The sequence below is a fragment of the Vigna angularis genome, chromosome 7, assembly GCF_016808095.1.
Source record: "Vigna angularis cultivar LongXiaoDou No.4 chromosome 7, ASM1680809v1, whole genome shotgun sequence".
NCBI lineage: Eukaryota > Viridiplantae > Streptophyta > Magnoliopsida > Fabales > Fabaceae > Vigna > Vigna angularis.
The window spans coordinates 2,790,813-2,862,901 of record NC_068976.1 but is presented as its reverse complement, the minus strand read 5'-3'; the positions used below and the strand labels follow the sequence as shown (position 1 = coordinate 2,862,901).

General features: G+C 34.6%; 2 protein-coding genes across 2 annotated transcripts; one reads left to right on the top strand and one right to left on the bottom strand.

Annotated features, from left to right (window-relative positions):
• Positions 1-38,705: 38,705 nt before the first annotated feature.
• On the top strand, positions 38,706-40,971 carry LOC108338245 (transcription factor bHLH143). The gene is made up of 2 exons (XM_017575019.2): positions 38,706-38,863; positions 38,945-40,971. The coding sequence occupies exon 2, from the start codon at positions 38,968-38,970 to the stop codon at positions 40,117-40,119; it is 1,152 nt and encodes a 383-aa protein (XP_017430508.1). The 5' UTR covers positions 38,706-38,863; positions 38,945-38,967; the 3' UTR covers positions 40,120-40,971.
• A 3,547-nt stretch (positions 40,972-44,518) lies between these two features.
• LOC108336878 (uncharacterized) lies at positions 44,519-46,357 on the bottom strand. Its single transcript, XM_017573323.2, has 2 exons — positions 44,949-46,357; positions 44,519-44,891 (listed from the first exon to the last, which is right to left on the bottom strand). Exons 1-2 carry the CDS (start codon positions 46,355-46,357, stop codon positions 44,519-44,521), a joined length of 1,782 nt encoding a protein of 593 aa, XP_017428812.2.
• Positions 46,358-72,089: the final 25,732 nt, after the last annotated feature.

Here is a 72,089-nt window from a genome sequence, read left to right as displayed (position 1 = left end):
GCTAACACCGGTTCATTGTGTAGGCCTAGGAGCATTTTAGTTCCAAACCGTTTAGCGCAAGTCTTGTACGGTTGAGCATGAGAAAATGCGAAAGTTTTGGCATTGAGGCAAGACACTGCTGAGTGCCACTTTTCACAACAGGTTTGGAGCAATTTTAGTTCCAGGAGGACAGAAGGATGTTGTTGAGCGCAACATTTTGTGAGAATAATGGCATTGAGTGTCAAGGTTGTTGTTGAGCGCCACCTATTGCGAATGGTTTGCTGCTGAGTGTCACCTCTAAGCGCTAATGTGTACGTTGTAATTTCTTATGTTGTGACTTGTTTGAGATAGATTTATTATGATTCTTATGTATGTTTAAGATGATTTATGATGTTTTGTTGAGTTATATCATGGTTGAGAATATGTTTGGAAATTTTATTGAGAAAATTTCTTTTTGACACATCGGGGTTCAGAGAGCAGGTATGTTGAACTCTAATAACTATTCATGCTCAAATAAATTAGAATGAATGTTTAATCATTCCAGAGGTCCCCCTTTTTGGTTGGAAGTCGTAGATCGATCCCTCAATTTTTTTTATATCAATTGGGTCCCTAATTTTTAAAATTTGAAGCAATGTAACCTTTGTTGTTAAATTAACTTAACGGTGTTAAAAAAAATAGTGATGTGGCACATTGTTGTGTATTCTTTAAATGATGTGGCTCATTGACTTGGAATTTTGCACTTTTTAAAAAGAGAATTGGGGAAATTTTTTATGAAGTCCTAATGAAAGGGAATTTTTTATGTTGCTGGTTCTTGTTCTTCCACGGTCTTCATCTTCCACGCTCTTCATCTCCTTCAACCTTGTTCAATTTGGTTGTTCTTCTTCTTCGACATTGTTGATGTTTGGGGTTCGTCTATTGTGACATTTTTTATCTTTGTTATTATTCTTCTTCGACTCTGAATCGTGATTATTATTTTTGTTTAACATTGTTGAACTTCATTGTATTTCAGTGTTGTGGTTGAAGAACTTGAGCTATGTCGGTGGGTCATTCATGTTCATATTCCACATGTAATAGGTGGTGGAGGTAAAACCCTAGTATGTGTTGTTGTGCTGGTGGAGGATCGAGGAGTTTGGGTGTATCACCCATTTGCCATTGTGGAGAGAAATCAATTTTGAGAACAACGAAAACTAATAACAACAGAGCGAAACTATTTTTGGGTTGCCTTAAGTACAAGGAAAAATACATGGAAGATATGGCATTTGTGTTATTGTTTTTGAAACGAGATCATTGTTGGAATACTGAATTGTTATCATTGTTGTTGTTATTTACAAAGTGGAATTGAAAATGGTGGTTGCAATTACTTTAGATGGTGCATTGAAGATGGGATTGAGGAAAGGGGTAACAATGTCAAGTGTGAAGGAAGGGATATGACACTTTGGTGAAGACTAAAGAAAGGGAAGGTGATAAGAAGATTATAAGTAATTTGGAGAAATATGTTAAGATTCTTCAAAAATGGATTAAGGTGTTTGTAAGGGTGGTTTCTATTGTTCGTGTCACTAACATAATTGTAGTTTCAATGTTGATGAGAAATCCATGATGAGTTGTAATAGTGTTGTTTATTATACTTAGTTAAGTTAATTTTGTTTTAGTTGGGATGTAAGTCTTTTTCATTGTACTTAGTTAAGTTAATTTGGTTGTAGTTTGGATGTAATGTTTAAGGTATACACGTAAGAAACTCAACAACCATTTTTTACAACAATAGTTATGTACAAAAAATAGAAATTGTATATGGGTATTATCTTTTAGGCTTAATACCTCTTTTGGTCCCTCGAAAGAGGGGGATTGTTCAAAGTGGTCCTACCTTTTTTAAAAAGTTTGAAGTGGTCCCAACTTGTGAAAAATTATGTCAAGTTAATCCTTTTTGGTTACGGTGTCAAAATTTTAACGGTGGAGTTACCTCCTTGGCTAAAACTTAATGAGTTGTCCTCTTTTTCTCATACATGCCACACTGAGGCAATATAATGTGTCAATTTTGAATTTTAAAAAAACAAATTGCTTGCCACATCAGCATCATCTTCCACCTCTTAGAAACGTTAGAGCCACAAACCGTCGCAGTCAACACCTCATACCACCACGAAGCCTACCAACTTCTTCCTAACAACCAGATCACATTTTCCCCCTCCATGTGTCACTGCAACGAAACTAAAAAGCCATCATCATCTTCTCCACTAGACTTTCAAAAAAACTCAGAAACAAAAAGGTGAGCTCCTCCACCAATCTCCTTCATCAAAACCTGCAAGAAACCGCAGAGACCTAAAGAAACCCAAATCGAGCCTCATCCATAGCCACCGAGAACCTGCGAAAACCAAATTCCAAAAAAAACTAAACACTAATCGCAGAACAGAAAACCCCAAATTAGGAACCATAATCGTGAGTTCATCGCAAATAAAAAAACACCCAACCATCTTGCGAAAATCACCCAACCGGGGTCTTTAATTGTTAAAGCTAGGGTTCAGGAGACTCCAAAGTCAGTACGCGGAAGCTCATCATTTTCACCTAGAGGAGGACCTGTACGTGATGGAGCTTTTAAAGGCCGTGTCGATTGGCGCCGGCGTTCTTCCGTTGAGATCAGAGATTGAGGAGGGCGGCGACGGAGGAGACTTGTCGTACATGCGAGCACCCTTCGAGCACGTAGTGGGATCCAAGGATTTCGATACTCTCTATATGATGAGCCCGGACTTGCAGGGGAATAGTGGACCCGATCTTACTATATTTTTTGTCAGGGTTTAATTCACAATCGATTTAATGAAGTACAGTGAGTGTTCTTGTTTGTGAGTTTGATTAGAGGGCTCATTTTTATTTCTGGGTGAATTAGGATTCATCCCATCCAGGATTAGTCTACGTAGTAATTGAGGTTCTTTTGTCTACCCATGTCTTCTCTCATGTTATATCTATCTATACTTTCTCTCCTTTTTTTTCCAAGCTTTTCTTAGGTCCTGCATGATTAGTGTTTAGGTTTTCTGTAATTTGGGTTTCTAGAGGTGGAAGATGAAGCTGATGTGGCAAGCAATTTGTTTTTTTTTTAAATTCAAAATTGACACGTTATATTGCCTTAGTTCCCACGTATGAGAAAAAGAAGACAACTCATTAAGTTTTGGCTAAGTAGGCAGCTGCACCATTAAAATTTTGACGCCGTAACCAAAAAGGATTAACTTGACATGATTTTTCACAAGTTGGGACCTTTTCGAACTTTTTAAAAAAGGTAGGACCACTTTGAACAATCTCCCTCTTTCGATGGACCAAAAGAAGTATTAAGCCTATCTTTTATTGGTCTATTATAAAACTAGATTATAAACATACTAGAGCCCCACCAAGGTCATCAATCAATAGCTCCATAAACAAACTCCATGAATCCATGTTCTCAACCTTACCCACAACATATGCAAGAGGAACATTTGGTCGTTGGCATATCATCCAATAGTGGTTAACAACATCCCATTGTATTTCCCTATTAAGAAAGCCCCATCTAGTCCAATTATTGGTCTGCATGACACGAAACTGTCTTTGCATGCCTTTAGGCATGTATAAAAAGTCTTGAAAATTGGTTTATCGTCCTTCTCCTCAACCTTTACTTTGACTATTGATCTTAAATTTCTTGCTAGAAGCTCATGCGAATAATCGTATATCAATTTATATTATTCTTTGAAGGACCCATCAATGTGCTCTGATGCAATTGCTTTGGCCTTGTATGCCATACATCAAGATACTAATGTTCCATTTTCTACTTATTTTTTCACGAATTTCAACTCCTTTCACTTTATGGTTTTATTTTAATGTTTTCACAAACTTCTTACTTAGCTACTTAACATTAAATAAATGAACATTTAATTCTCTAGCGCATGTATGGTTATCAACAATAGTCCTCAACTTTCATGTTCGCACTGCATCCATATAACCACAATATGCAGACCATGGGCAATTTCCTTTTGCACACGTATTTCAACTTCAATCTTCTTTTATCATTCTTAACAAGTTTTAAATTTCTACCATTTTTCAACACATAGCTTTTTATGGCTTCTAAAAAGTCTTTATTTTCAGCAAAATAGGTCTCAACTTTCCATTTATAAACAACCATACTTTTCGACATAGAAAATGTTCCAAACCTACCATAACTCTCTTTATGACTATTTGGGGCACTAACCAACTCTTCTTATTGACAGTCATCATCCGATAACCCTTTGTCATTCACCCCACCAACATTATTATCTTCATCAAAATCATTGTCATCATTTACTCCAACGTTTGAAGTCGGAATCCTAGATGGTCCATCAAATTCATGTGAAATAGTTTCCAGTTATTACCAGACCATTATGGATCTCCTAATTCAGCTTCTATATCACATTCAATAGTGATATCAACTAGCCGCTCAATACACTCACTATTTCCATCAATATTACCATCATCACCAAAAGAAGTCCAACTACCAACATGACCTTCCTCCTCTACAATTGATGCACATTCACAATGATACACCTCTTCCTGTATGCCAGCCTTACCTTCAACTTCACCATCCCAATCACCCTTCTTATGTGACACAACAAAACCTTTTTCACACTCGAGCACCTCGGCCTATATCTTAGTGTGACCTTCAACTTCACCTTCCCCCTCTCATGTAACACAAGTTCAACTTCACGTTGACTGTCCTCCTCTATCCCATCTTCAATTTTAGCTATATCATGAGAAAAATATTCTAACATTTGTATGACATGGGGTTCAAACACCGTGTGAACCATAAATACATGAACATGACCATTTAGACTCGCTAAGTTAACCATATGCATCAAACCAGTGTCATCACACAAAAGCTTCAACATATCTTCCAGCACTGAACCCCCTCTTACACAGTACCACAACTCTTTGAATCCAACATACGCCAACCCTTTTACTAAATTTACAATCATAAAGTAGCTCCACATATATGGGTCAAAGGATAACTTAGAAGTTTTCCCTTCATACCTCAACATCCCATCATTTATGAACTTCCTTCCATGCTAGAAAACAACCTCAAAATCCTCGTCATCATGCATGACAGTATATATATATATATATATATATATATATATATATATATATATATATATATATATATATATATATATATATATATATATATATATATATATATATATATATATATATATATATATATATATATATATATACATATATATATATACCTACAAAACAAAAATATATAAAGGACATATTAAAACTATACCACATTAAAACACAACTTTAAACAAGGGGAACCACATCGCAATGAAAACGAAACGTATTTCAACACGGTTAGACAAGACATCCATATTTAAAACGACATTCCCTAACCCTAATATTTTGATTTCCTGAAACACACAGGGCACAACACATGACGAAAAAAAATCACCGAACAATAAATTATAAACCTCAATACAACAACATTTACTGACCTTTGTGTTAGAAATACGCAACAGAATGTTTAAACGTAATAACAAAACAAAAAGGGGGTGAATTGGGATACTTAGAAAAACTAAGCCTTTTAAAAAAATTCCCTTTTTATAAATTGATTTTACAAATAAAATCTATAATAACAATACAAATAAAGACTATAGGGAAAGAGAAAGATTACATAAATATTTTATACTAGTTCGAATCAAAAGACTCTATGTCCAGTTGTTAATCTCTCTAAAAAGAGGAATTAACTTATAAACTAAAATAAATAAATGGAATGAAGTGAAAATTCAGAAAACACCTCTCTTAACAGGTTAGAGATTAGCAACACTTGCTGTTGAGATTGTTGATAGGGGGAGCATTGGTTTAGTTGAACCCAGAATCTCAGTAATATCTGAGTTTTTGATGATGACAACGCATAATTAATAACACATGTGTATTGTGTGTTACATGTTATATGCATATATGAGAACATGATTGTGTTATATATGTGTTGTTCATTGCATTTCACTGTTATATATGTGATTTTATACATGAATGCATGACACATGTTTTTGGATGAGAAAAATCACAAGCAGTAATGTTGAATTTTAATTGTGTAGCAAAACAATAGTTTTAAGTCGATTACATTATGGGGTGAATCGATTAAAACTCGTGTCTTTGCACAAACTATTTTCAAGAGTGCTGTGAGAGTTTTTCAAAGAGAAAAGTTTTCAAAACTTGACTTAACCTTGTTACATAATTGATTACAATGCTATGAATATGGAAAGGATGGTCATATCAAGCCTGACTGTCCAGACTTGAAGAACAAACAGAAAGAATTCACCAAGTATCCTGAGGACAAGAATAAGAAGCAAAGGAAAGCATATATTGCTTGGAAAAACAGTGATGGAGACTCTTCAAATGATGATGATTGTAGTGTTGAAGAGGAGTCAACTTTATGCTTCATGGAAGACTTTGTACAATCTGATGGTGACAATGATCGTGAATTTGAGAATGAACCAATAGAGGTCAAGTACTACATGCTATTGGATGCATTTCAGGACATACATGCAGAAGCCATGCGACTTTAGTATAAGGTGAATTGATTATGCTTTGAGAGAAGAGACTACGAATACAGAATTGATAATCTAGTACAGGATAATGAAAAGCTTGAGAAAGATCTTGAAAAAACTTTGAAATCTGCAAAGACAATGAAGATCGAAATACAAATTGTTGAGAAAGAGTGTGATAACTATCCAGTACACCTTGAGAAAATTGATTACTTAACCAGCACGTTAGCCAAATTTACACAAGGCAAAGAAAATATTGATGTTGTGTTAAGATAATCTGGAAGAGCTATCTACATACAAGGTATTGGTTATAAGGCTAAAAGTAATAGGATAAACTCAAAGAGATTTATTTATCTGAGTAAACCTACTACTAATGCATGCTTTTACTGCAACACACTTGGTCACAATGTTAGAAATTGCTATTTTAGAAATGTTGGTGTTCCAAAGGGAAAATACAAATGGGTTCCCAAGGAACAATCTCCTGCTACTAACAAGACAGGACCCAAGTTCAAATGGGTACCAGCGTCAAAACCTTTTAATTGTTGTGCAGGAAAGGAGCAGTAGATGTTGAAGCAATATTCAACTCAAGAATGAACTACCATGATGAATAAAAAATTCTTGAGTCATTGATTGTGGTAACTGTAATAAAACTCTTTCATGCATCATAAGCATTTGTAGGATTGATTGTTATATGCATGTTTGTTGTATGCACCTTGATTGATTGTTTTATGTGAAAATATAGTTATGCGAATTTTAATCGATTATGTTATGAACTGAGTCGATTATAATTTGTGATTGTGTTTCTCTGTTTTTGGTATCACTCTGTTAAACATTAAGTCGACTTTGTTTTTAATGAAACCGATTAATAATCTCCATTTTGAGCTTTCTTATGATTTGAAAATTTGAAATTTGATAAATTCAATTAAATTCGGTTTTTGGTGCAAAAATGGATTTTTGGGTTCCCTCCAAAATGGTTTTACTGGTCTATTAACTCTAACAAAGAAATTTGTCACTCACGTTTTCTCCGCAAACATTGAAATTCTTTCTTCTTGGGTATTCCGAAATTCATCTCCCACATTCTATATCAAATGGCATCCCCTTCATCTCAAAGAAAGAGAGTGAAGACAATAGGCCGTAAGAATATGAGTAAAGGATCAACCCTAGACGAATGGATCAACGATGATAGTGCGCAGTTAAATTTTCTAGACTATTGGAAAATGAGGAGGTTGATCACTCACAAATATCTGAAACTGAGTTTTTTCAGGAAAGAGGGTTTTAGGTTTAAAAGTTAGCTGAACCGTCAAGGCCTAAAGAAGTTCGTTGAGATGGCTGACCCGTGGTACCCTGAACTTGTAAGGGTTTTTTAGTCTAATCTCAAAATAAGTGATGGAACACTCTGTTCCAGAGTTAAGGGGGTACATATCAAACTGACTGATGAAGCGTGGACGGATATTGTTGGTTTCAAGCTGGGAGGAGAGAAAGTGACATCTAGGCATTGAAGGATTTCAAAAGTTCTCTGTGTATCAGGATAGTTTAAGGAATTCAGATGAAATAAGAGATTATTCTCATTATAAGACTGGAGGAATGAAGAAGGATGACAGGTTGGCTGTCTTTTTCATATCCTGGATATTGATGTCAAGGGGTAGTAATCATGCACAAGAAACTACAGAAGACCTATATCTTCTAAAGGCTATCAGGGAGAACATTCAAGCTGACTGGCCTGCTGCAATATCAGATAACATGCTAAAAGTGACAAAATTTGAGTCAGCCATGCTACCCTACTGCGTATTCATCTCCAAAGTATTGATTCATTTGGGAGTAGAGTGTATCAATGAGTCAAGCGAGTCTTATGGCAGGACAAACATGATAGACAAATCTGCTTTACACTGCATGGGGCTACAACACACTCCTGATGGTTGGGAATTTAAAAATGAGTTTGTTGAAGAAGATAATGATGTTGCAGAATCATCTTCCATTCGCTATAGACCTCGATCCGAATTTAAAAAATTTATGCTAAAGGAAATAAGATCTTTAAAGATTGTTTGCCAAGGAATAAGGAAAGACGTACTGGTTATAAAAGAACATCTGAACTTGAATGCTCATAATGAGGAGTCAGAACCTGAAGAAAGTTCTGGTGGGGAAGGTAGTACACCAGTAGGGAGTGCAATAGACGATATGGAAGAAGAAGAAGAAGGACAGGATGACAATGTTGAGGAAGAAAGTAATAGTGACATGATTCTCAGAACCTATTTGAAGAAGAAAAATAGGAAAAAGACTTAAGAATTTAATCAATTCTTGTTTTAGGCGTTTTGTATTGTTTTGTTTTGCTGGTTGTATGTGTCAGTTATATTTTTGCTTTATCTTATTGTATTTCAAGTTTGATATTAATGAAATCAAAAGTTATTAAAATCGATTACATTGTGCTTGTATGCGAATGAATGATTGATTACTGTTACTTTCATACATTTGCATACTCACACATTAATTCCTGTATAACTTTGATTCTAAAATGCTTGATCTGGAAAGGCTTTGAAATGTTTTGCAGGAATATCACTTGCTGACTGGATGAAACTGGATAATCTAAAATATGCTACAGCAAGAAATCGACTCTAACTGAGATCAAATCGATTAAACATTAACAAAAGTTTAGAGATTCCAAAACTGGAATATCTGATATCTTTAGATCTTGTTTTATTTGCTATTGATTGTTTATTCTTATATCTCTATGCTTATCTGATGCATAAAATATCTGAGATAATAAGAGATTAAAATGTGCACTAGTAAAAAAACAATGTACAACGTCAAATATTTTTGGCCTTTCACGTCGAATTCGAGAACGACGTCATATCGGGAGACGTTAAATTCACGTCGAATTTAAAAAATTCAACGTTAATTTAACGTCTAATTTTGTTAATATACGACATTAATTTAACGTCGAATTTTGAACATATACGACGTTAATCAATTTTTTTTATTTTTTAAATTAATTGTAATTCTTTTTAGCAACTCTATGAAACCTGAAAAGCAGAACTATGAACGGTAATATAGGATCAACAACAAATAACTATAACAAACAACAAACAAGTTCAATCAAACAAAAAAACAAGTTCAATCAAACAACAACAACAAACAAGTTCAACCAAACAACAACAACAAACAAGTTCAACCAAACAACAACAAACAAATTCAACAATGAAAAAACAACAAACAAGTTTAACAAATAAGTTCTTCAAAACGAAAACGAAAACTAACCTTTAAAAGGTGGGTTCATCGGAATAAAGTGTTGCCACCAGTGCGAGAGAAAGCAAAATGCGCCTATGAAGGACAAGAACACGAAAATAATCGGTGAACACAAACGAAAATCATACCCAAAGTAGTTAATTAACATGCATTTGTATCAAATGAAAGAAAGATTACATGTGATGGTCGTCAAACTTCGTTCGAGAAAAGTTTGAGCAGAGAATAGGCTCTCGTGCGCTAAGATAAAGTGAATGAATTTCTCCCCCTCAAACTTTTATTGAATTCATTGGCCTTTTGACGTATAACGCTAAGGCATTTGACGTTTTATATCGTCTTACGTCGAATTATAATTCTAAACGACATTTAATAATGCATTTATTTACAAAATTTCCACCGGTCATTTTTAACGTTGGTTATTTTGTGGTTAGACGTTAAACGCGTGACGTTATACGCTGTTTTTCCACTAGTGGTGTTATTTGATTGAATCAGTATTACTATGTTATTGCTATGATATATCTAATCTGATACAATGTTAATACATGTTGATAAATGCTCTGACATATTCTGATTACTACATTGTGCATCTGTATTTTGAGGTTGAAATATGCATAATGACAGGGGTAGCATTGCATATCTTTGATATATTTCACATGTCTTCATTTAAGAGGAGAATTTCTTAATTTCATGTGAATATCTTTGACAGGGGGAGCATCATTACTTGTTTTATGATTATCTAATGCATCTTTGTATGCTTGATTATTTCTATATCAATATCATTGTGCTTACCTTTTTTGCTAATGCCCAAAGGGGGATAATTATGTTGATTGGTAATTGATTGATAATCTATATTGAGTTGTGCAACATGGTTGTGCATCATCAAAAAAGGGGGAGATTGTTGAGATTGATAATAGGGGGAGCACTGGTTTAGTTGAACCCACAATCTCAGTAATATCTGAATTTTTGATGATGACAACGCATAATTAATAACACATGTGTATTGTGTGTCACATGTTTCATGCTTACATGTTATATGTGTATATGAGAACATGGATGTGTTATATATGTGTTGTTCATTACATTTCATTGTGTTATATATGTGATTTTATACATGAATGTATGACACAAGTTTTTGGATGAGAAAAACCACAAGCACTAATGTTGAATTTTAATTGTGTAGCAAAACAACAGTTTTAAGTCGATTACATTATGGGGTGAATCGATTAAAACTCGTGTCTTTGCACAAACTATATTTAAGACTGCTGTGAGAGTTTTTTAAAGAGAAAAGTTTTCAAAACTTGGCTTAACATTGTTACATAATCAATTGCATGTGATATGTATTCGATTAAGTTTGTTACTGTTTTGAAATTTGTTAATGCTTGATATAGTTGTCACAATGGCTATATTTTTAAATGCGTTGACCAAGCATTAAATGTTATTCGACTGCATTAATTGTGAATTCAATTAATTGCTTTGACTTTTACTATCTGTTATAACTGAATTGGTGTATTCGACTGCATTAGTAGCGAAGTCGATTATGTTGCGTCTGATACGAGTTTATCTATATATTGATGTGAATTTGATTTCTGTACAGACTTTTGTGATTCTAACATTTTCATATTCTTTTGTAGAAAAGTGTAAAGTTTACAGAAAGAGAAAAAGCTCCAAGAAACTAGTTTGATCGTGGTGATCAACTAATTGTGATTTCTTGAAGAGCAAGATTGCTGGGTTTTCAAAGTCTGATCTATCTGCACATTTTGGGTGTCTACTACAAGATCAGGTTCTACAATCTGCTAAAGATTGGGTTGAGTTCCCTGTTTTGATACAGGAAGAAGGATGTGTTGCGTTCTTGAATTTGAGGGTGCCTCAAAGGGGTTGGACTATAGAAGAGGGGATTCTTGCTACTAGTCTGTGTATGTACTGTCTATATTTTGATTAGAGAGTTAGAGATGTGTTTTATATTTTTGACGTGAGGTCTCTATAAAAACCTTGATCATTATAGTGCATTGGCTTCTGTGGTTGGAAGGACACTAGATGTAGGCTTGGCCGAACTAGTATAAAAACTCAGTGTTTGATCTTTCTTATCCCTACTCTTTTACATTCAATTGATTATACTTTATATGCATTCGATTAAATTTCCGCTGCATTGAAAATCTTTTAACTTGCGTTTCAAGAAAAGTATAAAGGCATCTATTTTGGTGAAAAAGATTTTGAAAGTTTTATATTTCATACTTCACCAATTCACCCCCCCCCCCCCCCTCCCCCCTCACCCCCCTCTCTTCTTGGTGTGAGAAATTGAGCCATTCTATTTTAACACTTTCTTTTGACCAACAAAAGGATGAACACGAACTTGACTTTGCTTTGCAGATGTGCTTCACCACTTAGACCCGCTAAGATAAGCAATTCCTTCTACAAGCACCAAGATCACAAGCTCCTTTTTCACAAAGACGGAGAGTTTTCCTTAGGCACACACCTCTAATACTTTTAGTGCAAAATGTTTTTAAGTAAGGTTTAAGTTAAGTATTTATAGACTCTTACATTTGAAAATTAGGTCAGAAAGCAACTACCACTGATAATCGATTATTCTTGAAATGTTTTCAAATGACAATCTCTTACATAATTGATTATCCTTAGTGATAATCGATTATTACAAAGGCATTTATAAAATTCTTGACTTTAATTGGATAATTGATTATCATTAGTGATAATCGATTATCAGAGAGGCTTTTATGAAAATAAAACTTTTTCTGACTGCTTTCTACTTGGGTTCTATTTATTGACTCTTGAACTACTAAATTAAATACAATACACAGATTATAAGACTTTAACAACTAAATTTTTAAGACTTTAATGTATCTCTTGAATTCAAGAATCTTTTAAATCTTCAACACTTCTCCATGAAATATCATCATCAAAATACTTTATTGAAGCAATATGTTCATCTTCTTCTTTCTGCTAACACTTTGATGGGCTTCACCTTCAATGACCTCGCGATTGAAACAAATTCAATCCCTAATTCTTTGTAATTCTTTTCAAATTCAACTCAACTTCCTCAATCTCCCTCGATTTCAAATTAGAATGAACCTTAATTTTTGTAATTGGTTTTCAAATCTCTAAATCCCTCAATCTCGCTCAATGAAACTACGAATTCTCTGTCCCTAATTATTTTTTTTATTAAATTTTTCCCAATTTTCTTTTTGAAAAATGTGGAATTCCATGTCAATGAGCCATGTCATTTAAGAAATACATAACAGCGTGTGATGTCACTATTTTTTTTAACTCCGTTGAACTAATTTAACATTAAGGGTTACATTGTTCCAATTTTTCAAAATTAGGGACCCAATTGAGACAAAAACAAATTTGAGGACCGATCTATAACTGCCAATCAAAAATAGGGATGTCTAGGATGATTAAACCTATAATGAGTTATGTGGTGAAAGTCATAGGTGGTCCTAGCCAACGAACTGTTGGTCCTAGGCACAAGGAGATTAACCTTGTAGGTACTAAGGTGATAACCCCTTTGTTTATAACTTTATAGAGCATAAATATCACTACAAGTGCATGCCTACGTTGAAGCCCTATGTCAAAGGCATGAATCTGGATAATTGAGTTAGTGTTAACTGTTTGTACAATACATAACTTATATATTTTAGAAATAAATAATTTCATAGGAACTTTTTGTTGTATAAAAGTTGACATAATCACGAACAATATTTCTTGAGGCGTGTAGATCCACTGTCCTTAAGGACTTATCCGCGGTATATTGCGCAAGTCCCCTAGGATACAATAGAAACTTCTCAGAATATATCTGAGGATCTCAGAACTAGCAAGGATCTCTAAAAAGAGTATAAAATAAACCCAGAATAATTTTAGAACAGGAAAAGAAGAAAGGAGAAGAAGAGAATACTACTTTTGGTGTGTTTTGGAATGGAGAAAGAGTTCTCTATTTATAGAGCTAGGGAAGAATAAAAGTAATAATAGACAATAAAAACCATTAAATATTTACCGTTGGAACATTTAAGAAAATAAATTTGAACGTTGTTGGCAATTAAAGTTTTGACCGTTGCAATCCAACGTTTTCTTTTGCAATAATCTAACATTCTTACAACAATCCCCCACTTATTGCAAAAGAAAAAAGATAAGAAACTTTTATTCTGGGTCTCATAGGATGTAATGCATCAGAGCTGGTATAGCAAGCTATATGAACCAGTCTTAGATTTAGAAACTTAACACACGATGTAGTTGGTATAGCAATTTATATGAACCAAAGACACTTGACGTGTGTTAGAGGTTTATCAATCACAATACACCCCCACAATCCTTATTGTTATCGTTGTGTTGCGCTTACTAGGCCATGCGCGTGCCCGGTATTCATGAGTGCTCTAGAGATCATGCCAAGATCTCATGCAAGCGGCCCCACTCGACACTCATATAGGTGATTTCATCAAGTGTATGCTGCAAATCATACACCACCCATAAGGGATATGAAAATCATTAAAAACTTTGTTTAAGCTAAAATTCTTTCACCACGTAGAATTTTAATAACAAAGTTTAGCCTCTCAATAATGCAGTCTCTAGCACTTTCACACACACCATAGGAATGGACATAATTGATTAAAAGTGCTATCAGAACTAACAAGTGACTTGTTTTTACCCATATGAACCTTATTCATGGGATCTCCAATCGTAAAGGTTGGGTTACCATCACTTGTTTGTTTGCAAGTGGCTTAAGTCTCATTCCCCTCGATGTTTCTAATATCATATTTCTTCCCAAGGGTTTTGTCAGAGGATCTGCTAGCGTGCGATACCATCTTCTCTTCTCAAACTTTACTCAAACGAAGTTTGACGAGCATCACATTTAATCTTTCTTTCATTTGATACAAATGCATGTTAATTAATTACTTTATGTATGATTTTTGTTTGTTTTAACCAATTATTTTCGTGCTCTTCCTTCATAGGCGCATTCTGTTTTCTTTCTCACTGGTGAGGAAACTTTATTCCGATGAACCCACCTTTTGAAGGTTAGTTTTCGTTTTCGTTTTGAAGAACTTATGTGTTGAACTTGTTTGTTGCTTTTTTTTGTTGAACTTGTTTGTTGTTGTTGTTTGGTTGAACTTGTTTGTTGTTGTTTGATTGAAGTTGTTTGTTGTTGGTTATTATTGTTTGTTGTTGATATTACACTGCATGTTCATAGTTCATGCTTTATAAAATACCAAACACTGAAAATTGTTGTTTTTTTGCTTTTCAGGTCTCATAGAGTTGTAAAAAAGGATCAGAATTAATTAAAAAAAACAAAAAAAATTAGTTAACGTCGAATATTGACAAAATTCAACATTAAGTTAACGTCATATATTAACAAATTCGATGTTAATTTAACATCGAATTTTTTAAATTCGACATAAATTTAACGTCTCTTGATATGACGTCGTTCGCGAATTCGCCGTTAAAAGCCCAAAATATTCAGCGTTGTACGCGATTTTTGTACAAGTGATTATTTCCATTGTAATTCTTGTTTTTAACTATAGCTATTGCCGATTTACAATCACAGTGTATTGACACCGATGGGGTTGGTTTCATTCCTGGTGGAATGTTTGCTAAGAAGTTTTTCAATCACTCAGCCTCATTACTAGCCATCTCAAAAGCGATAAACTCAGATTCCATTGTTGATCTTGCAATAATTGTTTGTTTGGCTAATCTCCATGTAATCGCACCACCCTCAAGTGTGAATACATAACCACTAGTAGATTTTGTCTCATCTGAATCAGAGATCCAGCTAGCATCACTGTATCCTTCTAGTAAAGCGGAAAATCCACTATATTCAATGGCATAATCCATTGAACCTCTTAAGTATCTCATAAGCCTAGAAAGTGCATCCCAATGTTCTTGATTTGGACATTGAGTGTACCTACTCAGTCTACCTACTGCATAAGCAATATCAGTCTAGAAAAACTCATCAAGTGTAGTAAGCTCCCAATTATTTGGGCATACTGAGACTGAGATAATGATTCTCCTATATTTTTTCATTAATTTGGAATTAGCATCATAAGGGGTACTCACTGGTGAGGTCATAAAACCTAAAATTCTAAAGAAGTTTCTCAATATATTGTTCTTGGGATAGTAATATATTATCTCCCTTCCTTATGATTCTAATACCTAAAAACACATTGGCTTTACCCATGTCTTTCATGTCAAAGTTTGATCCTAGAAACAATTTAGTTCTAGCGACAATCTCATTGCGTGTACCAAAATTTAGCATGTCATCCACATACAAACATATAATGACACAATCACCATTTTCAAATTTAGAATACTGTCAATATCATTAGGTGAAAAGCTAAAATTTATTTTTTCGAGAAAAATACCTGGTTGTGCTTTTCTCTTTGTAGGTAAAGTATACAAATATTTACTCAAGTACCTCATCTTCTTCGTGCTCATCCACGGTCCTTACAAATGCGATCATAGGTCATCGTTGCTATAAACACCTTGCCAGCCTCCGAAAGTTATGGGTTTCGCAAATACTGTTTGAGTTCTGAAAACAAAGTTTTGATCCTCCGAAATTGAGTTGTTGATGTCAGCCATAAGTCCTTAAGATTGTTATATAAAAGCTGACATAATCACGAACAATATTTCCTGAGGCGTGTAGATTCACTGTCCTTAAGGACTTATCCGCGGTATATTGTGCAAGTCCCCCAAGATACAACAAAAACTTCTCAAAATATATCTGAGGATCTCAGAACTAGCAAGGATCTCTAAAAATAGTATGAAATAAACCCAGAATAAGAAGAGACAAAGAAGAAAGGAGAAGAAGAGAAGACTGCTTTTGGTGTGTTTTGGAATGGAGAAAGAGTTTTCTATTTATAGAGCTAGGAAATAATAAAAGTAATAAAAGACAATAAAAACCATTAAATATTTACCGTTAAAATATTTAAGAAAATGAATTTGAACGTTGTTGACAATTAAAGTTTTGACCGTTGCAATCTAACATTTTCTTTTTCAATAATCTAACATTATTACAACACTTTTTAATCTTACTATAAAAATGACAATTCTTAAAAATATAGTTTCTGGTCTGTTTTAAGAATAATTTTCAATGTTTTTAACAAGAAAACTAACTAAAAGTTTACATAAGCAGTCATAAAGTTAACAATATAGAAAATTTTCACAATTTAAATATGTAATAAAATTTTCGCCACCATAAAGGCAGAGTCATGAAAGTTGCAATCAATATTTTTTCTCTTTTCCTTTGGGGATTGGAAATGTGAATTTGAACAAGAGGAAAAGGTTAGGGTGTAATTTTTTAAAAAAAGTGGGGGGTGTTCAATAAATAAATAGATACTAAGGGAATGGATTCCTCTTAGCTCTTGGTCTAACTTTGCATTGGTTGAAGAGGATTTTTAGTAGTGGAGAGTGATGAATGGATGGATGATGGAGAGAGCATGGTGATTAGCTTTGGAAGCGTGGATGTTTTTGTTGGAGAATCCACAACCAAAATGGCTTAATGCTCTCATGTCCCACACACACTGCTATTAATATTTTTAGTAAAAATACAATAGGTTTTCAAATTACATTCACATCTCAAATTTCTTTTCAAACGTTACATTTATATTATTTTAGGATTTAAGTAAAAAAAGTTACTATTTCTTCAAAGGAGGGAAAATTAAGGTTTAAGTATTAGTAATTTATCTTATATTGTAATATTTTTAATATTGTTATTTTTTTTTTCATACATTTATAACAATTTCTATTTATGAAAAATTATCTAAATTTCTTATTTAACAGTTTTATTTATTTATCTATATTTTTTCTGTTTGTACCTTAATTAACTTATGAAGTTGTTTTTGTAATTACTCTTCCATAGTAAGGATAACGTTGTTAGGTTTAATTTCAAGATCATTTTACTCATATTTCATATGTTAATTTATTTGAAACAAAAGGATTATTAATTAATTTATATTATTACATATTTATTATATTTATGGTACAATATTTTTTATATTTTTATTTATTTTTAAATTTTTAAATATTAAATAAATTATTTATGATACATTATAAAATTAAATTGTATGTATGTATTTTATTTATAAAATATAAATATTTAACTTAATTTAATTATACACTTAAAACTAATTTAATATTTTTTTATTAAAAGAATGAAATTTTTTATAAATAATTATTGATATTAGTATGTAATTTTTTATATATACATAAAATACCTACAAAGGAGAATAATATAAAATATGAAATAAAAATCAACAAATTAAAAACATAAAACTTATGCTTTGATTTTGAAACCATAAAAGAGTTCAAGACACATTTCCAAATTCTCACTGGACAAAAGTGTTCGAAAACCTTCTAAGCCTTTTTCGAAAAAATTGCTTCGCTTTCGAAAATTTTCGAGATCACGTCGCGTTTCGCCTTTGATTGAACTGTCGGAGGCTCGCACTAAAGCCACGGAAGGCTGTTGGAGCTCGTACGTTGTGGCGACGAAGTGCAAACAATAGGATTTTGATCTCAGCGCAGAGACAGTGACGAGGAGCATGGAAGAGAGCTTGGAGAGGTTGCAAATGTTGGGATAAACTTAAATTTGGATTTTATTTGGATTTTAAAGCCACTGAAGGCTGTTGGAGCTCGTATTGAAGGCACTGAAGGCTGTTGGAGCTCGTATTTGGATTTTATTTGTATTTTCGTTTAAGTCTTTGTTTTATTTGGTTCTGTTACAGTCTTTTTGGTTTTTTGCCACGTCTGTTTTTAATTTTGTTGAGTTCGGTCAGTAGTATCAGCTGCGACAGTTGGTTAAGTAGATATACCTGATTAGTCTTTAGTTCTATTTTCAGTTTTATGTAGTTGCAGTTGTTATTTTTAATAAATGGCTCGAGGCCCACTTGCACGGCCATTTAAAGGTCAACACAGTTTAACGAAAATTACCACAATGAGTTAACAGTGTAGCTTATGTGTGTTACATTTTTCTCAACAAAGTGGTATTGAAACTCTAAGTGCCCAGTTAGAAAAAGAAAAGAGAGAAAAGAGAGTAAAAAGTTAGGTATAATACCTATTTTGGTTCTAATTTTGGTTGGGAATGTTCGAAATGGTTCTAATTTTTCTTTTAATGTAGTCTTAAATAATGTAATTTGTGTTTAATTTGGTCCTTTTTGCAAACACCGTTTAAATCGTTAACGGTCAGATGTCCAGATGTGCAATTACAGAGTGAAATGTTATGTATTGGCTTACGTGGAGTCCTTTGTGACGTTGTGAGTTGAAAGGTAGGAAGAGGCCGAGCAGTGAGGGTGAAGAAGAAGGGAACCGAACGACTGAAGGGGTGAGGCTACCGAACGGTGGAGGTGATGGAGGTGTGTGCCGCGACGGATTTCTGGTTCTTGTGGTTTGTAGGTATGGGGTTGGCGAGGATGATGGAGGTGTGTGCCGCCGCGGCGCATTGAAGAAGGGAGAGTGGTAGTAGTAGCGGCGGCCATGGAGATTCCGCTGTTGGCTATGAATGTTGTACGAAACTCGCGATTTAGGTTGGTGCTAGAGGAGGAAGACTCGTGATTTGCTGCAGGTTTGATGGCGTCACGGATGGAGATGCGGTGGTTGCAGGTTCTCGCGTTGAGTAACGTGATTGTTACGACGGCGCGGCCTGAAATGGGCTTTGCTGCGCAGCGGTGGTGGCGGCCTAAGGTTTTGGAAGCGCGAGGAAGATGATGCGCGAAGATGGTGGTCTGGCGAGCTGAGACCCTAATCATAAATACATTTTCAACAATTAGGGCTTAGGTGGTGGAGAAGATGATGGAGGTGCGAAGATGGTGGTTGGCCGTGACCGTGGCAGCGACGGTTAGGGTTAGGTGGTGGCTTGGGTTTCTGTGTAGGGGAAATTAGGGTTTCTGGAGGTAGGAGATGATGATGACGTGTCAAGGGTGTTGTGTCATTTATTGAACATCTGGACATCTGGCCGTTAACGATTGAAACGCCGTCTGCAAAGAGAACTAAATTGAACATAAATTACGTTCTTTAGGACAACATTGAACAGGAAAAAAAATTGGGACCATTTCGAACATTCCTAACCAAAATTGGGACCAAAATAGGTATTATACCAAAAAGTTATGAGTGAAACAATAAATATGTTTGGGTGTTTAAAAATAAAAAAGAGAGGGAGAGAGATGGAAAAAATTGTAAATGGAATGGTCATGCCACTCCAACTATGATAATTGGTGTTTTCAAATGAAGGTATGGCTGAGATCTCACGACATTTAGGATATGGTGAAAGACAGATACAATGAACCCGAGGAGGGCGAACACCTAACAACAACACATATCACTACATTAAAGAAAGCGCGAATAAAGGATGAGTCAGCATTGTACTTTTTGTACAATGAAGTGTACTTTCCCAAGAATTGTCTCTTCCTCCCATGCTTCCCCCCTTTCTTGATCAATTCTTGATCCGTTCTTGACCCCTTCTTGATCTGGCATCCCTCTCCTAAGGATATCCAGCAGCTTCTCGAAACGGCAGGTCGGACCAATTTGTTAGGTATCTGGCTTTGGAACCTAACAATAACACTCACTCGATGCATATAAAAGAGATGAAAGAAAGAATTCTCTTATTCACACTATAGAATCGTCACTCTACAAAGGATGGGTTGGGAGCATAACCTTCTTGGTTGAGAGCATAACCTCCCTCTATAGGCTAAAGACTTGACTTTACAAAATATACTCGATGCCCTCTACATAGTTACAAGAGCTCTATTTATAGCAGCTCTGACCCGCTCCCCCTTTACAACTGACATCCTCACACCCTTAACCACTCAGTCCTCAACCCAATCTATCTTAAGATCCTAGATCCTAACATTACACCCCGTTGCAGAACAACCTTGTCCTCAAGGTTGGAACCGAAAAGCTTGGTCTCTTTGCTCCTCTTCATCATCTTGTTATCATATGAAGTGAACCCACTGGCTAGTACCCTCCAATTCAGGTTTGGAGGCTTGGGTGGTGGCAATTTCTCCTCCAATAACTTCCCTTCTTCCTGGATTCTATTAGCTTCCAGCATTCTGGTCACCTTTTTTCTAGAATCGCAGGCCCTGAGAGAATGGTCTTCGATGTCTTTCGTTGCTTAAGCAACTCTCTCCCCTCTACCGGTGTATCAAAAACTGGAAGTCCCCTTTTCTGTTCGCTGGCCCACCTCCTCACAGAATCCATTCTTCTCTCCCGGGCATTGATTCTTCCATCCAGTCTTCCCTCTGAAGCCTTCATTCCTTCTTCCATCACGCTTCTCTCCCACTGATCCATCCCTCCTAGACCGTTCAGTTCCTGCCGTCCTCTTCCGCTCAAGTTCTACAGTCCTCTCCCATGTGAATCTGACAGTCCTCTCACGTTCGCTTCCCGACGTCCTCTCTCGTTCAGTTCTGACAGTCCTCGACCGTTCGGTTCCTGCAGTCCTCTCGGGTTCGCAGCCTGTAGTCCTAACCCGTTCGGTTCCGGCCATCTTGTCACGTTCGGCTCGAGTAGTCCTCTCTCGTTCGGTTCTGGCAGTCCTCTATTGTTTGGTTCTTGCAGTTCTCTCTGGTTCGCATCCTGTAGTCCTAGCCCATTCAGTTCCGGTCGTCTTCTTACGTTCGGCTCGGGTAGTCTTCTCCCGTTAGGTTTCGGCCGTCCTTTTACATTCGAGTCCAGCAGTCCTTGACCGTTTGGTTCCGGCAGTTCCCTCACGTTCGGTTCCGGTCGTCCTCTCACGTTCGGATCCAACAGTCCTCTTCCGTTTGGTTCCTACAATCCTCTTAGGTTCTCCTCCTGTAGTCTTAGCCCATTCGGTTTTGGCAATTCTCTCACGTTCGATGCTGGGATGTATTCTTCTGTGGTTCCCGACTACTTACTGGCGGCCACCCTTTCAAAGATGGTACCCCCGTTGCGTTCTCCAAATCGCACCACCACTGCCCCCTTCAGACCTTTCCATGAACGATTCTTAGTTTTCTCCTTGCAGACTCTGAACCAGTAGCCAACGCTCCCCTTCATACTAATGTCAGCTACGCGCACCTTTTCCTTTGTCAAACCTTGAAACTCGAAGAACTTCTTTGCCTTATAGACCCACCCGAACAGGTCAAACCCTTCGAAAGTGGGTAGTTCTACCCCTTTTCCCTAATTAGGTTGGGCGTCTCTTCGGTCTTCCTCCTCCGAGCATTCCCTTCTCCTTTTCTGATTCTCGTTAACAGAATGTTGATCTTCATCTACAGACCCTAAACTGCCTTCTAATCCCTTTTCCTGGTTCCACACCCTTCCTCCAAGAACTCGCAAGAGTTCTCTAGTTTCCTGCCGCATTTCATGCATATTTCTTCTCCATTATGCTAGCTCCCTTTTTTGTTTGTTGATCCTCCTTTCCCAAGAATTGTCTCTTCCTTCCATGCTTCCCCCTTTCTTGATCACTTCTTGATCCGTTCTTGACTCGTTCTTGATCTGACACCCCTCTCCTAAGGATATTCGACAACTTCTCAAAACGACAGGTCGGACCAATTTGTTAGGTATCTGACTTTGGAACCTAACAATAACACTCACTCGATGCAGATAAAAGAGATGAAAGAAAGAATTCTCTTATTCACACTATAGAATCGTCACTCTATAAAGGATGGGTTGGGAGCATAAATTCCCTCTACAGGCTAAAGACCTGACTTTACAAAATATACCCAATGCCCTCTACAGCGTTACAAAAACTTTATTTATAGCAGCTTTGACCCGCTCCCCTTTTACAACCAACACCCTCACACCCTTAATCACCCAGTTCTCAACCCAATCTATTCTAACATCCTAAATCCTAACACTGACAAACACAATCATTAGAATTAATAAAATTATTCTGACGTTATTAAAAATAATTTTTTTTCTCATTTTATTAGTGATAAACACAATACAACTAATTTTTTTTATCTAGGTAGAGAGAAGTTTTGTTTTATTTTTCTAAAGTTCATTCATCTAACCTCTTTTATATTTTTTTAATTATTTTTATCTTTTTCTTATATAATTATTAAACCACTTAACTCATAAGAGATTTTCAACAAATACGTTTAGCTAAACTTTAGTTTTTCTTTTTTTTAAAAAAAGAAGAAGAAGAGAAGCTGAAAGAAAATTAAACTAAATCCTTCCAAGAGTTTCATTAGATTAATCTACATTTACATACAATCAATAAAAAGAATTTAATGAATAGAAAGTATATTTTCTAAAACCATTCTTAAAAGATTTCTTATAGATATACTATAGATAATATATAATATCTATATATTTAATTATATCTGATTCTAATATTACTTAAAGTAAAAAAAAATATTAATTGAAAAAATTGAGAGTGTGTAACATAAGTGAAAATTGTAATTAAAAGCCATCCAAGGTTTTTAATCAGAGAGTATAGAATATGAGTGGTCCACTAAGAAATAATAGTATTGGTCAGTGAGAGAAAAAAAGCAAGAAGCTTGAGTTTAGCTAGGTAGCTAGGCCATGGGGATTTGTTGTTAGTTAGGTAATCCAAAAATGAAATTATATTAAAAGGTAAGATTTATATTAAAAAATAAAAAGTGGTAATAAAGGAAGATGATGATGATAAAATAACACCCAGACGTGCAGAAGAATTTGCTTTATTTATTGACTCAGAAGCCAAGGTAATAGTTTTATAATGAAAAAGTAATTGATGCTTTGTAGCTTAATTAGTGTTTAGTGGCAGTTGTTGAAGTGCCACCAAAAGGTTAAACCCAATAGGATAGGAATTAAGAAGAGGAGAGACTTGATTGGGTTGCTTGATTGTTACCTTCACTCCAAACAAGAGAGCCTGAAACTATTCATTTTCTTATCAATTTAATATCCTTTCACTTTCTTTATTTTATTTATTCTCTAGAGATCTTCTTCTCTGACCACAAGATTTGTTTCAGGTGATAAAATCATACCATACCCTCTTTCTTCACACTCCTCTGCTTTCTTCTTTTCATTATTTTATTTCTTTCTTTCTTTTCTACCCTTCACTTTCTTTTCCATCTAAGTCAAACACTGATATGGTTAAGGCTTCTCACAAATCAATCTCCTTCTTTAAATCTATAAATCTCAGATATTCAATTTTTGGGTATTTTTTTAATATCATATTTAATTTTATTATTTTTATTCAATGAAAAATTTTAAATTGTTTTTCAATCATTGTGTCGTACTTTTAATTTTTATTTATTTATTTTCTCTGGCCGTAACATGTTGCCCCCACTCTGCAACCATGTAGATTTATCCCTGAAGCAAAAACAATTGAGACAAATTTCATGAAATATATTACAGTAATTTTTTCTCTTCTTAGTTGAAACGTATAATTAGTTGACCAAATTGAACACTAAAGAGGTTATATTTGAGGAATTGAGGACAGAGACAAACATGATGTGCAAGTACTAACGTTTTTTCGTAATTAGACAAGAATGACATTTTTTTGTGTTAGTTTTTCAGTTAAGTCAATTCAACAGTTTTTTTTTTTTCAGAGTATAATGGTCAATTGTGTTTGTGTTTTTATTATCTCAAAAGGTTAATTCCAGATTTATGTAACCACCATATTCAGGGGTATTTCAAATGGGGTTGAGCAAACATAGAACATGACATTTTCTGTCCAATTCACAAGGGACAGAGAACTGATGTGTAAAGTTCCAATTTTACTATACATATGCTAGTTCATATATAGTAACAAATAAATATATTAATAGTTGTATAGTAACATACAAAAATACACAACGTTTGTCTAAATATATTATATAATTATATAGTATTAAAAGTATATGTATATATAGAGTTTCTTTGTTTAGTCCCATCATTATCATTTGCAACATCATTTATGATTATAAAAGTCAGCTAATGTACATGTATGTATGAATTACTTTAAAATGAATATCTTAACATTATACATAATACATATATTATATCTTACCACACAACGAACACTATTACACAAAAACCTTTTACCGGTTAAAAAATGTTTTTTAAACTGATTTTTTGGAACAAAGTAGATTAGGTAAAGTATTAAACTTTTTAAATTGGCTCTAAAATCAATTTAAAAAGCTTAATTTTATTCTTGATTTAAAATCGACACTAGTGCAATAAAGGGAAATGGCACCGGTTAGTTTTGCTTATAGACACCGGTTCTACAACCGAGGCATATGCAGGCGAGACAATAAATCTGTCCCTTTTGACCTCGGGTCTGAACCGAAGCATATTTAGTTGAGATACTGCCTCGGTTGTTTCGTACCAGAAGCAGTAAATTTTTTGTTTTTTTTTATTTTTTTTCGCAGGACATACTGCCTCGGTTCCTCCTGAACCGAGGCATAAAGCCATCCTCTACTGCCTCGGTTCTAGTCATAACCGAAGCAGTAGACCCGATTTTTGTTTTTTTTTATTTTGTCAGTCTTTCTGCATCGGGTTTTGACGTTAACTGAGGCCAAAGGGGGATATTCTACCTCGGGTATGACCTTAACCGAGGCATATTCTCTTGTTTTTTTTTTAAAATGAGGTTTGTTTCTGCTACATTCCCCACTACAGAAACAGATCTGCATATATATTTACAGCCAGAACAGTCCAGAAAAATCCATAAACGTATATTTTGAATGAAAATTATAATAAAACATAAATACATTAAATATAATCATAAATCAACTTCTTAGAATCATAAATCAATCCAATGTAATCATAAATCAAGTTTGAAGTATAAATGAATGTAATGTACAAAGTTAAACTAATAATAATGTAGAAAAACATAAATCAACTTAGAAACATAAACTTATAACTTACTATATCCTAATATCTACTACATACTATTATATAAATGAATTACATATTTAGCCAGTGTTTTCCTCACAAGTTGAAGTGACTTCTCTGGAATTGGAGCAGTCCTATTGAATCTCTGCATAAAACACAATGATTTCAATTAGTGTATATGAAATCTAAACTCTAGAGAAAATAAAATTCAAACCTAAATATTACCGTTTCCCATCCACTAGTGTAATGTGCACGAATAATGGTCATCATCCAAAACATGACGTAGTAACCACATTCATATGACCCCGTTTGTCTATTACACTACAATATATCATCATAATTTATAAAATGTTAAATAACATCATTTGAATGGAACCAAATGTAACAAAGTATGGACTAAAATACCAAACCTTAAGGGCAACCCATGCAAGCTTTTTAGCTGTAGCAGTAGATCTCCCAGATAACATCATGTGTGTTGCAAGCGAACTATTAAAAAAAATTGCTTTAGCATACATTTATACAACAAAGAAAGTTGAAACCTTGAGGTTCTTACCAATCTACTATATGTCTAAGAGGGCTGGGCGGAGACTTGTGCAATGAACAAAACCAGACAGCAGTGTTCTCCGGTATGGAGATCACAAGCAGCTGCCAATGACACCTGAAATTGGTAATAACTTCATTGTCATATACTGAAATTAATAAATGAAACTTTAAAGTTAACAAACTTCACTTACCCATGTATATAAGGGAGAAAATATATCTCCTTCCCCATTCCAAAGCAGGTGGTGATGTATGTTTGAATATCATCAAATTTATTTCTTTCATGAGTCATAGAGGGGTCAATGAACTCATATACATCGTTGAACCCCTTCTTATTACTAACATCAAACATATACCTAAAATGAAGAAATAATCTGATATAAGTAACTTGATAAAAAATAATTATATAAAAAACTGAGATGGAAGCACCGGCGACGGAGATGGAAGCAGAGGCAGAAGCAACACCACCAAAACTGAGACGCGGCGGAGATGGAAGCAAAGCGGAGGAAACACCAAAGCACACGCGAGAGGTCACCGGAAAGGAGGAGACGTTGACGATAAACGGTGGTGACCACATCGAGAGGACGAGACGACGACGATAAACGAGGTCACCGGTCGTGGGAGCAAACGCGAGTTCTGTTCGTTTGGTCACTGGCGCGCTGGGAAGAAGATGAACGAAGTGGTTCTGTTCGCGGAAGAAATTTAAACACCTTACTGCCTCGGTTCGTCACTTAACCGAGGCATAACCAACTTACCACCTCGGTTCTGATTCAACCGGTGCATAAACAGCAGCTGAAGCGTCTGAAACGTCAGAGGTTGCAGAGGTTTTGGCAGGTCTGAAGCACCTTACTGCCTCGGTTCTGATCAGAACCGAGTTAGTAGCCTCGCTTTACCACCTCGGTTCTGATTCAACCGATGCATAAATAGCAGCTGAAGCGTCTGAAACGTCAGAGGTTGCAGAGGTTTTGGCAGGTCTGAAGCACCTTACTGCCTCGGTTCTGATCAGAACCGAGTTAGTAGCCTCGCAGGTCTTGTCTGGTGGCAGGTGGGGACAGGTCTGGTGAGAGATAGGCCTCGGTTGAGATTCAACCGAGTTAGTAAATTCAGCTTTACGCCTCGGTGCTCGTTAGAACCGAGTTAGTAGCGCGTGGTAGGTGATGGCAGGATAGGTGGCAGGTTTGAGGCAGAGACATATGCCTCGGTTCTGCTTAGAACCGAGTTAGTATCTCGCTTTAGGCATCGGGTTTTGGGCAACCGAGGCATATAGAGTAGCATTATTTACGCTTCTGCCACCGCGTTTTTATACGCTTCGGGTGTGCTTAAACCGATGCGTATGTGGCGCTTTCAAATCCCCTTTTTTTACTAGTGCGATTTACAAATCCATTTAAAAAACAAAATTTTAGATGTACAATCCAAATTTTTTAAACCGCTTAATGGCATATCTGTATGTGGAAACATGTTTGTATGTGTTCTTTACCAGACATAAACATGCATACAATACACTCAAGAATAACCACATAATGTATAACAGACTAGTACAATCAATCAAGATATATATATTCATTCAACAAAATTCTAATAATTACATTAAAAATAATACAATCCTAACCTTATAAAATCACTATACATCTAATAATGTCATCAAATGACTATATAGATGTCATCAAATGACTATATATATATATATATATATATATATATATATATATATATATAATATTTAAATGATTGATTTAAAGTGAATTTGTGACGATTGAATTTATTGGGTTTGGAAATTAAAGATACTTAAAATGTGATTTTTATTTGCATAAATTATTTTGGATGTTCTAATGTTTATTTGTGTAGCTGAAGTTAAAATTTTATTCATTTAAAAGCATGAAATTGAATGGTCAAAGCTTGTCCAATCTGGTCAACTCACGACTCCTATGCAATTTTGAAAGAAAGAGATGACTAAAGTGCAATTAGAGGAAGATTTTTGGACTTCTGTGCAATTTTTGAAAGGGTTGAAATGTAATTTGGGCAAGTTTAAATCTGTTAAATATTTTAAAAGATTATTTGGAGAAAATATATCTTAAGATATTTTATTTGATATTGTTAAATAATTACCTTATTTAACTATATCAATAAATATCAAAAGATAATATTTGTCAAATCTTTTTGAATCTACAAAAGATATTATCAAATATTCTCAAAAACTGATTAAATCTGTTGAATATTTGAAAGATATTAGTTATAAGATAAAAGATCTTATCAATCGAAGATTCAGAGTCCAAGCACAATCAAGCTTAGACCCAGGGGGGCATAACTCATTCATTCTCAAACTCTTTCACTGGAAGCCATCATCCACCACTTATCTCACTTTTATTTCATCATTTCACTCCATTCATGGAGGGCTAAGCTTCTAGGGCTATTTCACTATAATTTCATTATGGATTCTGAGGTTAAGTTGAATTAATGCATTTTTTTTTCTTTTGATTATTGATTTGAGTTGCTCTCTTTCTATGTCTTTCATCTCTCAATCATATTAAAAGTAATGATTTTTGCATCATAGGGTGTTTGAATCTACATGTATATTAATCATATGAGCTCAAGGGTTTCTAAGTTTGATTGAGAATCTATTTTGATTAAATTTATGAACTTTCATATGATCAAACGTGCTTTTACTATTAATTGAGAATGTACTTTGATTGGTGGTAATAATTTCAACTATAATTAATTGAGAATTTACTTTGATTAATTAGCTTTTAATTTGGTTAGGAGATTTAACAATAGACATGATTAAACACAATAGAGTTTGATTAAGAATGTACTTTGGTTGAATTTGTTATGAATAATCTAGAAAGGTCTTCCATTTGATTGAGAATCTACTTTGGTTAACTGCATGATCACCATCAAATTAATTAAGAATGTATTTAATTAATTTGAAATTTGAACAATAATCAATTGAATAATGATTTGTGGATAATTGATGATGAATCTGTCTTAAAAAAGCAGTGGAATTAGTCTATTTCATCATAATTGTTTCTAAGTTTCTTATTCGTTCTTCAAACATTCTCCAAACATCACTTTTATTCTTGAGTATTGCATAACATTCATAAGAGTCAAATATTGAAAAGCAATTCCATATTCATTGGGAGACAACTTAAGGTTACTTTAACCCTATCTACTTTATTGAATACTACTTGACAATACTGAAGTTGTCTTGAAAAGTATTATTAATTTGATAGCTTCAACGACAACGTATCATACATAAATCCTAATGTCATCAAATAATGACTATACATATAATATTTAAATAAAAACTCATAAAATACCTTACATAATCATCTATAAACACTCAAAAGAAATGAAACTCATTGCTCATGAACTTCCTTTAGGACCTCTTATTCCAATGGAGACATGTCATCAAAAATATACACAATGAATAGTTTGAGTCAACAATCCTATAGTGATTAACATTTAAGATGTTAGTTACAAATTGTACACATTTACCAAATCCCATGAATGAACACCATTTGCATATATGATTTTCTATATATGTCTCATCACATAATATCCCTACTCAAAACTCCTCTTTTGACGCAAGCACTACAAGTTAAATTCATAGAATATCATAAACTTTATAATTGTATTTCATTAGTCTGAAAGATTAACTACTTACAGTTGATGTAATGAATTGTAACTTCTTTCTTCCTTACTCAAACACACCCAACATCTCTCTTCAACTTTCATAGCTTGTTTAGGTGATGCACACTTATTAAATTTCTTCTAATAAGTTTCATTATTTCAACCACCACTGCATCACCACTTGGGAAAAGTCCTTTCAAAAGAGAGAAAATTGCCTTGACATATTTCTCATTTAAGCTACAAGTTATTGCTTGAATTAAATTATTTATCACTTGAGAATATACATTGTTGTTCAAGCAATGGTAACAGTAAATGCAATTACTTTACATCATTTGAGTATCATTGAAATAATATTTAGCCTAATAATACACATTCGAAGTAAAACAAATAAAATTCATTGAATTTGACACCTAGAAAAAGTCTACCAATCTCATCTAAACTATCATTTGTATTAAATATAAACTCCAAATGAAGTACTACTATCATTTACTTTTTGTCTTATTTTCAAAATCATAACAAAGTAATATAGATTATTCTTGTAGGATGGAATATACTCTTAATTTCACAACTCCTTAGCCATTTTAGTACCTGCAATAGATACTTTGATGCTCAAGTAAGCATTCGGTAAAGTGTCTTGTAATAAATGCAGTGGTTCAAAAATATTAGATGATTTACCTACATGCTTTATTTATAGTGTTCTTAGTGAAATTTTACCTTTCAGTGTTTTATTATGGCTCCAAAGTTATCCTCACCTATTTCTATTCCATTCGTTCTGTCGATGTCGATTCTAACAATAATTATTTCTCTTTTGATCGGTCAAGTATAATTCACTTGACCAATTATAATAATATTTTAGAATATATATATATATATATATATATATATTTCAACAATTTTAAATTCTCGTTTTTAGTTTCAAACGTTTTCTCTATTTAAATAATCGTTTTCTACTGTTATAATTTTTTTAATTATTATTATTATTATTATTATTATAATACATAAGTAATATATATGTTCAAATATACAGATATTTGGTTGAACAATTCTATAATTATATATACCATTGAAAAGAAGGTTTTTAATTTTTCCTTTTATAGATGATGCTTTATGACTTACGAGTTTATAAACGTTTTCCTTTATCATTGTAATATTATGACCGAATTTTAACAACATGAATTAGATTCACTTATGGACAATTAATTGAAAATATAATTGTTTCGGATGTGAGGGGCTGTGCTGGTCCCACGTCTCCATGTCACTCTCTTCTCGTATTCCGTACGTCGGATTCTCCGTACTCACTCCTCAGTTCGCCGGTGGGAGACCTGCAAAAGATTCTCAGACAGTAATGAATGTGCAGTAAATGCAACCTATCTACCACTCACCCTGGATCTGTATTTATAGTTTTCGCTATGGGCTTGGGATTAGTGAAAAGTTAATCACGGCCTAAGTCAGCCCAAATAGCTTTTAAACCCTACTTACCTTAAGCTAGGATGATTAGTAACATGGCCGGCCGCCCTCACGGGTCTTATCCTCGAGGCCGGCCGGTCCTGACGAGTCCACGGCCTGGACGGCCGGCTTTGGGTGAGTTTTGGGTATGGGCGCACGGGTGTCCGCCCTGCCATACATAACCTTTCACAATAGTGAATGATCACGGGCACATGGGCGTCCGCCCTTCAATACCTGACCCTTCCCAACTGTGAGTAGAAGAGGTTTCCTGGGTCTCATACGGTAATGTGGGCGGCCAGTCCGTTTGGTAGTCCGATGACATGGATGTCCTTCCGTACGGCGGCCGGTCCTTGGGTCTCATACGGTGATGTGGGCGGCCGGTCCGTTGGCAGTCCAATGACGTGGGTGTCCTTCCGTACGGCGTCCGGTCTCTGCTGATACAATAATTATTAGGAACTACTCGAAATATGACAAATAAAAAGAAAAAATAACTAATAAAAGAAATTAATGGAGTATTTGAACATGTTAGAGCGCTGTAAAGTTCTTATTAAATATTTGTGTAAAAATAATATGAGTTTTAAATTTTATAAAGCACAAGAAATACGAATAAAATGTTGTTTTAGGATCATAACATCGATAATATGGATGGTTGAAACAAACATCGTCTTAAATTGTAGGATACAACTTCAATTTTGTATATGTTTCTTTGTGCAAAAGAGAAAAGAGTAAGGCAAGAAGAATTAATTCTTCTTAAATTAGTGTAGTATTCACATATCGTTGAAAAAGCACTTTAAATTTGTAAGATATATATATATATATATATATATATATATATATATATATATATATATATATATATATATATATATATTATGTTTATAACTTTTCATTTATTATTTTATATTTTTTCTATTTTATTTTAACATTTTTTATTTATATGATAATAGTTAGTTGCATACTTAAGTGGGAGTTTCACTTACATCAAAGGATGTTTATATCTTACATGGTTTACCTTAAGTATATTGACTTTAAAATGTTCATTTATTCACGTATTTTTTATTTTCACTTTTTGCAGATAATAAGTAAATATTTATTTCATCCCAAAAACGTAAATATAAAAATTACTTTTAATTTTCTTTTTAAAGTGCATGGAATCCTTTAAATTCATGAAACCTTTTATATCGATTGAATGCATATTTTAGCTAATTGTTTTTCATGGAGAATATACATGCTACACAAAAAAAAAAAGATTACCTTCCCCTAAAAAAATAGAATCAATGACAAAAAAGATAGTTTTTTTTTATTGAACTTAATATTTATAAAAACATTCATCAATTTATTTATCGTAAGGTCTTAGTAAAAAAAAGTTATGATTACATAGAAGTGTGAATGAACTTGTCTGTCTGACCCATGATGAACTTTTGTAAGTGAGATAATAGTGATGTTGATGAAGCAAAAGATAAAAGAGGTAAAGTTACATAATGTAAAAGAATGGTATGAATTAGTGATGAGGTTTGGAGAATGTGATGAAATTGTAATGATATTAATTAAGTAATGAGAAAGGATGGTAATTATTATGTGGATGGAAACCATATTGAATGATAATGATAGTTTGGTGCGTGCTAATAAACAGAAGCATTTACATAATCACATGTGTAGAAGAATGGAAGAAGATTTATAATTTTGGTAGTTGGGGGTGTAAAGTAAAGCATGAAAAGGATAGGGTTAGATGAAAAAGGTAAAATTTAGGGAAGTAAAAGTTGTGTGTATGGGGATGATAGAAGAAAAGGATGCAAAGAAAAAGTAGGGCAAAGTGTGGCTGTAGAAAGTTTCAGTCATAGTACAAAATAACAACAGAAAAAAAGGTTTCAGTCAGACTCTCATAAACAACAAAACCTAATCGCAGAGCATCTCTATAAAGTCCACCACTCTTTCAATTTCTGGTATTATAGAATAATTTATTAGAACTAGTTGAAAGTTATAAAATAACAAACAAAAACATTATTAGTCTCTCAATCAAATATTTGATATTAAGCAATTACTCAATAATTATACATTTATAATTTATAATTATTTTAATTGTTTTATATGAACTAAAATTTGGTAATATTAGTGCAACATTTTATTTTTTATTATAATTCAAAATAGTGATAATTTTTTAATACAAAATAAACATGTTGTTAAAAATTAAATGATTAAAACAACAATAAACAATCATAGCGTTCAATTAATATCTAAAAAATTGTATTAAAACTATAATCCAAACATGGTAGTGATAAACAGGCCTTAAACACTATTAGGATTTTCTTTCATTATTAGGTTAAGAGAAAGTTAAGAACTATTAAAAAATATATTAAAATAGGTTATCTTGTTATACTTATGAAATAATTTTATCAAAAATTCATTAACCATTTTCATCTATAATCTATCTATAGTTTAAATGAAGTATTTTACTTAGTAGGTATTTTTTTTTATCAGAATTTATCAAATACTACATAAATCGTTCAATCTTCTTTTTCTTTTTTGCTTAGGTTGAACAAACTATGGGGAAGAGAAGATTCTCGTTTTCAAAATTCTGTCTGAGATTTTAGTTGTTCTTTAATTTTAATACTTTAATATTCAATAACAGCATTCACACCAAACTAACACATAATTAACTTAATTGTTTATTTATTATATCAAAATTTATAGAAATCACTAGTCACATTCTAGAAGTATCATATTCACCTTTTTTTTCATTATCCCACTATAGACACCATACAGTACGCAAAGAAAATATGTTTTAAAAATATTTATACAAAAAAATTTACATAATAATAATTATTCATTTGCATACTTTTTAATTTAATTAATAAAATATTTATATTTTATTTTATTAAAATTATTGCTATTCTTAAATAAATTTAAATCTGTCGTTACTAAATATATCAAAATTTACTATCAAATATTGTTATTCATATTATAAGTGAATAAGTAATTAACACAATTAAAAATTAGATAACAACAGAATACAATTGTCTAATTTTGGAAAATAGAAAGTCAAATATGCAATCGATTATTTACAGGAATTAAAATTAAAATTACACATTCACAAAATAACAGGGATTCTATTTGCACTGTCCTCGCCACCAAGTTGAAGGGACTAAAGCTGGAGGAACATATTAAATTTTCAAATAATACACAGGTGAAATTACTTAAATTTTTATAAAAAAATTACTTAGTCAATAATAATCATACCATATTAAAATATTAAATCCAAGTCCAACAACTAATTTTAACATGAAAATTCTATTAATTTAGTGGTGGAATTGGGCCAACACTAAATTGGAAAAAAACATATAAAAATAATATTCAATATAATTAAAATACATAAATAAGTATTAAATAATGAAAATTTCAAATACAACATGGAATGTTTTGGATGAATTCTTCTATCTTTTCTAACATTATTTTCATCAGTAATAAAAATAATAATTAAATATAGAGAGTGCTTGAAGTATTCTAACCATTATAAACATAACGAAATGTGAAATTACTAACATAGATATCATTTAATATATTAAAAAGGAATCAGAGAAGGCGTGTGGAGTCATTAATTGAGAAGAAGATAACATTTTACATCAATTATAAAAAGTAACTGATGTATAATGTAATATAGGATGAGAAATTATGTTGGAACCTCTAAGTTATATGTAGGCCACATGTATGTATATATATATATATTCCAAAGTCAATATAAAATATTAAATAATCAAAAGACTCTTTCATATACTAGTATTTGTAGGTAGACATATTAAGTACTTATAAATGCATGATATGTATTCTTTATACTCTACTTATACCTTTGAATTGGACCAGGATCATGAATGTGAACACTACTACTTCAGCCTATATATACCTATGTAGGTTAACCCTCATTTACGCCCTAATTACCCGTTGATTAATCAAATGGAAAGTACCATATGAGTATGTTCTTGACTAAATACCCAGCGTACGAACGCAACCAACCGATGTCATTAAATTTTAAAACATTCTGTCTCTTTTATCCAAAAAAAAAAAATTGAAAATAAAAATTAGAGTTTATTGTAGGTATTTGGTGTATGCTTAGACAGATATTATTTAATTATTTTTTGAAAAAAAGTTAAGTAATTTAGAAGTTAATTGAAAGGCATGGGAGAAAGATGAGATGGTTAATGAGGAAAGAAGTTTTACGCAAGGTTATGTACTAAATGAGGTAGGTGTAGGGCCAGCATGGGGCAACCTGATATTGATGATTATTTATTATTTAGATGGTTAAGGCACATCCATTCTATATATCACATGGATGGAAAGTATAATGGTACTCTTTGGCGGGACCAAACCCTAGTAAGCTTTTAACCCAAAGTCTCAAACCCTAAAGTTAGGCCATCGATGGTTAATAAGCACAAAATACACCCTCAGGTGCTGTGTGAGAGAGATACTATAAATTTTCCTCATCTGTGGGTCCTCAACTTATATCTCCTTTGAATGGTCAACCTACAAATTATTCATCTTCATGTGAAACCACACTCTTTTCATTCTTCTTATCCCTCTCACTCCACCTCCCCAAATTTCACACTATAAACATCTATTTCTGTTCTTGTAACTCTTCCAACCTACCACAATTCTGTGTTTATATCTCTAGCTTTTATATGCTACCTTTGGGGATTAAAAGCCATGTTATGTATTACGTTTGCTTTAGTTTTTTTTAGAAGGTGTTAAAAAGATAATTATTTGGCCGAAAAAAAAGTTAAACCAAGCATGCGTTTACCTGTGTATAGAGGTTTCACTGTACCACATGGCTGAAGGGACTACTGAAGTGTGTAGGGTAATCGTGATTTGATACACAGTCCTCGAACCATACCGTGAAAGGAAAGTGGACTGGATCATAAAATTAAAAAAAAAGAAGAAAAACTCAAGTTATTTAAAGCTTAAGCTCATAATAGATTGCATGCATTTGAATATGCAATAAAGATTATTAGAAAAAGAGAAAAATTAATTAAGTTACTTATTAGAAAAAAAGTTTGAAATGATATAGAATCTATGTAGCCTTGCTTATTAGTCTAAACGCGTGATATATACAATGTTATTGATAGAAGAAAAGTACCACGTAACAATGACAACAATACTGTAGCAGCAGCAGATTGCATGCTAATTAAACATGAATGTTAAAATTCATTTGAATTTACAAAATAAAAAAATAATCATAGGCTTTTCTACCCAGCATATTTTAAAATTTCACATGACATTTGGATTTGCAAGAGTGAAAATAACTAGGATAGTGTCAAGGTAGCAATTAACGAGGAAACACAAATCCTTTGTCCGATCTAGCAGAAACTAACATTTACACATATAATATAGTATATTTTAGGTTTTTTTTTTTTTTTTTTCTGGTGTTGGTTGTTCTCATTGCAGCAAGGAAAGCTACTTGCGGATCTCCTGAAATGACCGTACAGAATTTATTTTGTGCAGAGGTGGGCTATATAGGTGGTGAATAATTATGATGATCTGGAGGGGCATAATGGGAATATGCAATGTGTGTGAGTTTTGGTTTAACCATGTGGTTATAATAATAATAAAAAAAATAATAATAATAAAATAATAATTAAAAGAAGGCATGCAGATGATGTAGATTCGTCCAGGGGAACCGAGACAAGGCCGAGGCAACCAACTAACTAACCAGAGCGCGTGGTTAGGTTGAAACCCAAGAACATGGTTAGGTAAAGAGTGGTGGGTGAGGGTGAGTAATTCATTGACCAAACAAAAACATTCAGAAGGTGATGATAGAACTACCGAGGGGCCACAGAGGAGTGTGTGTGTGTTTGAGGTGAGAGATGGATTAACTTAACCTAACCTGAGGTTGGCTTAGGTTACTGTGGTTCATGATTGTGCACTTAAGAGTTTGCGTGCACTCTTGCGTCCTCAACCCTCACGCACGGGCACGTATCCATGAATGAGTGAATCAACCTTCCACAACACTCTCAATGGCTTTCTTTTTCTTTTCTTTTTTTATTATTATTTTAATCCTTTTTTATTTTTATTTTTCCATTAATAATTATTTTGATGGACTTCTGTGAAGGGTATATGTGTCAATGCATTTTCTATATAACTCAACTCCTCATCTTTCTTCTTGTTTACACACAGTTTCCACTTTCCACTTTGACTGTACCCAAGTCACGCTTGCTCCCTCCTCTCAACTGCTTTGCTTCTCTCTCTTTCTTTCTCTTTTTCTCTCCAGACACACATCGTAAGTTTTTCTTCTACTTCCTTCATGCTGTACACCACTCATGTTTTTTTCTCTATATGTGTCTGTGATTATGTTTTGTTTTCAATTTTAGTTGTTAGTTCTAGGATAATTTAATATTTGGAACTTCAATTTCTAGCATATAAGATCTTGTGCGGGGATTTGTTTCCTTTAAAAATAAACAATTCTTTTGGGTAACTTTTGTTTCCATTTACATGGTGTATGTTCATATTCTGCCCTGTCAATGTCTTGACTTGTAATTTGTCTTAGTTTTTTTAATTAATTATTTTCAACCTTGATGAAAATTTGTACCCTATATTCGCTGAGTCTCAGTAATTAGTCTGTTCTGAAGGTTTTGTTTTGCGAGAATAGATTCAAGGAAGGAGAAAAAGGAAAATCGTATTTTTTATTTATTTATTCTTGTTTTGATCTCACTTTGTTTATTTGGCTCTATTTTTTTTTAGCTTAATTTAAAGGTGTTACTCTGTGCTAATTGGTAGATCTGGGATGTGTGAATTCTATTGCAGGATTTTGAACGGGATTTTGGGTGAAAGAGTAGTGGTTAGTGGTGGCTTCATCTTTTTGCGGATAAGGATACAGCAGCATGCGGTGGTGGCTTAGTCTCTCTGTTGATGTTTATCGCAAAGTTATTTCTTTGAACCTGTATTGCAAAGTTATTCTGTAATTCAAGATCCTTTTACCAGAACCTCTTTCAATCACCTCCCTCATCTCTTCCTTGTCTTGAATCAATGGGGTCCAATTTTTTTGTTGTGGTTCCTTGTTATGTTCGTCAGATCAGCTGAAAGAAGTCACCCATCTTGTTTCTGTCCCTTCTGTTCAACTTTAGTTTCCTCAACATTTTAATTGTCATTAGTTTTTAGTCTGTTTTTTTCTTAGTACTTTGTAAACCAGTTAAACTAGTGTTTTATTTTTGTTTATTGTTCAATTTGTCAAAACCGATTTCACTGGCTTAAAGAGGATTCAGATTTCAGACTCATTGTCTTTGGGAACATAGTTGTTCTTTCATTTTGAAGGGTTGGAAAAGTAGTTATGGTGTGCCAAGCAGCAAGTCAAACCAGATTTCGGGCATTGAAACATGAGAATGGAAGTGCAGGGAGTTCTACCATTATAGTTAGAGTTATGGCATGCTTTCAACCTCTCATAGATTGTCAGGTATGTATTATATATTCTTGGATTGAAGGAACTCATAGAATAGCTTTTATTTGCTCAAGCCTGTCACATAGTTTTTGAAGTTACGATCTTTTAATTGTTCTCATGATCTTTATGTGCAAACATGTACTGATAAATATTTTTTTGGTTTTGGGTGTTGTTCAGGCTGAATACTTCCGTCATTTGCTCAAGCCTGTCACGTAATAGTTTAATGCTTTGTTCGTTTTGGGTTAAGCCGGTGGTTTTGTTGTTTTCCTTGTTGGTGAGAGTTACCAATAGTAAAAAAGATAGCCCTTGTGTTTGAATCGTTTTTCTTCAGGTACGTTTTAAGTTGTTAATTTTTGCATTCATTCATTTCTTTCAGTAGAGGTAATTTGATTAATGCTTCAAAAATATTTAGGTGAAGGTGATTTTTGTGGTTGAATGGGAGAAGATTGTGGAGCCTGGATTCCGGAGCTGCTTTTTGATCGGCAATCTCCCAGTTTGAGCTCCTTCAATGCTGCACCCTTTGGCACGGGGAAGCAAAATGGTACAGCTGCAGCTATGAATCCAGTTGGCAACTCTGTTGGAAGAGATGCTACAATGCCAGCTTATCTGTCCTCTGGGCTGCCTCATTCACAGCCTGGACATTCTGGTGAACCTCATGGTTGGTTTTATTGTTTGCCTCGTTTCCGGCAGGGATTTACTACACCTGCTCGAATCTTCACTGCAGAGGAAAAGCTCTCTGCTAGCCATGCAAAAGGTTTTGGGGAGGAAATTGCCCCGGTTGAGGGTTTCCCGCAGAAGCAATTCCTGGTTATTGATCAAACTGCTGATCAAACAACTCTGGTTTACAGTTCAAGATTTGGTCGGCCTGTTGAGTGCCTGACTCTGTGGGATTCAAAGCTGCATGGTTCTATAAATTTGAACAAGGAGAATGAATTGCCCTCATTGAGGAGAGATGTAAATCATGTGGCTGGACTTGGACCAACTTTGGATGATAAAGTTGATGAAAATCAGGGAACTGATGATGACATTGAAAGTGAGATGCATGAGGACACAGAGGAAATCAATGCATTGCTTTACTCTGACAGTGATGGTTATTCCACTGAGGATGATGATGATGATAATGATGAAGTTACTAGCACAGGACATTCACCCAGTACAATGACCACTCACGGTAATCAGGAAGAACCTGGTAGATTAACTGCTGAAGAAGTTGCTAGCTCTGTTGGAGAAACAAAGAAGAGAAAGCTGCAGGAGGGGGCTTATGATGGTGACATGCTGTTCATGGACACTGCTAGTTCTCTGGATGGGAAAATACCCTTTGAAGTTGAAGATGATGCAGAATCAAGATGCTCCAGTGTTGGCAACAATAGTAGTAGAGGGTCCGGTCGAATGGGTTCTTGGTCGGGCAATAAAAAGATGAGAAAGGAGAAGATTCAAGATGTTCTGAGCATTCTGCAGTGCATAGTTCCTGGTGGAAAGGGCAAGGACCCAGTTGAACTTCTTGATGAAGCCATACGTTGCTTGAAATCATTGAAACTCAAGGCCATAAAGCTTGGACTTGATGTGCCATATAAGTTGGAGAATTAGAAAACTGTACACTTAATAAGTTATCTTTGTGTGCGTTTTTATTATTATAATAAGAAATAGGGTATAGATTTTGAACTCTAATAATTATGGAAGGTGGGTGGTGAATGTGAAGTGTGAAATGAATCCCTTGAAGAAGACATTGGTGAATGATTAAGGTGTTGGAAGATAGGGAGATGGTGAAGGTGGTTTTGTGTAATGCAATTTGTGTGTGAAGAAAGAAAGAGGTGAGGTATGGAGCGGAAAATGCCCCAATAAAGGAAAAAAAGAAAGAGAGAAATGAATGATTAGTCCATGTCTTGGGGGTTAGAGAAAGTAGCACTAACGCTGGCATGGGGTGTGAGCTGTTTTTGAATGAGAAGACTGGTTGTTCCAAAAAGTACCCAAAAACGAGAGTGCACGCCTCTTGGCTGTTATGGGCCCCAATCTCACCTCCTCTTTTTGTAACCTTGTCGTGTTCAATCCTTGGTGGGTTTGCCTTTTCTCTGATGTAAAAATTATCACTAGCTTTGGGTGTGAATTGAGAGAGAGTGTGTGTGTGACAACTTTGGGAGACGGGCCCCCCTACACTCCTCATTTTCTACTTGACGGTGGATTGCACAGTAATGTAACACGCTTGTGGGAAACGCTGATCTTTGTGATCTTTGTGTTGTGTTTCGAGCTGGTATTATTATCGTTATTATGGGCTTTCCTTGGAGGTTGTATCGTAATTGGTGTAAGGGCTTGTTAAGGGAAGAAGGGGAAGAAGGTGATATCTTGGTCGGACTTAATTTAATGTGGTTGGTGTTACTGTTGTCCTTTTGCCTATGTAGTCATGCATTTATGATATAATAAACTTACATGCTTTTCAATTTCTATCTTTTTCCTATTGCTACTGTTACAAATTAGATGATTTGTAGGTGCATTGATTAAAATTTTAAAGCGTGAAAAGTTGTCTTGGTGGGGTGATAACTGATAAGGGACCACAGTTGAATTATTAGTGAGGAAGATACATGTGACGTGTATGCACAAGAGAGAGAATGTGATTGTGTAGCACGAGTGGGGTTGTGGTGAATAGTCAATAGTCATTGTAGGCATCTAACAAAACAGAATCTTGTACAGTGTTTGGTTCAAGTCCATTGATTTTCTGCACTGCCAAAGAAGCATGCAAGACCTTATTGCCATGCTTGCAGAGGGTGGACTCTCAACTTTATTTATTCTGGTTTAACTTCTGGTCAAACATTTATTACTATTTTTTCTTTTAAAACTATTATGTATGTGTGAGCATTGAAAACCTCATTGTTATAAAAAATGTTTAGGAAAGAAACCACTGTTTCGCAGGAAAACAAAAACAATCAAAACAAGTCCAATAGTACTACAGATTAAAGAAAGTTTAATCCCTTTTTTCTCTTAAAACTTTTTCGAATTTTTTGTTTTGTAGCAATCTGTGAGCAAAATTTTTTATATTTTAACCATATTTGTAGTCAACTACATTTCGTTCTTATGTTTGCTGATAAGAATATTATTGCTATGAACTTCTTTTGTTTTGAAAACTAAACCGTGATTAGAGATTAAAATAAGTGTGTGTGAGGTTCCTTTGTTCAAGGAGCCGAACAACAATTCCAAGCTCACACGCACTCAACAATAAGCAAGTATATATGAATAGGTATGAATCTGTATTTTTATTTTTGATGTAATGTGTAGAAAAAGAAAATACATGTATACTATCATGTAATGTGTAGAAAAAGAAAATACATGTATACTATCTTCCCCGAGGAAGCCTCCCTTCCTCTACTGGCCAAGAGGTCCAGTCTCATTATCCAAAATGTTCTCACCCTCTCTCTCAAATCTGTTTGTTATTTATATTCCCTCTCTCTCTTCTAACAAACTAACCATCTCTCTTCTAACAGATCTCTCTCTCTCTACCCGCTACTAACTTTCTCCCCTTTTATTCCTCCTCACATACACTTTTAATTGTCTAACATTACCCTCCTCCCCAAGATCAACCTTGTCCTCAAGGTTGAAGTCAGGGAACTGCTGTCGGATGTAATGTTCCTCCTCCCAAGTAGCACTATCCAAACCACCTTCTTGCCATTGTATTAAAACTTGGGGAATCTCCTCTCCTTGCTACTGCTGGTTCCTGTGCTATAACACTTTCAGAGGAGTGTACATAGGTTTATCATCTTGTAGTTCAGTTGGGAGATGTCCTTCCACCAGATGATCTCCTATGGCTTGTTTCAATTGGGAAACATGGAGTACAGGGTGTATTCTTGATGTTTCTGGTAACTGTAAGCAAAAAGCAACAGGTCCTATTTGTTTCTCCACCAAGAATGGTCCATAATACCATGCGGACAACTTTGGGTGTAATCGTGTGGGCATAGAGGTCTGTCTATGAGGCCTGATTTTAAGGAATACCCAATCTCCTTCTTGGATCTTGGCTTCCATCCGCTTCTTATTGGCGTAGTGTGTCATCTGGTCCTAAGGTCTGGCCAGATGATATTTCAGTTGTGTCAAAGCTTCATCTCGGGTTTGTAAGTCTTGTGCAACTGCCTTCACCACTGTTTTCCCAGGAATGAAACGTGTAAGAGTTGGAAGGGGTCGTCCATATACAGTTTCAAAAGGTGTGCATTTGGATGCTCCTTGATAACTAGTGTTGTACCAAAATTCCGCCCAAGACAATACTGTACTCCAAATCTTGGGTTGTTCGAAACTAAAACAGCGCAAGTAAGTTCCCAACACCCTATTCAAAACTTCAGTTTGTCCATCCGACTTTGGATGATAAGCAGTGCTCATGTTCAACTGTGTTCCCTGCAGGCGGAAAATCTCCCTCCAAAAAGCACTCAAGAATGTGGAGTCTCGATCATTGACAATAGTCATAGGTATCCCACGAAGCCTAATCACTTCCTTCACGAACATTTCAGCTATTGACCTGGCTGTATAAGGGTGTTTAACAGGGATAAAATGGCCATATTTACTGAGTTTGTCCACCACCACTAGTATAGTATCAAACCCATGAGATTTGGGTAATTTTACTATAAAATCCATACTAATCTCCTCCCAGATTGCTTGAGGTATAGGTAAAGGCTGCAACAACCCTTGGGGAGAGGCTGCCAAGTACTTGTGTTGTTGGCAAACTAGACATGTAGCCACAAAATCTGTAACAGTCTTCTTCATTCCTATCCAATGCAAAGATTGTGCCACCCTCCTATAGGTTCTATAAACCCCTGAATGTCCTCCTATGACACTACTATGGAATTCAGCCAACAATCTAGGTATCCAAACAGATTTTGTCGACAATACAAGTCTCCCCTTATAATGTAATCTTCCATGCTCTAACGTGTAAGCTGGGTAAGAGTTAGGATCTGCCCTTATTTCCTCCAGCACCTTCTTTAAACTCTCATCTTTCTCCACCTCCTCCATGATTTCTTGAAATTCAGACTAGTATGGTCTAGATATCATCTGTAACACCTTGTATGTTTCTTCCTCTTCTGTTCCTTTTCTAGATAGCCCATCAGCCACACGATTAGATGCACCTGTCCTGTATTTGATTTCAAATTCGTACCCCAGAAGCTTAGCTAGCCAATTTTGCTGACTTTGAGTTGTAATGCATTGTTCCAGTAAATAACGCAAACTTTTTTGATCCGTAAGGACAATAAACTTCTGACCCAATAAGTATGACCTCCAATGTTGTATAGCAAGCACAAGTGCCATTAATTCCTTCTCATAAACGGACTTGGTCAAAGAGGACTTAGATAATGCCTTACTAAAGAAGGCTATGGGTTTGTTCTTCTGTGACAAGACTGCCCCAACGCCTGTACCCGAAGCATCACAATCTACAACAAATGTTTGATTAAAATCAGGGAGAATTAATACTAGAGCTGTAGTCACGGCTTCTTTAAGCTTCTGCATAGCCACTGCTTCTTCTGTAGACCATTTAAACATCCCCTTTTTCAACAAATCAGTAAGGGGTTTAGCTATCTTCCCATAGTTTCTAATGAACCTTCGATAATACCCAGTCAACCCAAGGAATCCTCTCAACTCCTTGATGTTTTTGGGCTCTAACCATTCCAAAACAGCTGTAACCTTTTCTTTATCCATTTCCACCCCTGTTGTTGAGATCTTGTGTCCCAAATACCTCCCTTGTCTTCTTCCAAATTCACACTTCTTTTTGTTTGCAAAAAGTTTATGTTCCGCCAAGACTTTTAAGACTTGCGTTAGGTGTTGTGAGTGGTCCTCCCAAGTCTTGCTATAGACGAGTGTATCGTCAAAAAAATACTAACATGAACCTCCTCAACAATGGCCTTAATACTGAATTCATCATGTCTTGGAATGTAGTTGGGACATTTGTTAGCCCAAAGGGCATCACAAGGAATTCATAATGCCCTTGATGTGTCCGAAAAACAGTTTTTGGAATGTCTTCACTCTACATTCTTATTTGATGATACACAGCCTTCAAATCAACTTTTGAAAAATATGATGCTCCTTGAAGTTCATCCAACAGCTCCTCAATGACTGGAATAGGGTATTTATCAGCCATTGTTACTCTGTTCAATGCCCTATAATCCACACAAAACCTCCAACTTTCATCCTTCTTTTTTACCAATATTACAGGACTAGAATAAGGGCTGTTATTGGGTCTAATAATGCCCAAATTCAACATCTCCTCCACCTGACGCTCTATCTCTATTTTCATGCCATGGGGGTACCTATATGGCCTCACATTAACGGGTTCACTGCCCTCTTTCAAGGGAATTCTGTGATCAACTCTCCTCTCAGGTGGTAGTCCTTGGGGGTATCTGAATATCCCTTCAAAATCACTCAGAATTTGTGCCAACTCTACCTCCTCATCCTACGTTAAGCTATTCTTTTCTATCTCCTCATCCATCAATTCTGTTTGGCTTAAACTCCACACTAAGGTCATAATTTCAATCCCTTTTTCTTTTATAAGTGCTTCTGGAGTCACCACCCTACGTGTCAAGGCTGGATCACCCTTTATCTCCACTTCTTCCCCTCCATGCGCCACCTTCATGATGAGCTGTCCCCAATCCACCTTTATCTCTCCCAGGGATGCTAACCACGTAATTCCCAATATTACATCCACACCGCTTAATTCAAAGAGATAAAATTTATCTTTAACTTCTAAGCCTTCTAATAACATAGGGACTCTTGTGCAATACCCGCTGGTCACTTTCTTTTGTCCATCCCCTAAACATATTTTATAAGGGAGTGTGTCGGTGCACTCTAGACCCAACTCTTTCACCAATTTGGTAGATATAAAACTATGGGTAGCTCCACTATCGATTAACACTAGAACTTTCTGCCCTTGCACCCAACCTTGCAGCTTCATCGTGTTAGATTGCAAAAGTCCATAGGTGGACAATCCCGACAACTTCATCGTCATCTGTTCTACTGCGACATTCTCATCTGCCTCTTCGTCTTCATCCTCCTCCGCCAAAATCATGACCCGCATGCTTCGTTCTGCACAGCGATGACCCGGGCTGTAAGGTCCGCCATAGTGGAAGCAGCGTCCTTCTTCACATCGCTTAATGTATACTTCTGGGTATGGCAAAGTCCTAACGCCCCATCCTGCGTTTCCTCCTCCACTACTACCAGCCTTTGAAATCATGGTATTCGGACTAACGTTCTTCTTCATCCCTGGCCCTCCGCTACCATTCACCGACCCCTCCAACGGCCCACGAAAAGTTTTCGTCCTTGCCACCGTCCCTGAACTCGCATGGTATCTCCCCCACGTCGCCCCTCCTTTTCCTCCAGCTCCACTACTTCCCCGCGATGTCAACCCCACTTGTTCGACGTCCCGAGCTCGCTCCATCGCCGTCAACAAATCGCATGGATCATGCGGTCTCACGGTGTTACGTAATCGCTCTTGCAAACCTGCGAAAAAATACCCCAGTAATTGATCTTCAGTTACTTCGGTTGCCTGCGCCACGAGTACTTCGAACTCTTGGATATACTCATCTACACCCCCTCGCTGTCGCACAACGGCCAACTTCTCAAAAAAATTTCCCCGGTTCTGTCCTCCAAACCTCCGCGTCAATGCCTCCTTAAAGGACTTCCACGTTGGGTGTCGGGTTTTCTTCCGCCAGAAGCGGAACCAGTAATTAGCGCCTCCGTCCATACAAATATACATTAACTTCATTTTCTCTTTCTTCGTTACTCCTTGGATGTCAAAAAACTTCTCAGCCTTCTCTATCCACCCAGTAGGATCAGTACCTTCAAAAGTTGGGAGCTCAACGCGCTTCATCCAGCTACGTTGTACTTCGCCTCGGTCATCCTCCGATTCATCATCAATGCTCTCCGCTGACCTTCGTTCTCGATCACCATTGACATAATTACGACTCCCTTCAGAACTCCTATCTCGATTTCTAGAACGTCGTCCGAAGGCTCGTCGAAACTCGAGAGTCGTCGAAACTCGAGAGTCATTGCTCGCATTTCTGCCTTCAACTCTTCCACCATCGATTCCATAGCCCCCATTCGTCCCTCCATTGTTCTCCGATATAGCTCACTCCTCTTCCCTCCGAGCAGATCCGGCAGGTCGGACCAAATCTGTTAGGTTCCTTTGTTCAAGGAGCCAAACAACAATTCCAAGCTCTCTCACACACACACTCAACAGCAAGCAAGTATAGATCAATAGGTATGAATCTGTATTTCTATTTCTGATGTAATGTGTAGAAAAAGGAAATACAAGTATACTATCTCCTCCAAGGAAGCCTCCCTTCCTCCACTGGCCAAGAGGTCCAGTCCCATTACCCAAAATGTTCTCCCCCCTCGTTCTCAAATCTATTTATATTTATATTCCCTCTCTCTCTTCTAACAAACTAACCATCTCTCCTCTAACAGATTTTTCCCTCTACCCGCCACTAACTTTCTCCCCTTTTATTCCTCCTCACATACACTTTTAATTGTCTAAGTACACCATTATTATGCACTCCATTAATTAATAGTTTAAGTGCTTCAAAATCCAAATGGAGTACTTTCTAAGTCCAAAGTCTTCTATGGATTTCCATTCTCATCACATGTTATAAGTGGACACATATAATTATAGACTTACTCACTATTTTAATTCACTATTCTAGTGGCTTGATTGCGAGTTCAAGAACAACAATGATAAATGATACTTCTATTAACCTTGTTCAAGAATTGGAAACAATGATGGTCTTATTGATTGAATAATTGGGACACTTACAGACATTTTTTATTTTTTAAATACTACATATTCTTTATAAGCATTAAAAAAAATTTGCTTTCTGCAACCACCAACCAGGGGCCATTCTATACAGTATTATTAATTAAACTTTGAATTTAGCATGACAAGCGAAGTAGCATGTACCTTTTTGCACACTTATTCTGCTATTGTTTCTCGTACTAAATAGACTCCAAACACAAATTATATTCTACAGAAAGCACGAAAAAATGTTGTCATCTATTTTGTTTTCACTTCCTCTTTCTAGCTGGTAGTGAACTACAATAATATAGTTTATATTTTTTCTCTTTGTTTTTTACTTATGCTTATCCCATTTTGCAAGTTTATTTTGGAACAACTTTTTGAAGAGATTAAATGATTCATCTCATGTTTGTTTTTTTGCTGTTATTTGTTTTGCTCTATATAAAGGATATAATATTGGCCCATGATTAGGACCCAAACATGTGACCCTGCATTGACATATAATAGCATAGACTCTTGAGGTAGCAGTAGCCCGTTTTATAGGCCCAATGCTTTTGTCCTTCATTTTTATATAGAAAGTTCAAATCCAAACAGAAATAAAATCAAATGAAACAGTCCATTTGATACTGAAGGTCTTAATCATTCCATGCTTCTGAAAATGCTTTCAAAGATGCAGGCATACCGCCTCACATTTGGGATGTGATGCAAGATTAAAGTGTAAAATTTATGTTTACTTGCATATTGATAAAATGTATCCTAATTTTGATGGAGAATATTAACTATGAACATTGACATAAGTAATATTTAACTTTTTTTGTAATTGAGTAGGAAGATGACCATGAATATATTAGTATCTATTTCATCTTAACATTTGTCTGATCCTTATACTTATTTGTGTTTTCAAATATTCAAATATCTTTTATTTAATAAGTAATTTTAAGAGTTTATATAGACTTTTCTTTAGTCTCCAGTTTTATAATTTACCTTTAAGATACACATTTAATTTTTTTTATGTTTCAATAATTGTTTGATTTTTATTTAATGTTATTTGATATTTTTAATTAATATTTATATAATTATAATTATTTTATAGACATTTGATATTGGAGAAAAGAAAAAATATATTTTTTTAATATTGAAGACTCCATAAATGATAATTTTATCTTATGACTTTTATTTTTATAAAAATATTTATTTAATTAATATTTAAAATTATAAAAAATTGGATGCAAACTAGTTCACAGTCACAATGAGATATAAAAAAACATTCAAACTAATTATGTATAGAAATGAAAATGAAAATAAAATTTTACTTGAGAATAAATATAAAATAGCCAAACTAATGGAGTAAATAATCATTCCTTATCGTAAATGTATCTAAAAGCGGTATAACTGACAAATCTGTATAATCAGATGTTGGAATTGTACGGATAGATATGATTTTATTTGTATTTTGATGATATAAGAATAGAGTTACTTAATTAATATTCCTTTTGTACACTCATAGGTGTGTTATTGCTATATGCTTGTAATGCCTATCAACATTAGTGATATATTGTGATGATTCTAATTGGAGATCTCACCTGTATTACGACTGAAAATTTCTCAGGCTTATTCTTTAAATTACGACAATAATAAGATACTATTTATTTTGTATTTAGTAGTAGATAATTTGAAGTTCGTACAATGTCAAGGCAAACACTATATATATTATATATATTATGTAAGAAATGAATTACCAAACCAGATACCAAGATACAGAAGATTCTATTACTAAAAGGTAAGTCTAATATAGTAAAAATAACAAGTGTTTTTAAGACTAACTCAACTCCATAAAATCAGTTTGTAAGTTGAGATTTGCATCCTACTTATATATTATAATTTGGCTTTATCTTTAGTTGATGTGAGACTTCCAACACACCTTCTTCACATCGAGGTATAGACATCTCGAGCGTGATAGTAGAAATGAGTGGTTCGATAGTGGCTTGACAACGGGTGAAATAAAAATGCCCAAAAAATTGCTAGGATAGACTCTAACCATGACTCTGATACCATATAGAAAAATCACTTTGAATTGGTTTTATTACTTGGTTACAATAGTATAAATATACAAATTGATAAGGTAAATGGAAAAGAGTCAAGGGAACAAACTCCACCAATTTAGCATTAACAATTAACCTAAATAAAGGGAAAGTAGATATATAAAAGCTCACTAATAAAAACTAATTATTATAATTTAAAACTAATTACTATAATTGATTGATAGATTGGGTACCTTTGGACGCCTGTGGAGACGCTCCTTTAAGTGCTTGAGGTGGCTGCGGGATGCCTTGGCATAGGTGCGCTGGAGAAGAGTCCAAAGACCATGTGATGTCGTTGTTTGAGACACTAGGGATGCCACTTCAGGGGAGAGAGTGGTGAGGAGAGCATCGTATATGAGACAGTCCTGTCGACGCCAGATTTGACAAGCAGGATTCGGAGTTGTCACCGAAGGTTCAACAATGGTGGAGACTGTTGTCGCTGGTGCAGGAAAGGATCCATCTGGATATTTGAAAAGATCATAGCCATCAAGAAGAGCTTCAACTTGAAGTTTCCAGGTGAGGTAATTGGAGGGAAGAAGCTTGGTGACACTACTGAGGGTGATGCAAGTGAAGGGTTTTGATGGCTCATGAGGGTTGCTAATAGATGAAGAGTTATTGTTGGCCATGGGAGGCAAATAGAAAGGAAGGAGCGGTGTCCTATGTTGGAGAAAAAAAGAAGAAGGAAGGAGAGGATCGTGTATTAGTCTGATACCATATTAAGAAGTTGTTTTTAAGCTTAACTCAACCCCACAAACCGACTTGTAAGGTGTGGTTTGCATACCACTTATATATTATAATTTGGTCTTATCTCTAGTTGATGTAGAACTTCCAATACAACAATCACTAGTGAGTATCAAATATCAGATATAGAGTATTATGTTTTTCATATTAAATTTTGCATCCATCATTTGATAACCATGTGTCTACCAATACCTCCTTATGTCTACCAAAGACATTCTCACGTTGAATAATTTAGTTAAAAACGGGTACAATTTCTCGTAGATAAACTGGCCACTGTAACTCTGGTCCAATAGGTCCATAAATGTGTATAGAACTATAATAAATAAAACATGATTGTAAATATTATTTCAATGATCCTTTGACTTTATTTTTTTTATTAATCCAAATTTAATCAAAATTTCTTACTAGTAATAATTTGAGCATCGGAAAATATTTTCCAAACATCCAACCATTCGATAAAGAATGAGGAGGACTTAGAAAGACAAATACATATTAGTGAAGAGTTTACTCAATGAAAAAAGACTTTACAAACTACTTTCGATCTCGAAAAGTAATATACAATTTAACTCAATTCATTTAGTTGTTACAATAAATAAGTATTGAATAGGACAAAATAAATACGATTACTTTTATTATCAGAAAAACATACGATTAATTGTATTATAAAAAATCAACCAATATTTTTCATTTACAATTCCGATGAATATCCAATATGTAACAATAAAAATAATAAAAATGAATATAAAATAATTTTTAAATCTTTTTTTTCCTCTGATTCATTTAAAATCTAGACCCATTTTTCATTAACAGGAGTGCTAAAATGTCAATTAGTTAGATTTATTTGTATAGAATAAAAATTGAACAAACAAAAAAGATATGATTTTGCTTAGTTTGATTTCATCAATATGGGTGTAATTTCCTTAAACGAGTTCAAGGTAATAGTACATTCCTAGAAGTCGAATTAAAAATACCCTAATTGAAATAAGTACAAAGATGATCCAAAAAATTCCGCGTTTGTAAAAGAAAAGTACTGTAATGTATATTTTGTAAGTTGTTCTGAATGTCTCATCTCTTTACTTATAAAATTTTCTTTTTTATTCTATATCGAATTTTACTAATTTTAAAAAGAAATTAACAATAAATAAAATAACATTCTACAAGAATATAAATTGTACGTGAGAATATTACGAGTGAAGAGAGAAACTAGATAAACAAAACAAAAGAACTCTTTATTATTATTATTAGTTTTATTTTGGGGTGTGATAATAGTGCTGAGATAGGAAGCAAAATGTTCTGAGTAGACCTCTCGAAGTTCCATATATGGCGGTTTGGTTTGATAAAGCAAATGGATTCCAATTAGGGTTTGAAAAATTGAATGATGGTTAATTGTGCTGGTTGTAGCAGTCAAGCTACGCAACCATTTGCAAATAACGTGGGGTTCAGGGTAAACCACTGCATCACTTAGACTAGTGGCTATCTTAAAAAAGATAATTAAAATTGATGGAACATGACAAGATCAATCGTTTTCTTTGTGTCCACCTACGTAATACTGTCGGCCGAAAGTAGCTTCTGATCTTCCATGTCTACAATTTTCAATGGACAACGAAGCTTCTATTCTATTCTATTCCACCTGAATTCATTTCGTTTCACAATTCTTTCGTGTTTACCTAATGATTTTGTTAACAAAACCAATTCTAAAAGCCTTGGAAAAGGGAGCATCATGGTTTGTGTTCCCAGTTTATGAGATGTCCCTTTGCATTGTTATATGAATGAAATGGTAGATTTTAGGAAAACATTTTGAATTTAACTTAATTTCATAAAATTGATTTATAAGGTTGAGATTTTCATTTATTTATATGTATAATTGAGATAGATACTCTAAATTTATTTTATTTTTAGTTATTATCTCTCATTACAAGATATATATATATATATATATATATTTTATGATATAAGTTTCATACTTTATATAGAAAAGCAAGGGATGCATTAGACTTATAAGGTTTGTTATGATGAATGGAAGAAGCAAAAGCATGTTGGCAAGTGGGAAGGAATATAGAGTTGGGAAACTTAACAATTGGGAAAATGGCTTGTGTGTTGGCCATTTTATTTTGAATAGTATTGATAACCTTCCAAGCATGCATGTGCCCTACCTTTCTCTTTTTTTTTTTATTATTAAATTTTGTGAAACCACTAAACCTTAAAACTGTGTTTTCATTAATCGAACTACCAGTCTCATGTGAAAAGCTTTTCTAATATTTGTAATATTTGTAATATTTGTAAAAGATGATATTTTAGTGGTTATTAGCATGGTGGACCCTATCTTCGTTTATGAACCACTAATTTGTTGTAGTGATCTCACTGGAACCAACCAAGAAACCAAATCCGACAGGAACATATGTAGGATTAGTCTTAACTAATAACTAGATTGCCTACCGATGGATGGATGGTAGTTATGCCAAAACCAATGAACAGAAGCCACGTGCCACCTGATGAACTTTAGAGTCACATGTCCAAGAATCTGTTTATCCAACTGCCATCTTTTTGGTGAGATTTATGTTGCAACCTTTGACTTCAGGCCACAAACTGAAATCACCAATCATGAGATTCATCTGACAGTTACTGTATATCAGCTTTACTCACGAGAACCTAGTGAGATTTAGCAATAATTACTGTGCTTCTTTTGTTTTAGTTTTTTTAACAGGAGATTATCAAACTCAATTGTATTAAAATAATATTATTATGATTGATAGTTGTTGTATTCTTATAGTTGATTGATTATCGACAAAGCTTTGGAAGATGATCCGAACACTTGAAGTCAATTTAAATATGCTTGTTCAAGTTGGAGCGATTCTCCCTGCACCTTACTGGCTTCGTCTTGCACCTCCAAAATATATTTTAATTTTGAGGATACCCTTCGTCCTTTCACACAAAGATAATATGCTGCATCTCAAACATCTCAAACTCAAACCCTACACCCTTTTTCCAAATCAGTTCTCATTCTTTTTCTCTTCCTCATTCTGTTATTCTTCTCTCTGCCGTGTACCAGTACCTCCCATTTTTCTGGCGTCCAGGTTAGTACCTTCCATCTGCTTTCTTTGCTGTTCTATGCATGTGCTTGGTTGGGTGTTCGTGCGCCGGAGGTTAGTTCGTGTTCGTCGGAGAGCGTTTGTTGGAGTTGCACAGGGAAACCGCAGTTGGAAGTGCGGTCAGGGAAACCGCATTTCGAACTGCGGCAAAGACAAACCGCAGATTCATGAACCCACTCACCGCAGTTCGAAATGCGGCACGGAGAATCCAATTATTTTTTTGAATTATTTTTTTTCTTTTGTTAAATTTTGTTGAATTTGTTATTTTTCAATAAATTTAATTTTCATAATATATTATTTATTATGCATTTAATTTTATTTAAGTATTTTAATTTTTTATGAAATTGAAATAATTATTAAATTGTTTATTGAATTAAATAATAATTATTATCTGTAAGTTAAATATTATTTTGGATTTATTTATAATAATTTAATTATTATATATGTAGTTAAAATGCGGTTAAAAAATAAAAATAAAAAATAAAAACCCCATTTCAAAATGCGATTAACATAAAATCCATATAAACAACGCACTTCAAAGTGCGGCTACAGAGAAAACGCACTTCGAAGTGCGGCCACTAGTTTCCGCACTTCGAAGTGCGGTTAAGAGATTAGACATTAATTCTTTAATTAAGTTTGACTTTTTATTAAATGAAGGGTAAAAAGGTAAAATTGGGGGTGCAGGAGGAAGGAAGTGAGGTGCAGGGAGAATCGCTCTTGAAGTTATTAGGTTGAGATTAGAAAATTGGGTCGAAGTCCTCCAAAAATTTATTCTCCAAGAGCTAATCCAAATGTGACGTCTTTGGGTCCTTAGCCGAGGAAGTAAATTTAAGTTCGAGAGTTGATATTAAAGCTTTTAATAAATCATTTTGATTTATTTTCTGTCATTTAGAAGATATTTTATGATAAAAAATAGTGTTAATTTTGATTATATATTATTTATTCTTTGTTTATTTTTGGGCTTTATTTTAAATTAAAACATTTATATTTGAGATAGTGTTTATTTTAGAGTCTAAAATGTTATTTATAATTTTTTCTTTAAAAGAGAAAAATATATTAAATTATCTTTAGTTTTAACTTTTAAATGATACAAGCATGTAAGAAAAAATTACTTCAAATGCAATAATTAATCGTTTTTAAATAGACATATCGAAATATTATAGAATATTAGTAATTTTTTGACGGTTTTATCTATTGATAAAAAAAATGTGTAAGACATGTTTTTTTTACGTTTTTGGGCAAAAATATTTCAAAAATTATCATTGTAGATGATATTTTATTTACATATTAATACCGGTTGAATTTACCGTTATCTGTGATGCAATTTTGATACTAAATTAGTCCTTTTTGACTTTGAAACTTGCTTAAACTCTTGTTTTTAGTTTATTTTTGTGAATAAGAGAGTTGAAGTTATACTTGATGATTTTATCACTAAGTTCCCTTGATTTTGCAGGTTATTGGAATAAATTGGAGAGGAGTTGAAGTATCAAGGAGTTTGAACCCAAGAAGAACAAAAAAAGCACTAGAAGAGAAGGTTACAAAAGGTCGCAGGACGCTTGGTTGCCCTTTTCTAGGGCCCTGGGCGTAGGAGCTCACGCAACCACGTCTGGTTGCCCTTTTCTAAGGCCCTCAACGCCAGCGCAGGGCGCCTGGTTACCCTTTTTGGGACCCTCAGCGCCACTCTGCACCGCAGCAGGCCTGGGCGTCCTTCTAGGGGCGCTGAGCGCCAGCTATAGCACAATCTCGCCTACTTGTCCTCCTGGGGGCGTTGAGCGCAAGTTTCAATGCACCATGAGCGTCTGCTTGCCCTCTGAGGGGCATTGAGTGCCAGTTCTCTCGCAGTGTCGCCTGCTTGCCCTTAGTTGGGGCGTAGGGCGCCAACGACTTGGGCTTATGGGCCAAATTTTGATCTATTTAAGGACTTGCACGCCTTAGGGTTCACATCTTTGGAAGGATGAAGCACAAAAACACACTTTTCGACCCTTTTGTGGAAGATTTGGATGCGGGAGCTCTCCTCTTCGTATTCTATGGTTTTTATCTCACTTTCATTCCATTGTACACCAAGGTTCTCCATGACTATGGAGAACTAAACTCATTTGTTGTTTGGGAAGATGTAACCTCTAAACTTTCATGTAATTGAATATGATTTGAATTATTTTATGCTTCTCTCATTAATTGTTAGTGATTTCCTCCTTTGCTCAATGCTTGTTATGTTTTGATCACTCATAGCATGATGTTTGAATTTCTTTGTTATTGGAAAATACCTAGAAACCTTGATCTAGAGAATTTCACCCAAAAGAAATATTGCCTAGGGATAGGGATAGGATGTTTGGTTGACTTAAGCTTATGTTCGTAATGCATAATTGATTATTAGGGATGCAAGGAATTGTGGTATAATAATTAAGGATAGGCTTTTTACGCCGAGGGATCGGGTTCTAAGTAATTTAGAAAGTGACGTTAACAATTTAATGAAGAAGATGAATTCTTATATACATGAAAGTAAGGAAGGTGAAATCTAAACCCCAACAACATAATCATTTCATATTATCAATACCATTCATTCTTGTGTTAAGCCGTAATTGATCAATTTGCATTTCATATTTACTTTTTTCACATTTTCATTTAAACACCAACAAAATAGCTTTTCAGTCTTAATTAGTTAAGAAATTACACGATTGTTTAGTGCCGTGAGTCTTTTGGGATATGATACTTGGTCTTACAATTTATTATTACTTGATACGATTTGGTACACTTGCCAATGAGTTAACACATATATAGATAAGTCGTGCAATCCCCACACAACTTGAAATAATGAAGTCGTGTAGTGGCACTAGTGCAGAAATCACTTTAGACGTCCGTTATTTTGGGCTTTTTACGTCCGACCCGTATCGGACGTTTATACGGGTGACGTTGATGGGACGTTTGACCTGTTTAGTCGGACGTCTATATAGACGTTTGACTAAACAGGTCGGACGTCTAAGACCCTAGAACGAGTTTAGCCTCTGTAATTCATTGGACGTCTCTATATACACTAACAAACGTCTATAGACGTTCGATGTGACATTAACAGACATCTAGTGGGTATTTTTTTTTAAATTATTTATTTTTGCAATAAAACCACACCTGAAAAGCAGAAAATTGTCCCAGAACATTATAATTAAATATATCAACTCGTTTGAAGTTAACAAAGTACTAAAAAATAATCCAAAACCTAAACTATCAAAAGTTAAAGTTAAACTAAATCTAAATATGTTGAACAACAATAATAAATCTTCCTATCTAAGTCCATCTTTGCAGAAGATAAACTGTCCACTCTTGTCTTATCTTCTTAATTGCGTCCTCTGGTATAACATATGTACTCTTGAAGCGCTGCAAAATGAAGAAAGATGCATTATGTACCTATCTTACAACAAAGTTAAGTTGTTAGAAACTAAAAATCTAAATAAGTTAAGCATCATTACCTCATTCCAGTAATCTGTAATGACAACTCGAATGATGATCTTAATCCAAGACATGATATAGTAGCCACATTCCCATGAATCTAGCTACTTGTTACACTAAAATGAAAAACTAAATAGTCAAGCATTTAGATCATTCAATAACTAGTAAAATAAATTAGAACTATAAATGACTTAGAACTTTTGGATATAGGACAGATACTAGCTAACCTCAGTTTTTACCCATTATTCTATTTACATTGAAAACACAAGGTAATATTAATATAACTATATTTATCATAAAAATTGAAGGTCAAAATGAATTTGAAACATAAAAAGAGAAACACTTACCCTTGAAGCATGTTTCTCAAGTCATTTTTCATCTTCCTATGCAGCAAACAAAACCATACAATTTTACATTGTTTAGGAATGATGAACATTAGCTTCCAATAAGACCTATCATGATTCATAAATAGTTAGTAAACTAATTAACAAAACTTTAATGAAATTTTACATAAAGCAACCCATACCCATCAATGTATGGCACAAAGTATATGTCTCTATTTGACTCTGCCATCCATGTTGGACAATACTTTAGCGAAGCAAACTCCTTTATGTACAAAAGACAATCATTAGGACAAGTATGTATCTTTTGATATTCGATTCCTATTGGACATAAAATTTTCTTGGCCTCGTAATGACGAATAGGTAGAGTATTATTTTCTGGAAGCATCTCCTTCAACAACTCCAACAACTCTGTGAAACTTTTATCAGTCCATCCATTCCTTGCTTTTACACTAAACAACTTCAAAGTTGTAGACAAACATGTAAAGTTGGGGCATCCTGGAAACAACGGTTGCTCTGAATGATGTTTAAGAGAATCATACAAATTAGCTCTTCCAAAATTATCTTCACCAACATCACGTATCATGTCCTCTAAATGATCACTCATCAATTCTTCTACATAATCTGTTCCTCGTGATGTGGTAGGCTGGTCGAGTACTTCTCTATGCCAAGTCCAAACAGTATAAGTTCTCATTATGCCAAACATGAATAGATGGTCACGCATATTGCCTAAGTCTTGGAGTGTTTGATTAAGACAACGAACACAAGGACAAAAATATGTCTTGTTCACAGACTTAGCATTTTGTTCAACATATTGCAAGAACTCCGAAACACCCTTCTCGTATTCTTCACTGATGCGACGTTCATTCATCCAGCTTCGATCCATACTATGTTCGTAATATACTTCATCAGTTTCAATTTTTTAACTTTCACAAGGTTAGGCCCTACCCATTCAGAAAAATTATTTTTCATAATTTGCTAAGACACATGCAAAGAAGTCTACATCATAAATTTGATAAGATTTCGACAACATTTCGCATTGGTCTCCGATATACACGAAATGAGAGCAGTCAAGGATGACCACAATCAAATATGCATCCGGAGAACAATACAAATACTGAACCAAATTTTTTTCAATCTTATCCATAAACTTTAACATACATGTTATAGCAAATTATGAAAAATAATTTCCCAAACTGTCCAATCGGACAATCCAAAATTTAACACAAACGATTAAAAGATTAATCATTTGTGTTAAATTTCAAACGGGAACTAAGTTTCACTCAATTAGATACTAATAATCTAACATACCAATCATAACAACACGCGAGGAGGAAGATGATGAATAGTGCGCATAACTGCCCTGAGTTCGCGCAAAGTGTAATAAAACAGTATTAGACGTCGGGGCCCTCCCGCATCAGACGTCTATAGAGACATCAAACGTCCGACATATGGGTCCCGGACGTCTATGTGTATTTAAAAGATTAATTTTGGCGGAGTCTATATACGTCAGATATATGGGGCCCAGACGTCTATACGGACATCAAACGTCCAACATAGGGGCCTGAACGTCTAAAGCAATGGAACATGGCAACTTTTCACCTACTTGTAGAGTCATTAAGCGTACGACATAGGGGTCCGAACGTCTATAAAGACATCAGACGTCCGACATAGGGGCCCGAACGTCTACACTATGAAATAAAATGACTTTTGGTATTCTTTGCCACCATCAGCATCCGATTTAGGGGCCTGGACGTCTAAAGCAATGGAACAGGGCAACTTTTCAGCTACCTGTCAGGTCTTTAGGCGTCCGACATAGGGGCCCGGACGTCTATAAAGACATCAAATTTGGGAAATTTGGAAAATCACAACAACCAAGCCTCGAAAAAACTACAACACTGTCATCCTCCATCGCCGTCACTACCTCGCACCACCACCACGCACACACCGCCGCAAGGCCGCCACCACCACTGTCATGTTGCAAAGCCCTTTTCAAGCTGCTACCGCTGTAAGAATTGCGCCACTTAACGCGAAAACCTACATCCTCTGCACCGGAAACCTGTTTGAAACCCAAATGAAGCAAATCGCGTCTCTGTGATTCTCTAATCACCTTTACCCGCCACCTTCATCACCACCATGAATCTTCATCTTCTCCAACAGAACCACCATGATTCCACCCTTGAAACCCACAAAAAAATCCCAAACTAAAAGAACCCTAAAAACCTAAATCACCACCATGACAACCTCTACATTCTCGCTCTTCGCCGTCACCAGCACTAACGCGAACCCAACCAACCATTCGAACATTCATCTCGCCACCACAGAGCATCAGCAACATCGCAAAGGAGAAGAGGCGAAACTCTATCACGAAGAGAGGCAAGGGTTCGAACCCTAGCGCGACCTTCCTTGCCACCGTCGTGCAACCTGCCTCCATCAACCTTCGTCTTCGTGCTTCTTAACCATCAACAACCCGAACCTGCAAGAAGAAACCCAGAGAAGAAACCCCCAATTTCCAACCACAACAACCAAGAAAAAAAACCCTATTTTTTTCGAATTTCCCTAATCTACACACTTAACAATCAAACTACTAATCCCTAACTTTTAATCAATTTTCCCTAAGTAAAATGTTGTGTTTTTATTAAAATAAAGTTTTTTAAAATTATAAATAAATAAAATCCAGCTTAGGTGTCCAAATGTTGCCACATGTATAAAATTTGTTGAGTCACCAAGCCACGAACTGTAATTTTTAACGCCGTCCAGCGTAATTAACGGCGAGACCCAAATTGGTTCAATTTTACACAATAAGGGACCTAATTGAGACCATTTAGAATACATGGATCTATTTGAAACAAACCTACACAAATAGGGATGTCCGAAAGGATTAAACCTAATTAAAAAGGTGAAATCTTGCACCCCACACATTTTCGGCACCTGGTAATCGAACAGGAGCAGTTGTAATCGATTACATAGTGCTAAAATCGTGTAGGGGATGCACAAATTTTGTGGTAATTGATTACACCATTTCCGTAATCGATTACCAATGATTGAAATTCGAATTATAGGCGTTTGTAATCGATTACAACAAGGAAAAATGGTTGAAGCACATGAAAGTAATCGATTACTGTGGGTTGTAATCGATTACCAGAGGGATTTGTGTATAAAATTCTTGTCAAGTTTGCTTTATACTCATCATAAATTGGATCAATTATTTATTAAAGTAGAAATAAGATACAATTTAAGGTAGTTTATTAATATTAAAAAATTATTAATACAAAGATGTAAATTTTTTTGACAATATAGACATATTCCACTATGATGACCTTCATTGCGACAATATGAACAATTTTTGGGTTTATCCGAGGTTTGCTGATCAATCTCAATATGGATTCTAGTAGTAGTTGGTCTTCTCGATATCTTTTGTCACATTTGAGAATTTGGTATGAAGTTTGGACAAGTATACGCAAACCAATAATCTTCATTTCGGAGGGGGTGAAATTTCATATGCCTTGTAAATATTGTGAAGAATGTAAACCGGATCAATATATTGGATTAGTCGTATATGTGGATATGCACAATAGACAAAGAAATGATGACACGGGAGACAAATAGTTTGGAAGTGACCATAATCACACTAACATTCATTTAACCTAATGTTATACGAAATTAGATGTGAGCGATATTGGTGGAGTGTTAAGATTTTCTTAACATGAAGTTTAGAATTTTCTCGATCATAGCGATGAACATCATAAAATGCAAATTATTGTTGATTTGTTTGAATAATGTCAGTAATTTCTTCTGAATGTTGGTGGCCTACTTGTACATGTATTGTGCTTTTAAGCCTCATTCAACAAACCATGATTGTGTCCTCTGAAATATTGTTTTGACTAGAGCATAAATTGGCAGTGAACGTGCTTCCTTTAGCACATAATTCATGCACTCAACAAGATTTGTCATCATATGTCCATATCTCCCGCCTCCATCAAAAGTCTGAGACCATTTCTTTGATGGTATTTTATCTATCTAAACTACTTGTTAGGGGAATTGATCTCTCATTGCAGTAAATTTAGCGTTATAATGGGTTGCTTCATCTTGTAAGTTGTAAGAACATAATAAAAATAAGATATTAAGATTTTAGTGTATGAAATTAGAAAAGTAAATTGGTAGTAAAAGTTAGTTAATTAATACCCAAGTTTATGAATTGTGGTTGAGTTCCTGATTTTTGATTTTTTTTATTGAAGTTAGAGGCTAAATGACGTATGCAATAAATAGAGTTTATACCATCCACTTCCCAACCAACTTCTTCTGATCTTAAGGCTGATATAGGAATGACAAAAAAAACTCGTGCCCGCGGGTATCGATGGATAAAACTTGTTATGGATAGTTGGTACCTGTGGGTAATAGGTACCCGTGGGTAGTGGGTAACGAGTATTTTAATACTCGCTCATTAACTGGTCGGGTTCGGGTATTACATTATCCGTATCCGCGGGTACCCGTTACCCACTAAAAAATTGAAATTACTTTTTTATCGTTAGTTTAAATTAGGTTTTATGGTTTTATTTTTGCTTTTTTGCCTCTTTCTACATCCCTATAGTCCTGTGCCTTTCTGTACCAGAACCAAAATATTCAAAATCTTTCTCTCTTTACGACTAGGACACACACTGCACTATACTACCATCGGTGTTCAATGTCGAATACGCACATTGCCGACCATGAATGATACTTTAAATCTTTTCCAACTACCTCTTTTCGGTAGGGTTTTAGGTTTGGGGAAGGGATTAATTTCTGTGTTTTTTGGTTTATTTGGGATTTTAGGTTACTTTGCGTTTGATGAAGAAACTAAGGGTATCATCATAACCAATTTGGGTCTTGGGATTGTGATCGAAAATAAACAGTTTGTTGTGCTATGTTATTTACTCCTTACACCTTTAGATTTAGTTTTGTGGATTTTGATTATTGTCGTTGAAGAGTTGTGTTGTGCTTTCGTTTTGACAATAGAGTGTCTCATACTCTTAAGTCTTTTCTCAACTATGTTTATTTTTGTAATGTTTCGGTTACTTCAAACATAGTAATCTTCGTTTACCATTTTGTTTAATTTTGTGGTGAAATTGATTCTTTATAAATGAATTTTTCCATTAAGCGGGTCTAATAAATTATAGATTTGAAAATTTTGTTGTGTATGTTCAAATTGTAGATTTGAAAATTTTGCCCATTACAGATTAAGCGTACTCTGTATATCTTCTATTTGGCTTGTGTAGTAAATTGTAGATTTGAAATTTTGTTGTCCAATGCTGACTTTGTAAGTCTCAGTTTCAGTAAGTTATCATGAACACTATAATACATATATTTTGTTGTATTTATTTGGGTTAAATTAAAAGAGTGGGTCCCATGATGAGAAGTCAAAAGGAAGTGTTATTTTAGAGGTATGTGAACGTTGTAGGCACAAAGGAGAAGAAACTTCTTCTTTTAGAGTATGAGTTTCATTTTTTTTAGAAGAGAATGGGTGTGGAGGGTGGAATTAAGATAACAACAATAGGGAGATTTGATCGAGAGAAGAAGGGAGCGTTGGGCTTTGTTTTCATTGGATGTTTAAAGTAAACCAATGTGTATTATTACTGTTAGTAGTAGTTTGTTAGGATGATGGATTTGGAATTATAGTTTAGAATTGTAATCTTAACTCCAATTTTGACAATTGAAATTGGTTTAGAATTATAGATTTCATGCATGGTCATGCGTAGTTTGCACAAAATTAGGACTATAAGTACAATTTCAATTCAGGGTGTGATTTATGAATTAGAAATGACTTGAGCTAATTGTTTTGTAATTCCCTTTACTGATCTTGGAATTTATGATTTGAATTTCAGAAGGACATCTGAATATAAAAATTAGAATTAGTTAATAGACACAATTTCAGTTTCAAGTGTGCATTCCATGCTCAACTCCAAAACGCCAAATTGACGCTTGTAGATATTTGCTGCCACATAATGATTAATCTAAATGGATGAACCATATGATTGTTAGTTGATTGAAGATATAAGACTATTTGTTTCAGATTTGATATTTATTTGATTAACTTGAATAAGGATTGTAATTCTTCCCTTTTTAACAAATTTTATCACCATGAAACTTCATTTTTACCTATTACATAATTCCATGGAACTTCATTTTCACTTAAAGAAGTCAATAATCTTATTTGCTGGCTGAATTTGATTTGTATATGTATATTGAAACATTTATGTTGATCAATTTTTCAGGATGTCTACCCAAAATACATTTTCTCCTATAGAAGATGGTCAATAAGGGAAATTTGTAGAACCTAATGTAGGAGATTCAAATCAAAATAATGTTCCTTTGTAGATTCAAATCAAACTGAAAGTTTAACTCCTAATGTTAACTCAAGAAGATTATTGTCAGATGTTTGGAATCACTTTAAGAGACAAAAGGTAGATGGAAAATGGAGAACGATGTGCAATTATTGATTCAAAGGTCTTCTTGGTGATGCAAAGCAAGGCATGTCACATTTGAGAAACCATTTCAAGAGTTGCAAGCTTCGAAAAACATGGGACATTAGGCAATCATTTTTAAAAACTCATATGAAGGTGGTGAAATCGTAGTTGTTGGCAATTATGTGTTTAATCAACAAATAGCTAGAGATGCACTTCGTAAGATGGTAATTCTACATGAGTATCCAATGTCAATGGTTGATCACATAGGCTTTAAAGAATTTTGTGCTATTGTACAACTTCTATTTAAAGTGGATTCTCAAAAGACATTAAAAAAGGATATTATGAAGGATTACAATGTCGAAAAAGAGAATTTGAAATTATTGTTGTCAAGGATTCAAAGTCGAGTTCCAATTACAACTGATATGTGGACTGCTAGTAATCGAAATAGAGGCTACATGACTATAACAACTCACTTAATTGATGATTTATGGGGGCTACAAAGTCGACTGGTGAGGTAATAACAATATACTCTATTTTAAGGGTAATTTTATATTAACATTGTTCTTCTTCACTAAATTAATAAAATATGACTTTCAATTTTAGGTTTATGTATGTGCCTACTCCTCATACTAGTCAAGTTTTAGCTGAGTTGTTGGTTGAATGTTTAATGGATTAAGATCTAGATAGAAAATTTTCTACTTTGACAGTTGATAATTGTACTAGAAATGATGCTATGATTGATCGCATTTTAGACAAGATTTCACCTAGGTCTCTTATTTTTAGTGGTCAATTGTTTCACATGCGATGTTGTGCACATATATTGAATTTGATTGTGAAGGATGGTTTGCCCATAATTGTTAATGTCATTGAGAAATTTAGAGCAAGTGCTAATTTTTGGACAACTACACCTAAAAGAGAAGAGAAATTAATAGAGACATGTGCTCAATTGAATATTCCATTAAGAAGAAAATTAATTGTTGATTGCAGAACTAGGTGGAATTCGTTCAAGTAGCCATACAATACAAAGATGTATTTGATCGTTTATCACAACGAGAGAGTCAATATAAAGTTTTGCCTAGCGCACATGATTGGCTAATGACTACATCTAAGGTTTTTTTTTAAGTTTAACAAGTATTGAAGTATGATCAGTGGAGTGATGGCTATAGGTATTGTCTTAGATTCCAGGTACAAAATTGATTTGTTGGATTATTTTTTCCCTCAGATATATGGCAACGAATCTGATTGTGAAATTGAAAAGGTAAAGATTCGTTTTAAGGACTTGGTAAGAGAGTATGAAATGTACATGAAAGGTAAGAAGTCAGTTTCTTCATCTCAAAATCTGAACATAAATGTAGGCCAAATTTTTGATGGAAGAAAAGATGCTTGGAGGAGAGATTTTTCAAAACATCAGATTGCAAAGAAAAAAGAACCATCAAATTATAAGTTAGAAGTTGATTATTACTTGAAAGAACCGACATTACCGGATTCAGATGAAGAATCTGACATTTTAATTTGGTGAAAGACTAATGGATTAAAATATCCAATGTTACAAATGATTGCAAGAGATTTTCTAGCCATTCCTATCTCAATAGTAGCTTCTGAGTCTTCTTTTAGTACTAGTGTACTAGTACAAAAACAGTGTATAACGTCACGCGTTCAATATCCAACCACTGAATAGCCAACGTTAAAAATGATCGGTGACATTTTGTAAATAAATACAATTATTAAATGTCGTTTAGAACTGTAATTCGATGTAAAAGGGTATAAAACGTCGAATGCCTCAACGTTAGACGTCAAAAGGTTAGTGAAGTTAATAAAAATTTGAGTGGGAGATTGAAAATTCAGTCACTGTATCTTAGCGGGCAAGACCCTCTTCTCTTCTCAAACTTTTTTCGAACGAAGTTTGACGACCATCACATGTGCATGTTAATTAACTACTTTATGTATGATTTTCGTTTGTTTTGACCGATTATTTTTGTGCTCTCTTCCTTCATGGGCGCATTCTGCTTTCTCTGTCATTGGTGACGACACTTTATTCCGACGAACCCACCTTTTGAAGGTTAGTTTTCATTTTGATTTTGAAGAACTTATTTGTTGAACTTGTTTGTTGTTGTTTGGTTGAACTTGTTTGTTGTTGTTGTTTGATTGAACTTGTTTGTTGTTGGTTATTGTTGTCTGTTGTTGATACTACACTACACGTTCATAGTTCTTACTTTATAAAATACCAAAAACTGAAATTTGTTGTTTTTCTACTTTTCAGGTCTCGTAGAATTGTAAAAAAGGATCACAATTAATTAAAAAAATCAAAAAAAGAGTATTAACGTCGTATATTGACAAAATTCAACGTTAATTTAACGTCAATTTTTTTCAATTCGCCGTCAATTTATCGTCAAATTTTTTAAATTGGACGTCAATTTAACGTCTCCAAATATGACGTCGTTCGCGAATTCGCTATTAAAGTCCCAAAATATTCGACGTTGTACGCGATTTTTGTAGTAATGATGGTCAATTTCTTACTCCATATTGGAATAAATTACACCGAGACGCTTTAGAGGCATTGATGTGTGTTCAAGATTGACTATGGAGTGACATAAAAGGTAATTAAATGAACAATTCAAATTTCAAATTTATATTCATTCAAATGATTGGCTATGACAAATGAATTTATTTTCCTTTTTGAGGTTCTTCAAAATTCAAAGTGGATAACATAAAGCTTAATACAATACCAGAGGAGATAATTAATGATGATGTTAGTAGTTTTGTTTATAATAATTTAATCTAATTTTATTAATAGTATCTCTTTGTCATTGATTGATGACTTTATTTGTATTTATTTGTTTCAAGAATTAAGTGGTTAAAATGAAGATGTGGGAGAAGAAACATAAATTTTGGAGTGTTATTTTTAGAACAATAATTTTTAAAAGTACTTGTATTTGGATATATGTTTTATTATTAATTTGTATTAATTTGAATTTTAGTTTTAACTTTTATTTACTTATCCATTGACTTTACTTGGATATATGTTTTAAATATTATTTGTACTTTTTTACACTTTAATTTGGATTTCATATGAAAACTTATAAAATATTTTTTTTTTAAATATTCGCGGTATAAAATGAGTATCCAATGGGTACCCGCGGGTTCAAAAAATTTGTGAATATTTTTTATGCGAGTATCCAGCGGGTAACAGGGCAGGTAACGGGTACAATTTCATCCAGCGGGTTGGGTTGCGGGTAGGCACTATCCGTTCCCGACCCGACCCATTGCCATCCCTAGGCTGATAAGGTGTCATTCCCTCTCTTAGTGATGATGCAAAGATTTTTTTGAGGGATAACATGCTCTTGAAGTAATTGAAAAAATTATATTAATGTCTCATTCTACAATACCACATGCTAATGGAAAAAGATTTCTATTGTCGTCCTAAGTGATCACGGTGAGCAAAGTTCCATGATATTTACCCGTTAAAAAAGTTCTATCGACTTGGCGAATGGGTTTACAATATTTGAACCCTTCTATGCATGGACCAAACAACAAGAAAACTCTTTCGATAACATAACATGAGGTGTTTGATACTCCATCAACATCCACAGGAGAACTAGTGCATTGGATAATTGTACCTGGATTTGAATCTTGGAAACCTGTAACCATCTTAGAAGATGATTATAAGATTCTTCTACATCATCAAACTTCATTGCAATGACCTTTTCTTTTACCATCAAAGATTTTCTGTATGACACAGAATATTCGAAACGATTTTTAATTTCTTCAATCAAACTTTTGATGGGAATAAAGGGATTTGTCCTTACAAAATTGGACATGATGGATGCTGTTAAAATAGAATGACTCAATTTCTCACACCAAGAGGGAGGGAGGGGGGGGGGGGGGGGGGTGAATAGGTGAAGTGTAAAAATAAATGCTTTTAAAATCTTTTTAACAAAATGTGATGTCTTTACACTTTTCTTGAATCACAAGGTAAATGATTTGCAATGTAGTAGAAACTTAATTGAATATGCCAAGAACTTCATCAAATGAATAAAAGAGGGTAGGGATCACAAAATTCAAACGCTGTGTTTTTATACTGGTTCAGCCAAGCCTACATTTAGTGTCCTTCCAACCATAGGAAGCCAATGCACTATATAGATCAAGGTTTTTACAACAAGTTTTTATAGAGATCTCACGTCAAAAATATAAAACACCTCTCTAACCCTCTAATCTAATATAGGTAGTCAACAACAAGACCATTAACAAGAACACCCTCTTCTACTGTCTAACCACTTTGAGGCACCCTCAAAGTCAAGAACACCACCGTTCTTCTTCCTGTAATCACAACAGGGAAACCAAGCCAATCTTCACAAGATTGCAGATCCTGATCATAGAGTAAACACCCAAATGTGCAGATTGATCAAACGTTTGAAACACAACTAGTCTTGCTCCTCAACAAATCTAAAAATCTTTGATCACCACGGTCAATCTTGATTCTTGGAGCTTTTCCATTCTCCGTAAGATCACAAAGCTTTCTGTAAAGATATGAAAGTGTTAGAATCACAAAAGTTCTTACATAATTCAAATCAGCGTCAATTTATAGTTAAGCACATATCATACGCATTTTAATCGGCTTTGCTACTAACGTAATCAAATGCACCATTCAGTTATAACAGTTTAGCAGCAATGACAACAATTAATTGAATGTACAATTAATGCAATCGATTATCATTTAATGCTTGGTCAATAAAATTAAATATATGACCGTTATGTTAGTTGTGACAAGCATTTAACAACTTTTCAAAATATCAACCAACTTAGTCGAATACAAATCGCATGCAATCGATTAAGCAACAATACTTAGCACAGTTTTGAATACTTTTCTTCTTGAAAAATCTCATAGCACACTTGAAAAGATTCTTGCAAACGCAAGAGTTTCAATCGATTCACCCCATAATGTAATCAACTTAAAAGTGCTGTTTTGCCACATATTTAAAGTTAAACTAAAGTGCATGTGGTTTTCCTTTTCCAAAAACATATGTCATGCATTCACATATAAAATCACATATTTAACACAATGATATGCAATGCCCAACACAATCATGTTCTCATATATGCTCAAACAAATTTAACTCATTAAAGAACAACATATAATATGTAAACATAAAACATGTGACACAGATTATACATGTGTTATTAATTATGTGTTGTCATCATAAAAAACACAAATATTTCTAAGGTTGGGTTAAGCAACAATTGTGCTCCCCCTATTAACAATCTCAACAAATGCAATGTGATTATTGTGACGATTTGTATGATCTTGAGAGACTAGGGTTGAAAAACAAGTAGGAGGTCCCTTAATGTTCTTGATTTCCCAATGTTGGCGGACTTTGTTGTAGCTTGCCTGTAAACGCTGTTGAAAACCGTTGTGGTAGTCTAGACATCGGACTACATACATTTTAGGCTTCAATTAACAACACTGAATTTATATTCATTGTTGATGTGATATTGCTTGATTGCAGAAACTGTTTCCTCTATTGATTTAAATTACATACGTTCTTGTAGCTCTAGTTGAGCATGTTGAGATGAATGTATCAATTGGTGGTCATCATTTTGTTCATCGTGAAGTATGCTATCCAACTCATCACGTTACTGAATTCATCGACATTATCTAATTAATTATTCATCATTGATGATTTGTGACAATGAAGATGCTCCAAAGTTTTAGGATGCCACTAATAGGTAGTGTTTGTGAGAGGGGAAACGAGATTGGAGAGAAAATTGTTTGCAATATTTGATTGCTAAGAAGTTTTGATTGAGCACAAGTTTTTATGATGTTACTGATGCACTCTTATATACACATAATGCAGTGAACGAGATTGCATTGAACTGAGAAACAAATGTATGAATAACTAATCAGTGTAACGGAGTACAAATAATGAATGTAGAGATGTAGTCCTACCTAGATAGAGTGTTGAAAAAATTTAACGAAAACAGTGCTCATCGATTAACATTGAAATCGTATGGGGTACACGACTTTCAATTTGATGTCATATGAGATTATACGACTTTAAGCCTGAAGTTGTGTACCCACATACAACTTGAAGCTTGAGGTCATGTACTCCATACGACTTCAATGTATTAATATTTCCTATTCATCTTTCACTCACAAGAATCTTTAATTTTCTAAGATTGAATTAATGCAAAGAATCTTGGTCATGCATGTGAGGACTGCACATTTCCTTTAACTTCCTTGGTTCACTTATTGCATTGATTGTTTCAGTTTGATTTAAATCAAATGACAGAAGGAACATTGCTTTAGTTCAATTATTCACTCACGAGAATGGAAATAGGAATATGAGATGTTATTCATTTGCTTTCCACTTTGGCCTTTTGTGAAATTAAAAGATGCTGAGGTAATTATAAATGAAAGAGAAAGTAGAGTTATTCCTTGCACACAATACACAACGTAAAGTGAAAGGGAAAGTGAAGCTCCTTAAATCCTTTAGGCTACTATATTCAGAGGTAAGTCACTTAATTTTATTTTTTCTTTTTAATGTTTTTTATGCATATTAATTAATGTACTAAATTCTTTATTAGTTTATAATGGCGTTTAAAAATTATATTCCCATCAACATGCAATCTGGATTTTGAAACATCTAGACCAAGTTGATGCATGGGTGATACATTTAGTTGATATAGCTTGATGACAACCTCCTTAAGCTAGGTTGGGCCAAACCTTAGGAGGAAGAAGGAAATGGTCCCTGTGATGGATATGGTTGCGGAAATGGGTGGGAAAGGGGTGATATGATGTGCAAATGATGGTGGTGTGGTGATAGGCTCACGAAGTTTAATGATAGGATGGAGATAATGTATGGTTTGAAGGTTAGAGGAGAGGTTAGGCAACGTCTAGGAGGTAGGTGACAAGAAGGGCCTCTACGGTTGTTCTAACATTACTAATTTCTTAGATGAAATACAAGGGTGGAGACACCTCCATTTATAGGCCAAGGGTGTCTCCTTCTAACCCTAAAAGCATGATCTCCCACCTTTGCTTGCATTGGCAAAAAATGAGGCCTTCTAACCTCTTCAATGATGGGAGGATATGTGGCCATTGAAAAAACATAATCCTCTCTAATCCTAGCGTGCCACGTGGCCACTACTAAAAGTAAATAATCTCTAATGGTGGAGGGACATGTGACTGTTAACGGTTGAAAATACCGTTATTTGTGATGTAATTTTGGTACTAAATACACCCATTTTCCCTTAGAAACTTGCTTGGACTCATGCGTTTTCATTAAGTTGTGTGAATAAGAGAGTTGAGGTTGAATTTGATGATTTTATGACTAATTTCCCTTGTTTTGATAGGTAATGAGAGAAAGTGGAAAGCAGAGATGAAGTGCTAAGGAGTTAGAGCTCATAAAGGCTTGGAAAAGCACCAAAAGGAGGAACCGCACGAAGCTTGGGCGCCCTGTCCGAGGCTTGAGCCTCGGAAAATCGATGTCCACCGCCCGGGCGCCCTCCTTGGCCGCCCGAGTGGCGGCCCCCGAAGCCTGGGAGACTAATTGAAGACTCAAGCCGTACATGAGGATCGTTTATTGCCCGGGCGCCCTAAATGGGGCACCCAAGCGTCGTGCGTCGCAGATCCGGCCCAATTTTTGCTTTGTTTCGACTCTCTTGGACCGGGCCCTGTTTATACTCTTTTCCAACTTTATTTAAAGGACCCAGACACTCTAGGTTTTGTATGTCTGGCTGAAGCAACACAACAACACACTCTTCTACTCTCTGAAGGCGGATCTGGAGGCGGAAGCTTCCTCTTCTACTCTTAGGGTTTTACTATCTCATGCTTTTCCATTATTCATATATTTTCTCCATGTCTATGGGGAACTAAACTCTATTTGTTGTGTGGGAATGATGTAACCTTGTGAACTCTCATGTATTTGAATTGATTCTTAATTTAGATGCTTTTTCGTTAATTATTAGGGAATTCATCTGTTTCAATGTTTGCTCTATTTAACTCATTTAGTAGCATGATTTATGAATTGCATGAGTGCCGAGAGGTTCCTTACAATTCAAGTTCTTGTTGAATTCTCCCAAGTGTAATATTTCTCAGGGATGAGGGTATGAGTACTTGGTCGTCTTAAGCTCTTGATCTTCAGACTTAATTTTCTAGGAACGCTAGGAATTGCACGAACTAGGAATTAAGGCAGGCTTATTGCGCCGAGGGATCGAGTTCTAAGAAATTTAGTGAGTGACGTGAATATTAATGTAAAAATAAGAATTCTTACATACATGAGAGTAAACTTGGTGAAATCAAACCCTAACAACATACTCATCTCATTTTATAAACAACCTCCGTTCATCTTTGTGTTACTCTATTATTGATCAATTTGCATTCATATTTAATTTTATGTGTTTGCATTTGAAACCAACAATCTCATTTTATTTAATTCTTAATTAATTGAGTTATCATACAATTGTTTAGTGCCGAGAGACTTCAAGGATACCATACTTGGTCTTACCATTTTATATTACTTGTGCGATTCGGTACATTTGTCGATCCATCAACAAGTTTTTGGTTTCGTTTCTTGAGATCAAAAATATTGTTAATAAGTTTTTGGCGCCGCTGCCGGGGACTCATGGTTTAAACTATTCTATTTGTATGATTTTTAATTAATTTTGGCTTTATTCTATTT

Excerpts from the sequence above, each read along its gene's own strand:
- LOC108338245 (XM_017575019.2), top strand. The coding sequence starts at position 38,968 with ATGGGAGAAGATTGTGGAGCCTGGATTCCGGAGCTGCTTTTTGATCGG.
- LOC108336878 (XM_017573323.2), bottom strand. The coding sequence starts at position 46,357 with ATGAAGCGCGTTGAGCTCCCAACTTTTGAAGGTACTGATCCTACTGGG. Across the intron at positions 44,892-44,948 it reads ATAGAAAAGAATAGCTTAAC|ATACCCCCAAGGACTACCAC; the intron begins GTAGGATGAGGA and ends AGGGATATTCAG.